The sequence below is a fragment of the Triticum urartu genome, chromosome 3A (assembly GCF_056163025.1).
Source record: "Triticum urartu cultivar PI428250 chromosome 3A, HENAU_Tu73, whole genome shotgun sequence".
Classification (NCBI taxonomy): domain Eukaryota; kingdom Viridiplantae; phylum Streptophyta; class Magnoliopsida; order Poales; family Poaceae; genus Triticum; species Triticum urartu.
The window spans coordinates 185,414,707-185,486,795 of NC_141875.1; the positions used below are offsets into that span (position 1 = coordinate 185,414,707).

Genomic DNA, 72,089 nt, shown 5'->3' on the forward strand with positions numbered 1-72,089 from the left:
TGCTTGAGGTCATCGAACTCTCTCTTCTTGATTTTCATAATACTCTTGGGAATGTGTGCACCACGGAAACCTTCCTTGAAATCATTCCAGGTTATATCATTTTCATTGGGGTGCATGTGCAGAAAATTCTCCCACCATGATGCAGCTGCTCCTGTGAGATAGTGCGGAGCATATAATACTTTCTCGAGATCTGAACATTTTGCAATAATTAATTTTCTCTCCATATCTCGAAGCCAATCCTCGGCTTCAAGAGGTTTGTCTGTATGAGAAAATGTTTGGGGACGTGTCTTCTGCAGCTCAGATAACCTGGAGTGCTGCTGATACTGTCCATGGTGATTTCCCATGTTGATGACTTGGTTCATCATTTCCCGATGTTGTTGCTGACTTTGCTCATAAAGGCGGTACATTTGTGAAAGTGCCGATTCATTTCCCTGTTGGCTTGACTGTCCTTGCATGAAATTGTTGCTGGGTTGTGTATCATAATTTTCCTCTGGTGGGGTTGGCATGGAACGAGTCCAAGGACGAGACATTTTTCACTCTGGGGATATATTTTGTAAAATCCATAAGAAAAGCGAAAAAGTGTCGCAAAAACAATTCCAGAAATGCATAAAACTGGTGATTAAAAATCAAATAACCAAGCTTACTCCAGAAAAACAAATTGGTTTTGCGCACGGAGAAGGACTGCTCATTACATATTTTACACGCGAGCGGTAATTATACAATACATCACTCAGGATATGCGTACATAATCCTGACATGTTATTTAGGCTAGTGCACTTCTCCAGATCCTACATGATGCGCAAACAGGCTACTTCTCACAACCTATGTACATATAAACATATCATACAAAGCAGTACATCGCATGGCGGCTAAGCGTACTCAGGCGGAGATGTTGACGACCTCCTTTGCCCTGCCGAGGGTGAGGCATAGCGAGGCTGGAGACTCGACCTCCTCCTCGCTAATAGGCTCCATACATGTAGTGTTGCGCTGAGTGGATGGAGCGGGTGCCAGGGGCGGAGCAACACGAATAGGAGTGGGCGCGCAGGGTGGTGCAGTGCGCGCTGGAGTGGGCGCAATAACTTGGTTGAACTCTTCGGTGGTAGGCAGGCGACGAGTAGGTGCATAAGATGCTGAGGACGAGACCCAAGTCAGTGGCGGTGCGGTGGGTAGGAGCTCCCTCCTGCTAGCAGCACAGCCATGAACTGAGTCCATGCGGGCAGCCACGAAGTCGTCCACCAGGTTGTCGAAGGCTGCCTCCAGGGCCCGGAGATACTCAATAAGCATCTCAAAAGCCTCGTCTCGTTCTCCTCTGGGGCAGGAGAATGCGTAGTGACAGGTGTAAGGCACATGGCATGGAAGATAACGGTAACGACGAGTCTTCATCACGGGGAGGACATCCCTGAGACGAGCTATCGCCTCGCGGGCTGCCATCTGCATAGCATGCTTCTCCGTAGGCATGGCTCTTCCCAAGAACCGGAAGCGGCATAACTCACCACGCCCTCCCTTGAACTGCACCGCGACCTGGTGCATGGTCAGACTGTCGTTGACTCGGTGCTGGCAGAGTGTGAAGACTGGGCGCACAGATGGCCCCATCGCGACCTGAACGATGAAGGAAAGAAGCTTGACAAACCCATCGGGCACGTTGGCGAAGGTCTGAGACTCGCAGCTGTTGTCGGCCATCTACAAAAGTAGGCAAAAATTCTGCATGGTCAGATCATAAATTTATGCTGACTGACAGAAAATGACTACAATTGCAGAAATATAAATTAGCTCTATTATGATAATAACCGATTAGCGATCGCACCTAGTGGCTTCCTACAGTCAGCCTGGCTCTGGTACCAAGATTGTCACGACCGGTTTTCCAATAAAATATTTATTGAGAAACCAATCTTTTGAGTCCGGTATGAGAAAAATTCTCCTTACCGGTAGACAAATTCTTGATACAATAAGCCAGTAGCATAAAATATATTACAGGGTCGAGCCACGGCAGCTCAACCAAATTATTACAAGCACGCCAATAATTATACATAATGGCGGACATGACACAGTGGTGTGGAGGCATACTACTGACTCGAGGATAGGGCAGTGGTGGAAAAACACAGCGGGGAGTGGGATACATGACTCTAAAACTGGCATCTCATCGAGCGTCGAGGTGAGGCTCGATGAATTTATTTGGTAGCGGAAGCGGATATAATACAGTGACCAAATCCAGGGTCGCACGAGACTGACTGGGATTCCTCTAGGCGTCGGACTCGCTATCGAACTCTTCATCCATGAGATCGCCTTCGTCAGCATCTGGCCAAATCAACAAGCCAGTGAGTACTTTGAAAGTACTCGCAAGACAGTTCGGACGTAAGATATAACAAATGCATGCATGAATGCGTCACGATTAATTCACCAATGTATATTCAAAAATTAGCATAACGAAGTAAGTTAAAAGGGAAACAGCGGTAGTCCGCCTGAAATCCCAACAAAACATAAATGAAAAACCGATCGGGTGTCTGAAGCGACGCCTCGAAAGGTGAACAAATAAATAGAAGGAAATGATGCCACAGTCGGACGTCTGAGTGACATCGCAGAAAGGGCTTTTAAAAGAAATGCCACAGTCGGACGTCTGAGCGACATCACAGAAAGGGCTTTAAAAGAAATGCCACAGTCGGACGTCTGAGCGACATCACAGAAAGGGCTTTAAAAGAAATGCCACAGTCGGACGTCTGAGCGACATCACAGAAAGGGCTTTAAAAGAAATGCCACAGTCGGACGTCTGAGCGACATCACAGAAAGGGCTTTTATTCACAAGTAAATAATACTCATAATCAACATTCAATTCATGAAAATAAACGGGTTAGTCCATCCACAGGAATAATCATTTAACCGGAATTAGCCCTCATACGATTCACCGGAGTTTCTGTCATCAAAACTGGCACTTGTCAGGATAAGATAATGTTGAACTTGGACATGGAATAGATGATTCAAGGAATATATGACTCTGCAGAGGTTGTACAAAAACTTCCCACAGCCAACGGATTTCCGTAGTCACGAAGGACTAGTTCCGTTTACGGTATTTCGGAAGAAAACACAGCTAACCAGTACACACCCATCATACCTCTCGATGCTAGGAATCACCCTAGACATCGTCCAAGAAAAAATTTTGAGACGGGGAGATCACAATCTCGAATAGCATGGGATCAAATTTATATACGCGCGCTCTAAGGGGTGCCCCCCTCTCGGTCCCAACCGGAAACACCCATGCCCCCTGACCGGATGACTGGCTTTAATCCAGGGCCATGGAACCATGATCCCGGCCTCTCCTTTTTGGTGTGTACCAGGAAAGCGGTTTGCAACTTACTAAGCCGTATTCCTTGCGGAAAACATGTGGTAGTATAGGGAAGGAAATGGGAGGAACTGGACTGATACGGTTTGATACTGTAGTCATATGGCCTGGCATAAGACTGGCATGCTACAACACTGCCATCTTACCCATCCTCATGCCAACACATGGCCATTCATACACACATCCATCCACGTATGGATCATCGAACTCACTTACCTCATCAATGCATGGAAATAACTTCATCGGTATGCTCTTCAACATGCCATGAGACTAACTAAAATGCAAAACATGCCAAGACACTCATCATATCAAAAGTTCAAACATGCTTGCCTGGTTCGGAGTAGTCGGAGCCTAGCTCGGTGAAGTTTGCGGTCCCGTCACCTCCTTCGGTATCTATGGTATAAAGAAAATATAAGCGCTATCGTAAATACCACGAGGTGCACAAAAAGTATTCCAAAATGTTTTCAAATAAATATGATAAAAAACTAGACAAAAATCTGAAGAGAACAGAAAAAGAATCAATCAAAAATATTATTCTGTTTAAAAGTTATAAAGGTTTTTGTCCAGGGACTCATCTGTAATGAAACAGAAAGTTCCCAGGGGTTAGCTTATAAAAACAGAAGACGTTCCAGTATTGAATACGCCAGCCTAGAGGGGAAAATGCATTTTGCCCGAAGGCGCTACCAGAAAACGTTTCACATAGAGATGACAGAGAGGCTGACGATGGGGTCCCACTCGTCAGGTTTAAACTTTCAAATGGGGGGGACGAAGCTCGTCGGCGTCCGAGAGCCGCGGTGGTCGCCGGCGGCGATCCACGGCGAGGCAGGGGGATCGGAGGGTACCTCCGTGTTCAGTGCACCCTTCCGCGTCGGTTGGTGGTGGTGGTGGTCGCCGGCGAGTACCACGTCGGCGGCGAGCCTTGCTCCGGCGGACGGCGGCTCGGGTGATCGAGGGGCTCGTCGGAGAGAGCTGCAGTAATCAAATTGAGGAGGGGGTTAGGCTCCTGGTAGCTAGAGGGAGTAACTGACGGGGTTAGGGCGCCGGAGACGGCCTCACCGGAGCGAATCGTGGTGGAGGCCGAGGCGGATCGGGGCGGCCGGAGTTGGGGGAGGAGACCTCCTCGAGGTCCTCCTGGTGGCCTGGCGGGGTGTTGGTGAGGTGTAGAGATGATGCGTGCATGAGGGTGAGCTCGGGGGCCCTTTATATAGGCGGTCCGAGGCGGTGGCCGTGAACGGGGGTCTCCGGTGACGATTACGGCGGCGCAGGGCTTGGTCGGGGTAATTAGGACGTTGTGCGTCATCGTGGAGGTCCACGGTTCCGTTTTGGTGCTAATCGAGCTGGAGTTTGGTGCTTTGGGGGTGAGTTCGACAGAACGGGGCGGCGCGGGCCCGTCGGCGGCAGGGAGCGCGTCCCGTGCTTGCCGGCCACGGTGGCGGTGCCACGGGCGTGCGCTGGCACGCATGAGGCCACGCGGAGAGCAGAGGGGCAATGGGCGGCGCGGAACGGCGTTGAGCCGCCGTTCTTGTCCCCTGTCGGCTGTAACGGGGTTTCGGCCGCCGCAAGACACGCCGGCGCGGGCGGCCAGGGGCGCCACCGACACCGGGAAGATGCCAAGCGCGCGTGCGGGGGTGCTGGCCAGGGAGTAGAGGTCGCGCGCAACGCGCCAAGCGCACTGTCGACGCATGAGTGAAGCTGACGGACGAAAAACAACACTGAAATCTGAATTTACTGAATTTGCAAAGGAACAGTGCAGCTCAGGTGTTCGACAGAATGTTTTTGGCCTCTGGGGATTTTTCCTTGAGCTGATTTTTGGTGGAGTGGCTACTCATTGCTCCAGTAGGCTGCCTGAATTTTGGTGGAATTTTTGGAGAAGTGTAGATATGAATTTCACCAAATTTGGCAAATCTGGTCCAAACTTGTAGATACTGAATTTTGAAAATTTTGAAAAGGGGAGGAGTGGATCAAGATGGTTCTGGGTTGTGGGTTCAAAGAACTATCCAGGAGAGTTGGTTTGAGGTAAAAAATCAAAAGCAAAAGGGTACTTGCTTTGAAAATCACTCAGGCTCCAAATAATTTTCAGAAATGATTTGAGGGGAAAAATAATTAGAATAAAATCCAAAACTTGCTTGGATGAGTTGGGACAGAGATCTTAGGTTGATTTCAAGGAGGAGGGGAGGTTTTGGAGGGGTTTTATTACATGGGCAAAAATACCAAGTCATGGGTGGTTAACAAGATATGAAAATCCCAAATTTTCATAGAGTTTCTTTTTAAAAGAAAAAGATTAAAACTCCCAAAATAATTTGAGGGGAAACCAACAGAGAAGAAATTTCAAAAGATCAAACACCATAGTTTTGAAGAAAAATAAAATCCTTGCCAAAGAAAAGGAAGTTTCTAAGATGAAGGATTTCTGGAAAAGAAATTTTTAAATGCCCTCAAAAAGAATTCAACAAAGTTTTTGATGAAAACCAGTTAAAATTTTTGGGAGTGTCACATGCACCGGAAGAATCAAGGCGTTGGTTTTGAACGAAAGTTCAATGCCAATGGAGTTGAGAGGGAAGAAGATCAATACCCCAAGACAAAGTTTGTTCCTCAACAAGAGAAGTATGATACTTCTTTCAAGGGAACGCAAGCTCAAGATGATCTTCCACCACAAGACTACAAGCAAAAAGGCAAGGACAAGCTTCAAGAGGAAATTGACGCATTTGAAGAAGCTCCTAAGACCTTAGTCAAGTGGATTCCCAAGACTACTTCAAGTTCCACTTCATCAAGTACGACTACAACTCCAAGGATTCCCATCAAGATGATGTGGATCCAAAAGAAGAAGAACTAGAGAGTCCTTGAGGGTGACTCCGCCAACATACTTCACTCTTATCATTTTGGCAAGAAAAAGTGCAATCAACTTCCACATCCTGCACTAGTTCAAGGAGTCACAAACCCTCTTGTTGGTAAGACAAGGGACAAGGTAACCTAAAAGTTTTCATGGACATCATCTTGTGTGTGCATCACTCTATGTCTATGGATATCCTTGTTTGTTCCTTGTGGGACTAACCCATGTAGGTATTGAAAGTGCAATTCACTCAAATGGATAGCTCCAAGTGATCTACATCAACATTGAGCATCCACATCTTCAACATCTACATGAAGTCATCATCGACGAAACCCAAGGTTAGTTCATCCCTCCAAGGGGGGATATCACATCTAGGGGAAGCTTTACTCTAAGACTTGAGCTAAAGCAACTCTAAAGATGTGAACACAACAATGCTTTATGTAAAAGTGGTAACCCCACTTGAGCTTAAATGATGAGTATGACCTATGATCAAGTGTTCTCACTTGACTCCTAAGTCAATATACTCATATATAGATGACCTTGTCATCGCAAATTGCTTGATAGATGCTAGAATTGGTTGTGCATGCCTTGCCACATATTTCATTTGCTATCTTATTGTGTGAGCATGCTGGTTGCATATTTTACTCATTCGAGGACATCCACTTGTTGTTTTGATCGTTTGGGTTTATTTCCTTTGCCAAGTGGATGGACAAGAATGCCTAAGAACCTCCTTTAGCTATCTATGCTTTTCTCGTCTCAAACTCTATTCATGCTGCATCACAAAATTTGATCAAGTCAGATTCGAACCACTCTGTGTGAGGAGCGCTCGGAGTCCCCGATTCGTCATAGACTTAAACTTCCAAAACCTCTTTATGATTCTCGGTCTGACCGATACCCCACTTTTGGTCCTATCGAGATCATTAAGTTGATCTAGGTTTTCGATCTCGGTACAACCGATTTGAACATTTCGGTCACACCGAGTTTCAGTAACTGCATGCAGTTATGAATCTCGGTGCCACCGAGTTGTTCCACTCGGTCACACCGACAGGGTCGGGCTATATATAGTCATGGGCAAAATTTGGAAATTTCTCCGAACCCCTTCGCCCGCGCGATAGCCTTCTCTGCCAACGTGGTCTCTGGATCATCTTCTCGCCGCCAGCCGCCTCCAGTCGCTGGTCTCCGTCGCCGTCAACGGGAAATCTGCCCCGCCGTTGCCGCCGTAGCGAGTCTCCGCCGAGCTAGGGTATGGACTCGATCTTTGTGCTATTCTCCAATCCAATTCTCACCACATTGTGATCATCATGATTCTTGCCACGATTGAAACACTCCTATCCAGTCAATACGCCCGTAGATTAGCTTTGATTCAAAAAATTTAGGGTTAGGTTTCCACCGAAACCATCTCGGACCCACCGAGTTGAAAAACTCGGTCCCACCGATTTGGCTTATGCCATTGCACAAGTGAGACTCGGTCTGACCGAGAATTACTTATCGGTGTGACCGATTTTGGAACTCTGTGAAACCCTAGTAGTCTCGGTGCCACCGAACTGTGACTCGGTCCAACCGAGTTCACTAGTTTAGGTTCCAAAACTGCTTCGGTATCACCGAGTTTAAAAATCGGTAGATCCGAGATGATTTCAGTGGGAAACTAAAACTAAGTTTTTGGATCATTCTTGTGCAAAAATCTCTGCATTTTGTGATGCTCATCTATTCAACCTCATCTATAAACTATTCACAGGGTCAGCAGTCAGAGCTTGCAGCATGTCTGATCAGAGTGACAGCCAGAACTTGTCAGAGCAGCAAGTGCAGATGAGTGAGGGCACTAGTCCCTCCAGCTCTTCAGATGATGGCAGCAGAAGTACCCCAAGCAATCTGCCAAAAGCTGCCACTAGACAAAGGAAGAAGGGAACTTCTGATTCTGAAGATGAAGATTATGTGGCAGAGGAAGAGGCCACATCAAAGAGAGTTGAGCCAGCTCAAGGCACAAAGCCAGGACTGAAGATCAAAAGGCCAGCAGGCAGGCAGCCTATGTCAAAGGCTAGAGCCTCAACTGAGAAGCCCACTCCCAAAGAGCCAGTTGCTGCAGAAGGCAAGAAGAGGAAGGAAAGGGTCAAGAAGACCGTAGCCAGAGTGCTAGGAAAGGCTTCCATCATGGAAGAGGAAGAGGAAGAAGAGGTAGCTGCACCAGCACCTAAGGCACCCAAGCTGATGGGTGATGCCATAAGATCAGGGGCTAGTGCATCTAAGCCCAAAGCTGCCTCCAAGCCAAAACCAAAGAGGAATACAAGGAGCATTCCTGCAGCTGAGAAGAACAAGGCCCCAGTGCCTGAGACTGTTGCTGAAGAAGAGGATGAAGAGCAAGTTCTTAGAAAGCTCAAGCCCAAGATCCCAGACCACAACGATGCTCATCCTGTGGCTGAGGACATGAAGCTCAGGAGAGATTCAGGGCTGAGGAAGTGGAGAGAAGCAGACCCGTATGCTTCAAGGAGAAGGACTGCTGTGGATTACAGATTTCACACCAAGGAACAGCAGGACTTCTATGAGACAGTGCTGCTAGATAAGAAGCCCATTGTTTGTGACATGAGATGGGTCGACTGGACCTACATGAAGGAAAATGAGGAACACTACCCTGGAGTGTATGACAGCTTTAGTGCTTGTGGAGTTGCTGACTTTGTTGGACAGAAGCTCACAAAGTGGAACGAGGAGCTTATCATGCAATTCTACTCCACGGCACACTTTTATCCAGATGGGAGGATAACTTGGATGTCTGAGGGTACGAGGTACCAATCTACAGTTGCTGAATGGGCTCAACTGATCAATGCCCCAGAGGAGCAAGCAGATGACTTGGACATTTATGCCAAGAAAAAGATGGATCATAACTCAATGTCCAACATGTACAAGGAAATTCCAAATGAAGCTCTTGACACTTTCAAATTTGGCTCAGTGCACTATCTTCTGTCAGGGCTGCCAATAATCAATTGGATATTGAGGCACACTCTCTTGCCCAAGTCTGGAGATCACAAGATGATCAGAGGCCATGCAATCAACTTGCTTCACGTCTTTGATGTGCCACAGAAGTTCAAGGTCATGAGCCTCATAGTAGAGACTATCAAGAGGACTGCAGCAGATCAGAAGAGGAGCTGTGGATATGCACCTCAAATTCAGGAGCTCATCAACTCTAAGATGGGTACGGGCATATATTTATTGGACAAGGAACACCTGCCCATCCGTCCAGATTTTGAGGACAATCAAGTTGTCATGACTGAGAATGAGCCATCGTCTGCCCAAGCACAAGCAAAGAAGGAGAAGGCAAGGAAGGAGAAAGCTGCCAAGATGCCAACTCAAGAGGAGGCATCTGAGTATTTCTTGAAAACTAAACAAGAGCAGCTTGGTTACCTGATTGCATCCACCCTGTGGATTGAGAAAGGACTAGCCACCCTAACTCAGAACCAGGCAAGCTTAGAGAGGATCATGGAACAAAAGTTCTATGACTTGGATGTCAAGGTGACAGATATTCAGACTGCAGTGGAGCAGCTCCAGGATGACATGCAGGAGAGGAGAGGCAGGACTACCACTCATGCCTTTGCCAGAGTGCCACGAGGTCTGAGGTCGTCTGCCGTGCCAGTTGCTGACACAAGAGCCACCACTTCTGCACCAGCTACAGCTTCAGTTCCACCAGCTCCAGCATCTACTTCAGCTCCAACTCCAGCGTCTACTTCAGCATCTACAGAAGCCTTCGTCCTTGGAGTGATCCGGACTCCACCACCACCAGAAGATCAATCCTGAGCGTCGATCTAGCACTATGCATTTTCTAGGAACTTTTTGGTAACTTGTTTCCAAAGGGGGAGAAGATGTATAGATCATAGGCTTCGAGAGAGATAGAGTGTTGTTTTTTTCTCTCTTGCTTTATTTGGTGGTTTTTCGAACTTGTTTGCTTTTGAGTGCTTGAGATACTATGTCATTGCTTGTGAGACATTGATGATCATGTGTTTGATCATAAGCTACACTTAATGCTTGCTTAATGCTATTATCTTATCTATCTTATGTGATCATTCACTATTCTTGGTGATGAGTGCATGTATTTCATTCTTATCATTTTAAGCGCTCCACCAAGATGTATGTGACATGGAAGAGTAACCCATGACTCTAACTCCTTGTGCATTTGTAGTCCAAAGCAAATTTTAAATATGCACAAACTTAGGGGGAGCTCTTACTTATCACATACTTCTCAAAGCGACGATATATTTCATGCTTATTATCATTTGTCGAAGCTTTGATCTATATGTTGTCATCAATTACCAAAAAGGGGAGATTGAAAGTGCAACTATCCCTAGGTGGTTTTGGTAATTCATAACAACATATAGCTCATTGAGCTAATGCTATTCCAAGATGATTATTTCAGGAAAGCTCAATGATTGGCATGGCATGGATGTGAAAGTGGAACCCTCAAAATGCTAAGGACAAAGGATTGGCTCAAGCTCAAAAGCTCAAGACTCTTCATTTTATATTTTAGTGATCCAAGATCACATTGAGTCTTTAGGAAAAGCCAATACTATCAAGGAGGGATGAGGTGTTGCTTAATGAGCCTCTTGCTTCATGTGCTTAGTGATATGCTCCAAAACCCTCAACTACTTTCCCATATCCACATTTGACCTAAACCCTAAGCCAAACTCGGTCCTACCGATTCTTCCTATCCGGCGCCACCGAGTTTCACTTGTCATAAGCCACTGCCAAACCCTAGCAATTCGGTTCTACCGATAGGGATCTCGGTCTCATCGAGATGGGATTGCAAACTCTCTGTTTCCCTTTCGTAACTTTTCGGTCTCACCGAAAGAGCGAATCGGTCCCACCGAGATTGCAATGTAAATTCAGTGTTTCCCCTTTGTAACTTTTCGGTCTCACCGAAAGAGCAAATCGGTCCCATCGAGTTTGCCTGACCAACTCTCTGGTTAGCTAATTACCAAATTCGGTCTCACCGAGTTTGTGTAATCGGTCTCACCGAGATTACGTTATTCCCAAACCCTAACCATATCGGTCCTACCGAGTTGCATGTCAGTCCCATCGAAAATCTCTAACGGTCACTAGGTTTACATTTTCGGTCCGACCGAGTTTGTTGATTCGGTCCCACCGAGATTGGAAAACTGTGTGTAACGGTTGGATTTTGTGTGGAGGCTATATATACCCCTCCACCTCCTCTTCATTCGAAGAGAGAGCCATCAGAACACATACACCATTCCAACTCATATGTTTTGAGAGAGAACCACCTACTCATGTGTTGAGACCAAGATATTCCATTCCTACCATATGAATCTTGATCTCTAGCCTCTCCAAGTTGCTTTCCACTCAAACCTTCTTTCCACAAAATCCAAATCCTATGATAGAGAGTTGAGTGTTGGGGAGACTATCATTTGAAGCACAAGAGCAAGGAGTTCATTACCTACACACCATTTGTTACTTCTTGGAGAGTGGTGTCTCCTAGATTGGCTAGGTGTCACTTGGGAGCCTCCGACAAGATTGTGGAGTTGAACCAAGGAGTTTGTAAGGGCAAGGAGATCGCCTACTTCGTGAAGATCTACCGCTAGTGAGGCAAGTCCTGTGTGGGCGATGGCCATGGTGGGATAGACAAGGTTGCTTCTTCGTGGACCCTTTGTGGGTGGTTGCTTCTTCGTGGACCCTTCGTGGGTGGAGCCCTGTGTGGACTCGCGCAACCGTTACCCTTTGTGGGTGGAGCCCTCCGTGGACTCTCGCAACCGTTACCCTTTGTGGGTTGAAGTCTCCATCAACGTGGATGTAGGATAGCACCACCTATCCGAACCACGGGAAAAACATCCGTGTCTCCAATTGCGTTTGAATTCTCCAAACCCTTCCCTTTACATTCTTGCAAGTTGCATGCTTTAATTTCCGCTGCCAATATACTCTTTGCATGCTTGCTTGAATTGTGTGATGATTGCTTGACTTGTCCTAAAATAGCTAAAATCTGCCAAGAACTAAAATTGGGAAAAGGTTAAGTTTTTATTTGGTCAAGTAGTCTAATCACCCCTCTCTAGACATACTTTCGATCCTACAGGAACATCTCCATCAGCTGCTTCAGCTGATTGTTCAGAAGAGGCGCATGCTCTGGCGCCTGGAATTGAGCCTAGAATACCTTCTCCAAGGAGTCACCAGGACTGGCAGCATAGTAGAAGCCGGCATCCGAAGCACTCCGCGGCAGGTCCCTAAAGGCCTCTGAAGAGCGCTAGATTTGCGTAAGATGGGCAACTCTGATGTCATAAAAAACAGAGCGAAGAAGGTATGGCTTACCAGCGGCAATTTGTTTCACTTGCTGAAGCTCCTTGCGGTCTGCCCGAGCCTGGGTCATAGCCTCCTTACAGGCCGAACTCGTCGTCTCGAGCTCGGAGGTTAGTTTCTTCTTCTCTTCCTGAAGAGCGTCACACTGACCGTACAACCCTTTCAGGTCTTCCTCGACCTCCACAACCTGGGCCACATGCTTTTCGTTGGTCTCTTTCTCCTTGGTCAGCTCTTCACCGGCTTGCTTTGCCGCGGCCTTTTGCTGCTCGGCCTCCTGCCGAGCTATTTGCAGCTCGGACTGGAGCGTTTCAAGCTTCGAGGTGGAAGTTACATGCATATTCATACATGATTTAGAATCCACATCATCATTTAAGTACAGTTTTATGGTACTTAAGGTCTTGGTATTTACCTTCAGCCTGCTCCATCTGCTTCTTGAGCAGATCCATGTCCTTCTCGGACCGATCAAGCTCAGCTCTTCCAATTCTCTCGAGTTGGATGCCAAAGCCAAGGCAGAAGCATGCAAAAGACATGGTTAGCTACCTCGAATGATATCTATCCCCTGGTCGGCTTTGTCAATCCGATCAGGGTCTCAGGGGCTAGTGTGCATTCACTCGTATAAAATTTTCATTATCACTAAGAGCCCTGAGTAAGATCTTTGAATCTAACTCAAGTCTCGGGGGCTACTGTGGTTATACACTTGCGATATGTGTCTGCGGTGGCTTAAGTCTTTGGACAATTTTTTTTACTTGTCTGCTAAGGGTTGTTGGGCACATCTAGTGCTAAAAGCTCTAAGCGTCGACGCAATTCTAAGAGATGCTCAAAACTTACCTCAAAGCCTTCATAGAGGCCCTTGAAGGCCTCCCTTATTCTAGTCTCCGCGGACAAGAAATTTCTCAGCGCCGCGCCTAGAAAGACGCGGTGCTCAGCGACAATGGAGGAGCCCATCGAGGACACCTCCATCTCTTCGGGCCACCCCATGGATGCCCGCCTGCTTGTAGGTAGGGGTGTTCGGGTCACCTCGGCCCTCTTCGTGGTGACGTCAGCTCGATGGGGGCCGAGGTCGCCAACTGCTCCAGTGTTTCCCCTTCCTTGGTGAAGGGGTCCTTCTCTAGCGGGTCTTTGGAGGTCGAAGTTTCAACCTCGACCATAGGGACGCTAGCGCCATCCCCCACAGTAAGCACAGGCGGGGCCTGTTGAGAAGTCGCCTTCCTCAACCCGTCGTGGGCAGGAGAAGGGAGCAGACGCTCCCCTGACCCGCTAGGCGGAGGAAGCCCGCCCGATGAATCCTCGTCGCCGATACGGGAGCGCTACGGGCTGTGAAAAACAAATGACCAAAATATTTTTTGGGGGAAAAGGAAGTGATACGTCTTCATCGTATCTACTTCCAAACTCTTTTGCCCTTATTTTGGACTCTAATTTGCATGATTTGAATAAAAGTAACCCGGACTGACGTTGTTTTCAGCAGAATTGACTTGGTGTTATTTTTGTGTAGAAATAAAAGTTCTCGGAATGACCTGAAAATTCACGGAGAATATTTTTGGAATAAATAAAAAATATTGGCGAAAGAGTCAATCAGAGAAAACCCACCAGCTATCCAAAAGGGTAGGGGCGAGTGGGGGAGGGGGAGGGGTTTCCCAGTCCTGGAAGCGACAAACAAAAAGGATGAGGGCCAAAGGGAGGGAAGGCCCGGGTGACAAACAAGCAAACGAGAGAAAAAACAGAGCGATCAGGAGGGCTGCAAACATGGTGAAGTCATCTAGATGTGTTTTAGATGGATCCTTGATTAAATTCCAGTGAAACCATCTGTATTCTCTAGTACCTTAGCTACATGAACACTGAGTGAAACACTAATGTCTGCTTCTAGTTATCAAAATCTCCATGTCCTTGGAACTTACATTGATCTACGTACTAAAGAGAATCTCAAAATTTAGCACCGACAACACAACACATAGCGCACTCTCTTCACTCTTCACGCTTCACGGCCCCGTGGAAACAGGGAGCCGCTCGGCTCGTGTCACCGCCCGGTGGGTTGCACGAGCTGCGAGAAGGCCGCGCGGTTGGTTATGTCGTCGTCGTCCTCCTCTATTACGACGCAAGCGTCGTGCGCCCTGGACGTGGACGACGTCCCGATCGTCGTTACGCTAGCGGTGCTCCCATAGCTGTTGCTGGGCTCGAGCACCGGGCGCCCACTGCCGCTCCCGTCGTCTTGGGCCTGCCGTCGCCCGCTAGCGCCGTCGAACGCGTCCTGCAGCTGCATCGCGAACTCGAGGTTCCACAGCACGTCGCCCATGGACGGCCGCTCCAAGCCTTGGTCGGCTAGGCACTTCTCCGCCGTCTCAGCGAACTTGATGAGGCACTCTGGCGCGATCTGGTCCTTGATGGTCGGGTCGACGACGTCCGGCAGGGTGCCCTTCCGCTGGCAGCTGAGCGCATAGTCGGCGAGGCTGACCTGGTCCCGCGGCAGCTGCGGGCTCAGCGCCGGCCGCGCCATGAGCACCTCGAACAGCACGACGCCGAAGGAGTAGACGTCCGACTTGTCGGTGAGCTGCTGCCGCCGGAAGTACTCCGGGTCGAGGTATCCGAAGCTCCCCTTGACCATGGTGCTGACGTGCGCCTGGTTCACCGTGGAGGAGCCGGACTTGGAGAGGCCGAAGTCGGAGACCTTGGCGACCCAGTTCTCGTCCACGAGGATGTTGGTGGTCTTGACGTCGCGGTGGATGATGGTGTACTTGGCGCCGGTGTGGAGGTAGTGCAAACCCCGCGCGGCGCCGATACAGATGTCGAGGCGGTGCCGCCACGACAGCGGCGGGTTGCTGCCCTTGTTGTAGAGGTGCTCCCGCAGCGTGCCGTGCTCCATGTAGTCGTAGACGAGGACCATCTCGTTGCTCTCCTCGCAGAAGCCGATGAGGGAGACGAGGTGCCGGTGCCGCAGCTTGGACAGCATCTCGATCTCCGTCTGGAACTCCAGCGCGCCCTGCTCCGACGACGGGTTGGACCGCTTGATGGCCACCTTGGTGTCGCCGTCCACCACGCCGCGGTACACCTTCCCGAACCCGCCCACGCCGATCACCAGCGACTCGCTGAAGTTCTTGGTCGCCGTCTTTATCTCCGCGATGGAGAAGTGCCGGCACATGCCCGCCAGGTTCGCCGCGAGGTGGCCGGACGACTTGCCGCTGGTTGTAGAGTGGTACATGGGCAGCCAGCCGGAGTTGTGCGAGTCGCTGCCGGTGAGCTCCCTGTTCTTCTTGTTGTGGTAGACCACCAGGCAGATGGCCGCGACGATCCCCACCGCAGCGGCGCCGCCCGCCGTGCCACCTATGACCGTCGCCATGTTTGCCTGGTCCTTGGACTTCTTGGACCTTTCCTTCTCACTCTCGCTCAGCTCCGCCTCCGCGAGCATCTTGGACGGTACGGGGTCCGGCGCGGCCAGGTTGGCGGCGCTGTCGTTGAGCTTGAAGACCTCGAGGCCGTTGAGGATGGCGTCGTAGAACTGGGGCCTGAGCGCCACGGAGGGGTGCATGGCCACCCACATGACCTCATCCCCGGGGTCGTCGGCCATGTGCACGGCGAAGTCCTTGTACACGGGCACGCCACGCTCGGACGTCATCTCGATGACGTCGGCGTCGGACTGCGCCGTCTTGTTGTTGATGTAGATGTCGAAGGCGCGCTGATTGGGCCTGTTGAGCAGGAGCTCGCAGAAGTGGAGGCGGACGACGTAGGTGAAGTTGCCGTCCACCTCCATGGTCCAGGTGAGGTTGTAGTTCTGGTTGACGCGCGGGTCGGAGCCCATGGAGCGGGTGCCGAGGTAGACCTCGACGGGGGCGGCGTACTCGGACGCCTCGGTGGGGTACTTGACGTGGAAGCGGGGGCCGGCCGTGTAGCTGACCCCCTGCATGACGCCGAAGACGTAGGGCGTGTCGTCGAACCAGGAGCGGGCGAGGCCGGAGTCGTTGGAGGGCGGGATGTAACCCCCGCCGATGTTGAAGCGGTACATGGTCTGGAAGGAGGAGGCGGCGATGTCGACGGTCTGGTCGGCGAAGCCCACCATGGTGGCGGGGTCCTCGAAGATGTCGGGCATGGAGATGAGCTCCAGGCCGTTGATGTAGGCGTAGGTGACGTTGGTCATGGGCGTGGGCGTGGGGGTGAAGGTGACGGCGATGAACCCCGCGGGCGTCCGCGGGAGCGAGAACTCCCGGACGATGTAGGCCTGGGTGAGCGCCTTGGTGGTGACCCACACGCTGAAGTTGCGGAGGAGGGTGAGGCCCGTGGAGGTGGAGACGGAGAAGCGGAAGTCCTCGGGCGCGATCCCGTTGTAGGACGACGGGTAGAAGTGGAGGCGGAGCCAGTGCCGGTCCTTGGGGTTCACCGTGAAGTTGTACACCGTGTCCACCGTGAAGACGCGCGCCGTCATGTAGGGGATCGTCGACGGCAGCGACGAGTCCAGCTCGTCCGCCGCCGCCATCAGGGACGACTTGCCGGAGTCGCCCAGCCACATGTTGTTGTTGGTGTCCGCCAGCCACTTGCGCCCGTCCGCGTCAAGGCCGTCCGCCGTGGAACCGCAGTTGAGCAGGATGGAGTCCGTCGGGCTGTACGGCTTGGCGTCCGCCGCAACCGCGGCCCCGGCCGCGACGAGAAGCGCGAGCAGCCCAGTCATGGCCATCTCGATCTAGAGAGGGAGGGAGGGAGCAGTGAGGTGGGGCGATACAGAGGCGATCGAGAGGTTAGTGGTGAAAGGGAAGAAAGGGAGTGTTTGACCGCGGGAGAAGGGGCGCTGAAGACGAGAGTGTGGGGAGTGGGAGCATTTGCCGGGAGCCATGCCATGCATCCATGGCTGGAGCCTGGAGGACACCCGCTTGTTCAGGAAATCATTTTGCTTTCACAAAACTCCCTCACGTCGCCGCTCCGGTACTACATCACCGTGTGCAGGCAGGCCGGTACACCGGACGCGCGCAGAGGTTCCGGAGATCTCCACTCCACAGTTCCCCACACACGCAACAGAAATCTGCTGCAGATAGCTTCCACTTCCTGTTGCAACTCAAGTTGACAACAAGCACCACAAAAAAGGTCCAACACACGCCTAAACTGTGTCAACATGAGCCAGGACCTAGGGACAGAAACCTCGAGCAAAATCATTTCATTGGTACAAAGCCATCAAATGTTGTGACGATCTACTAGTCTTTTGCAGGTGGTGACGAAAAATGGAATTTACAGGTACTGCTTCCCGATGACCGGCCAGGTCATTAACACCACCAGCCTTTGAATGGGCGGTTAGAGGCTCTACCTTAAACATCTACTCACCAACCACCCCCAAGATCATCTACCTTCGTGAAGATCTTCCGAGAAAACCGCCGTTCTTGACATGTTTTCAGTCTCAAAGGGGCTGAGGCCTGAGAAGGGCCCGGATGAGAACATGGATGAAGTGCCATCAGATTCATAGGTCGTTGCAGTATGCCGGGCATTAGGACAAGCGGGCGGTGTCGGTACAGATTCCTGGAACTCCTTGGAGCGTTGCACCATCTTAAGTGACTGCACCACCTCGCCCATCGTTGGCCTTTGGTTCGCCTCCGGGGAAACACAGGCTGCTGCGATTGTGCACACCCTCACAAAATCATCTTTCGGATATTGTCCACCAAGCTTGGGGTCAGCTAGTTCCTGTAGCCTATCTTTATCCCGAAGAACTGGCCGTGTCTGTGGTTAGTCGAGCAAAAATAACATCATTATTACACAAGTGTAACATCATATGCTCTTTATACTTATTGATAATCAGTTATACAGATACACAAAATGTTGAGGTTTAATGAACTAGCCTCCTGCGAAACTAAGCCACAGAAGGCAACTAAGAAACATACGAATAATTGTCAGTGTTGTGGACAAGGATTACATTGAAATTTCATTAATAACCATACCCAAAGTCTAGTCACTTCATTAATAAGCATACCCAAAGCCTAGTCACTCAAGCTAGATACAGAACATAACAACAGTCTGTTTTACAAAGCCTAACCATACACAAAGTCTAGTCACTTCATTAATAAGTATACCCAAAGCCTAGTCACTCAAGCTAGATACAGAACATAACAACAGTCTGTGTTGGTGAGTAGAACACTCAACTAGTTATGCGTAATGTTTTGCTTTCCATCCACCAGTGATTTACTGCCTACCCGTCTTGTTTTGTCCCAGCTGCCTTTGGCATTAATAAACCACTACTGTTCATGCCTAGGACACTCACAACTAGTTGGCTGCTCAATAGTTACTAAAATAGTAATAGACAGATTCGTACTCCGATGTAAGTAAAAGAGACTAATGCAAAAATAACCGAAGATGGTATGGAATAGAAGGAAATCTAACCCATGTGACTAGATTCTCCTGCCCCGAAGATTGTGACATGTCCACAGGTCTCCTCCCAGTAAGTAGTTCAAGTAGAACAACTCCATAGCTATATACATCACTTTTTACAATTAAGTGTCCTGTCATTGCATACTCGGGTGCTACGTACCTGAAAAACACGTCAGACATATAAAAGCAAAAGCAGAACAGAAATAGCTGGATGTAGCTCAGGGTAGAACACATTCAGCTTACCCAAAAGTTCCCATAACACGAGTTGAAAGATAATTTAAGCGCCCTTCTGGCGCCTGTTTGGCCAAACCAAAATCAGACACTTTAGCATGAAAGTCATTTTCAAGCAATATATTAGAAGCTTTGAAATCCCTGTGGATTACACAAGGCTGTGAATCCTCGTGAAGGTATGCTAATCCCCTTGCAGCATCAAGTGCTATCTTCATTCTGGTGTCCCAATCCAAGGGGCAGTCAGCGCCTAATGAGCCTGTAAAATGAAAGATGCTGTCAGAGTCATGTTTTGGACATCAGGAAATTACAATAAGATTTAAAAAATAATCTAATGAAAGATTAGTTACAGTTGCAACTAAATTGGGGACTATGCAGCAATGGTTCAGAAAGAAAAAGTTGGCAAGCCATACCATGAAGCCAAGCTTCTAGGCTTCCATTAGGAACAAGCTCATAACAAAGAAGGCTTTGTGACAATTCACGGTTGCTATAGTATCCAATGAGTTTCACAAGATTGCGGTGGTGCAATCTGCTCAGCATCTCCACTTCAACTAGAAACTCCTTATCTCCTTGGTGCCCCCCAGTAGTAAGCTTCTTAATAGCAACAGCAGTGCCATCACTTAGTATCCCCTTAAAGACACGGCCAAAACCACCTTCCCCAAGCACACATGAAGCCTCAAAGTTGTTTGTTGCTTCTTTAAGTTCTTCATATGCAAGGAACCTAGTACTTGTGGGGCGAGGAAGTGATTCAACTGCAGATACTGCATCTGGTGTCCTTTGCTTGGCTGTTACAGAACAACAGATAACGTTAATACACATAACATGATTATGAAAACAAACGTAACAAACACTGGGAAAGAAACCAAAAACTGGATCATTTGAAATTAACTAAGAATCTGAATGAATCATAGGGGGTTAGGGGTAAAGTATCTGCTTCCATCTTATCTAATAATTTTCACACGACTACAACCAGAAATACATTATCACCTTTCACAGTCCACAAATATGTAAGAAAGTCACCCTAAAAAAAGTAAGAAAGATGCATTTCTCTTAACATGACAAGCCATGAAGACGTTAGTTCAATGTATTGCGCTTGCGTAAGTGAAACCGAATCTCAAAGTATCCTCCCAATGCTAATACGGTTAGGAGAATTCTCTGCAATGCTTTCACTGCCGTGATCCAATATGCTGTGATTTGATCCAGTAATAGTTACAATTTACAAATGTTAGGCCCCAAACGTACCATGCAGAACTAGAGTGCTGATACGGTAGATTGATTATTATTCACCGGCACACCAAACTCCTCTCAGATCTTATGACAAGGGCGATCAGGAGGAGTGATAGTGACAGCAGCCCTTGTCTGTGGCTGAATGAAATTAGCAGTGAGGGTGGCTTAGATCTTGAGATCCACGATAATGTTGGTCACCCCTTCCATGGAGAGGGAAGTCCCGCCACATTGGTATATCTGGGACCTAATTGCTCTACATCTACTTAAACATGTTCAGGGACTTAGATATAATAGGAGCTTATTTGACCGCTCGAAACAAGTATAGGGACCTAGAGTAGCATCTGCTCACTTCCTGTTAATGCAAAATAGGATGGACAGGGGTGAGTTTTGGGCCAAGAGTGAATTCCATGTATCATACAACCATTATTTGAAGGCTGCACCTACTAGTCAGTGACAGCCAATCAACTACAATAGCTGGTTTTCTTTCTGCCAGCCTACATATAGCTTGGGTTCCAATATCATGGTTGTTGTCCACCAGCAAAGCAGGGACAAAATATCTCTACCATCAACAATACTGATGCTTCAACTGAAGATCAGTGTAGCATTCAAGCAATAGCCTAGTATCAGACATAATAACTTCATATACTGATCTCAATAAGGGGAAAACTACGCACGAAGTCAAAACGATGAGCATGGACAATAATGCAAAAATTGGGAAGTTGTTGCATATAGCATAGTTTAAATAATCTAATCACATCACATAAAATAAAACAGATAAAACTATTTTTTTAAATGCAAAGAATAAAGGAAGGACTAGATAACTCGACACATACGTGTTTCAACAGGAGGCGCCTTCTTCTTTCCATTCCTAAATGTGCAGAAGCAAATAAATAGAACAATCACCAGGACACCAATTAGAGCACCAATACATATGCAAATGACAGTGATCAGGCTCAAGTGCCTGCTACTGCTGGTGTTGTCACTCCTTTTTGGTAAGGCAGATGATGTAGATGGAGATGCCTTAGGTGATATCATGAATGCTGGAGCTAAAAAATGAAACAGAAGACAGAACACTGTTAGGAGAGAAATTTAATTTTAAAGAGGGACTAATAGTAAATAAGACACACACGAAAAGAAAGGGCACATTCTGCAGATGGAATACCCGTAATCTGAAGATTTTAAACAAACACAGAAAAGTATGTAAAGATTTTAAACCAGTTCTTTAGAAGGCAAAGCAATATGTAATCTACATGTGCCCTCTGTGGCTAATTGTGTAATGCGGCTCCCCAGGTTATATACAGGCTGCATGCTTGCTTTCCCTTTCCCTCCTTTTTGGACCGAATGAGTTGGGCATTAAAATTCCATGGCATGGTAGAAGTTGAATATCTAGCACCTATCTACACTATCTTTTTATATTTAAATAATCCATCCTTTTCTACATACTTGGCACTTTTTACCAAATAATGCACACCTAGAATTATATTATAGATTCAAGTGACCAAAACCCTTTATTAATATTGCAAACAGAAATAACAAGGTGGGAGGGTGGGAGAAATGGCTAGAGTTAACCAGGGTAATTTGGAAGACAGTAGATTGGGTATTGCAGATTTGTAAAGCAAATGCTACAACAATTTTGGTCAACTTGGCTTGTTTCTGGAAACATAGGTAGTACTTCTTTGACGCATCAGTCAAAAAGGTTCCTACTTTAACAAGTTGGTACTCCCTCCATTCCAAAATAATTGAAGTTGTAGAATTGTCGTAAGTCAAACTTCATTGAGTTTGACCGAGTCTATATAAAAATATATCAACATCTACAAAACCAAATCAACTTCATTAGTTTCATTATGAAATAAATTTTCATATTTGGTATCATGGATCTTTATGATTTCTATATATATTTGGTCAAATTTTAAAAAGTTTAACTTAGGAAAATCCTAGAACTTCAATTATTTTGGAACGGAGGGAGTACTTCACAGTTCACACCATAGGTAATTGGACATAACTAGTATCATCAAAATCATGAGCTGCAAATATTCTTCAATCTCCCAACCAAACTACACAATACAGACAAAAATAATTAAAAATGAAGTGCATTCTAGTTTTCTCTACCGTAGACACTAAAGATGTACCATCATTGTAACATGTAAAAGAAGGTCAAGATGACAAAGGATTACCAGGAGCTGGACCCAATGGCCTGAACCACGTTAAATTAATAAGATTGTAATCCCCGACCAGCACCGGATTGATCCGAACTGTATGCGAGCTAAGAGAATAATTCATCGCAGTAACTTGATTAGATGAGAAGCTATTTCCAGTGTGGGGAGCTATGTCCATTGTCATATTTAGCCCAGAAGTTCCAACAACATAGAAATTTACAATCTCAAACTGTGTAACCCGCAAGCTGAGCTGCGACGCGAGCTCCTCGAGAAATTCGTTGCTCCAATTTGAATTCAAGGAAACATTGTGAAGGAAGAGCTCAACTCTAACTGGGTAAACACAATGGCAGTCCTGGCTCCCTCGTCTTTGTACCATGTTTGGAGCACAACAGCCTAGTAAAACAGAGAGTGAATTAAAACGGAATCAACTGTTTGACAGTGTATCTAGAGCAAATATCAAGATGTACTACAAACCATAAGTATCTATGATTGACGTCAATGTTATCCATCACTGTTCATTATTTATGAAACTGCTATCAATCCTAAAGTTCATTTCATCAGTACCATTCCAAATTGATGCACCAAACTATAATGCTTGAATTAGCAAAAGCCAACAAACTTATATAATTTTACAACAACTGGTACTATGATCAGTCATGAGGTGCTATTTCCTCAAATGAGGAGGATGCCAAATTAGATTAAAATACACATGCATTTCTTTTATATAATTTGGAGCCATGTTTGACATAATGAAATCATTTGGAATTAAATTATTTCAGGCTCTAGGAAAACTTACCATCGTGTGGAGATATTGGGGGCTGTACTAATCCAGAAGGAGCTGCACTAGTATTCGAAGCTGCATCAGGGGGTGCAGCATTTTCATGAGCAGGAACATCTTCTGCTAAGCGCCTGTTATGCTGCAGCGAAGGATCGAACAGGTCCAAGGAATACAAGGAGAGGTCAGAAGCACCAGAGATGGAGCTATAACTCGGTGCGGAGATAGGAGGATGCACAGATGACAGAGCAGATGGCGATGAATATAGCTTCTTTTGCCTATGCTGATGCATTGCAACACTTGTGCCAACTTTGGTTTGGGACAACATGGTCCGAACTGGACCCCATCCTTGTGAAGGAGGCATAGCAGGAGTGTCAGCCTTTAGGGCCAATGTTTTGGCAATCAAATTGATCTCACTGATAAATTCCAGAGCCAATATAACAACCAACAAATTAAATGATAGTTTCCTTGGGGCATCTTCAAACAGTCCTGCCAAGAAACAGTACAGTTAACCAGTCAGCATCATCTCAAGACAAAGGCATGTTGTAAATTGCACAGAAACAGATGCAACTAATTGATATCCACTCATATCTACAGAATTTAGTGCGAACAGCCCAGTAGAAACAATACACAGTAGGCACAGAGATCAAACTGGCCAGGTCCAAATGTTATTCAAGAATCAAGATCATAAACCCATCTATGGGTAACACAAATTAACTAGATCGATGAGAAATGAGGCTGCAACAAGTTCATATTCAAAAAAAAAAAAAAACCAGAACAGGCACACTTGTGTATATTCCAAATCGATGGTTTCCAACAAAGCATTCTTTAAAATAGTAAATAGTTCTTCTCTGTACCAATGAATATATCTACAGAAGCAGAGCCTTTGACACAGAAGGGACAGAAAAAGCAATGTAGCGGGTCTCCGAGTAAAGAGAACTAGCAAATGTTACATCCAAGGCACGGTTCATGGCATCAGCCAATCTAAGCTCTTGAAGCATTCCTGAATTCGACTCACTCCAGTGACCTACCCACGATGCCGAACCGAGCCGTGAGTCCGACATTCCCACGACTCCCCAATCGAGCTCCAGATTGAGCTACCAAACAAGCGCGGAAACTAAGATCCCAGAACAGCCGCCGCCACGAGCACTGAATTGGGCGTCCCACGCACCCGCCCCGTCCGCCCAAAAACCTCGCCGTCACCTCAACAAAGCACAGAGGGCGTCCCTCCGGCGCTAAACCTCAAGGCGCTCCCCCTAAATAATCGCGCCACGGCCCGAATTTCCTACCCAAGCAAAGCAAACAGGTTCCGGTGCTCCAACGCAACCTTGGAGTGGACTCAGATCGAGGGGGGCTGGCAGACTGACCTCGGCCGGAGCGGCGCATGGCGTGCCCGGGGCGCGCCATCCCCGGCGCGGCGATCTACTGCTGGCGCCGGGGCGCCGGCGACACGGGGCACATGGGACGCCGGGGAGAGGGGAGGGGCTAGGTTTTGGGGGAGCCGGCACTGCGAATTTGTGTCCCCTTTGTTTTCCCTCTCCTCCCTCCACCTTTCGCCGTGGTGGCCTGGACCTGGAGGCTAGCCGAGCTGCTGCGGTGAGGGTGGTTTTCGCTTTTTGCGCCTCCGCTGCTGCTGGCTGCTTTTTCCGCCTGCGCGAGTGACTACTTTTCTTTCCGTTGGCAGCGTGCGCTCGAAGGTGGGGGGGAGGGGGACTAGACTAGAGCAGTGAACGCGGTCAAACGCTCCCTCCAAGTCCGAGCACTCACTGCCAGATGCCAGAATTAAGAACGTTCCGTGCGTGAGTTTGACAGCGCTTAGCAGGAGTTCCAGGATAGACAAGTTGCTGCTTAGTTTATTTATTAACAGCCCCCCTAAGTATCAACTTCTCGCTCCCTCAAAAAAAAGTATCAACTTCTCGCTCGCCTGTTCGGAGTCTCTCCGCTCCACAACTCTGCTTCCGGAGCTGGTGGAGCAGCAGTTGAAAATCACAGAGTGAGGAAAGAGGTGCTCCATAGATCCTGAGATTTCAGGGAGCGGGAGGACTGCCGAACAACTCCTTACTATCATATTGGATAATTCAGAAAAACTTACTCCCAAAGAAGACGACGAGTATTTGGAGAGAAAAAGGTGTTCCGGTTAGGCTTCCTAGCGTAGGTGGAGGAAAACCAAGCTAGGACACGCTAAACTAATCACTAGGTTAGGGTACCCATACACTACCAGCTGTCTACTTTAACCCCATTACCCCACAAGGCAAGACGATGCCCGGTAGGCTACACTTGTGAGCCTTGGATGCGCATCAAATCCGGGTAGGCGTAGACATGCATGCCATGTAGAGTATCTTCTTTTCTTTTCCCCTTGTGTATGTATGCATGTACGTATCCATGTAGCCTCCTTCCGTACCAAATTGACGGCGACGTTCCACCCCATATTTCTATGATCGACGGCGACAGCCATGAGATACAGCAGTTGAAAGGATAGACAAGTTCCTGGCTAATCCTGGAACGTAGCGCCATTGTTTGACCATGGTATTCTAATGTTTCTTCGCTGCTGGAACAAGAAATTTCAGATCGTGCTTGATGGTGACGAGAATGAGATTGGCATGGCACTGGCATCTCTCCTTTTGAAGCATGCACCACCCGCGTCTTCTTTCATGGCGGTCGCCCGGTCCTTGTCCTTGGCTCAATGTTTGACCCTGCGCACGTTCAATAGTCAAAAAATTTTATATGTGAATCCTAAATGGTGGGGATCTTTGAAACTAACCCACGCAAAGTTGGCAAGATAGCTAGTAAATTATGGGAGTTCCTAACTTATGATGGGCCTGCCTCTGTGATGTGAGCAGATTTGCACTAGTATGTATCTTTAGTTAGAGTATAAATTGTAACAAACCATCACTTTGAAGGATAGGTTTGCAAGAAACACTACGCTATATTTTTTTGCAAAAAACACCACGTCTTGCGTAATCTTTTGGCAAATAACATTGATCGACAGATTAGGCTTGTTTGAACGCGTTTATGACATGTGGGTCCTTTTTTGCTTACGTGGCATAACTGTTTGGGTTTAAAGCAAAAAAGCCCCCAACTTTTTTTTCCCATGCCAACCAGACCCTTCCCTTCCCTCAAAAAGAAAAAACAGACCCTCCCCTCGCACAAGCATGTCCACTAGTTCGGCGCCGCCGTCGTCGCCCGGCACCGGATCTGCAGGCCACCACCGCTCCCTCCGCAGGCTCCCACTAGCTCGGCGTCGTCGCTCCCACTATCTCCGCGCTGCCGCTCCCTCCACGGGTCATCGTCGCCGCTTCCTCCGCAGGCCACCGCCATCGTCGCGCGGCACCCGATCTGTAGGCCTCCGCCGCTCCCTCTTCCCCCTCCGCAGGCCGCCACCACTCCTTCCGCTCCCTCCGCAGGCCATCCCCGACAAGATGTAGTTGACCGGCCAAGGAGCTTGATGTGGTTGCGCTCCAGCCGATGCCCTAAGCCTCCACAGCTTGCTGCATCGCGGGTGCCTTCCTCGCATACCCCGATGCGCGCCCTCCCACCGGCGACAAGACCCATGGGGTCCTGCTCTGCTCGCGCAGGCCTGGGCGGCCTAATTGCGTTTTTGATTTTTTATTAAAGGGTGTCTATATAAAATTGTTGGGACTAGTTTGTAAATATAGATAAAAATCCATTTGGTATGAAAAGTTATGCCACATTAAGCAAAAATAAGGACCCACCTATCATAAACGCGCTCAAATGAGACTAATCCGCCGATCAGTGCTTTTTGCAAATCGATTACACAAGATGTGGTGTTTTCTGCAACACAAATGTAACGTAGTATTTTGTGCTAACCTAGCGAATTTACTCCTCTAGTTTTGTATCTACGTATAGAAACAGTACGTGAACCCTGCATCCGGGAAACAATTAAATATTATTATTTTTCTACAAAATCAAACTATATCTCCATTTAATTTTGTTTCTGATCCTAACCCCTTTCGGTCTCCTCCAGGACGAAGAGCCTGTCTTTCTTCATCTCCAGAACCAAGAGCTCATCTTGGGTCTCCTACTAGACGAAGAGCACCCCTTTGGTCACATGGTGCGTTTGGTAGTGTGCATTAGGCCCAGTCAGGCTAGCACAGAATTTTTTTGGCCTGTTTGGTTGTTCGGGTCGTATTAAAAAAATTTGGCCCGCGCGGACTTAAAGCAGCTCTAAGTCTGCGTCAGTAGGAATCATCAATTCAGTTGTTTCCAACGAGTCATGCTGCAGCGATGCAACCGAGTGCATGTGCGTGGCTCTCGTGGTGTAGTCATGGTTGACCTCGTGCTGGCTGGGTGCACCCTGTACCTGAGTTTGTCCGTGTTTTAGTATAACCCTATTTCACTTTCTAATCTACACAATGGTGCTTCGATTCGAGATAAGCTCTATACGAAAAAGATGTGCATCGATGTTATTGTTTCATTTAGGTGATCGGTTTGTAGTTTCGTCTACTGTAAACACTCAATTTTGTGTTCATGCTTGGAGCTATTTCGGACGAATTGTGCACGGTCGACAGTTTGAAATTTTCTTGGACCAGTAGTTTCATCTCACGGTTTCACACGACTTTCCTGTTGCACATTTTCTGTTTCGGCAATCGTATATCTATATCTTCTTCATGGACTATACATATGCATATGTGTGGTCTGTTTTAATGACACTGCTCAATCTCCTTTGCCTAGTCCTTCGCTCTCGGCCTCTTAGCCGGTGTCCTACTACACTGGCACTATCGCTGGTGTCGTTCCTTTCGGCCTCCTCTTCCTTGTCCTACTACACTAGCGCCATCACCGGTGTCATTCCTTTGGGCTCCTCCCCCTCGTCCTTCTACACTCATGTTCATGGCGTGCACACTACATTTCCCTCCCTGACCTCTACCTCAGCGTCCTGTTATTCATCTCTCCCCATGGACTTTCTTCACAGCGGCGACAATAGCAACTGGTTCAACGCACCGCCAACAGGATCGCTCGCCCGCGATTCCATGCTCGTCGCGTCGGCCGCGTCAACCGTCCACCGCATTCGCCAAGGCACTATGTTCTCACTAATCATAGTCAACCTTGCTGGATGGACGCCATGTTGTGCCTCGCGCCGCTGCCGGCGTCGCCCGATCGGCCTCCTCGCCCACGGCCGATACAGATGCCGCCATCGCGAACACACTGTCAAGGAACTCTACTATAAATGTGTGTCATGCGTAGCTGTTAGCTCTTAATCATGAACACCGGGCACTTGCATTAGCTCAGCCAAATGCACGCAACCAAACGCCGGATGAAAATTTCTCCCCTGATGCAGGCGGCTGATGTCTACTACGCAACTTTATTCTTGTAGACACGTGTTGGGCCTCCAAGCGCAGAGTTTTATAGGACAGTAGCAATTTTCCCTCAAGTGGATGACCTAAGATTTATCGATCCATGGTAGGCATAGGATGAAGATGGTCTCTCTCAAACAACCCTGCGACCAAATAATAAAAAGTCTCTTGTGTCCCCAACACACCAAATACAATGGTAATTTGTATAGGTGCACTAGTTCGGCAAAGAGATGGTGATACAAGTGTAATATGGATAGTAGATATTGATTTTTGTAATAAGAACAATGAAAAAATAGCAAGGCAGCAATTGATAAAACGGAGCACAAACGATATTGCAATGCTTGAAAATGAGGCCTAGGGTCCGTACTTTTGCTAGTGCAATCTCTCAACAGCGCTAATATAATCGGATCATATAACCATCCCTCGACGTGCGATGAAGAATCACTCCAAAGTTCCTATCTAGCGGAGAACATAAGAAGAAATCGTTTGTAGGGTACGAAAGCACCTCGAAGCTATTCTTTCCGATCGATCTATCCAAGAGTTCATACTGAAATAACACCAAATAATTTCAGATTCATAATACTCAATCCAACACAAAGAACCTCAAAGAGTGCCCCAAGATTTCTACCACGGAAACAAAGACAAGAACGTGCATCAACTCCTATGCATAGATTACCCCAATGTCACCTGGGAATCCGCGAGTTGAGTGCCAAAACATATATCAAGTGAATCAAAATAATACCCCATTGTCACCACGAGTATTCATATGCAAGACATATATCAAGTTCTCTCAAATCCATAAAAGTATTCAATCCGATAAAACAAAATCTCAAAGGGAAAACTCAATTCACAACAAGATAGAGAGGGGAAAACACCATATGATCCGACTATATTAACAAAGCCCAAGATACATCAAGATCGTGACATCTCAAGAACACGAGACAAAGAGATTAAACACATAGCTACTGGTACAAACCCTCAGCCCCGGGGGTGGACTACTCCCTCCTCATCGTGGTGGCCGCCGGGATGATGAAGATGGCCATCGGAGATGATTCCCCCCTCCGGCAGGGTGCCAGAATGGGGTCTAGATTGGTTTTCGATGGCTATAGAGGCCTGCGGCAGCGGAACTTCTGATCTAGGTTTACCTCGAGGATTTTTGGAATATTTGGGAATTTATAGGCCAAAGAGGGGGTGCGGGAGGCCACCGAGGTGGGCACAACCCACCTGGCGCCTGGGTCCCCAGGCGCGCCCTGGTGGGTTGTGCCCCCCTTGGGGCACCCCCCAGGTGCTGCTCTGGCCCATTAGAAGTGTTCTGGTCCATAAAAAATCCTCAAAAAGTTTAGCGGTGTTTGGACTCCATTTGATATTGATTTCTTGCGATGTAAAAAACAAGCAAAAACAGCAACTGGCACTAGGCACTGGGTCAATAGGTTAGTCCCAAAAAATGATATAAAGTTGCTATAAAATGTTTGTAAAACATTCAAGAATGATAATATATCAGCATGAATACTTCATAAATTATAGATACGTAGGAGACGTATCAGCGGCCTACATGCAGGCAACCAAACTATGTGTAGATGTTTGTTTTTTGCCTGCATTTGCTCAAACAGACCCAACTGGGACAAGTATGCAAAGTGCCCAAAAACGGTGCATTGTAGCTCCTCTGGTCGAACCCTTTCGCCATCAAGACCACATCGACATAGAGAATCCATTCAGATAAACAAGAGCTCGAACCGTGTATTGTGAAGGACGAATTTTGTTGTTCAATCTACACCAACGAGCGCAAGCCTACGTCATAGTCGATGATTCTTTTTCCAATTAATCACACATGTCTACTCACGTGGATGTCACAATCCTCCTAGACAATGTCCATCTTCCTATTATTGTCGTTGACCACACACATCACTATCTATGACATCCGCTAATGTGAACCGAATGTTGCTAGCACTAGCATCACTTTGACGGGGTCATCGGAATGTTGTTCTGATGTAAACATTCCATGTCACTCTGTGCGCCTCGTCCATAGGAGTTCAGATCAGTGAGCCTCCAATCAATCCGATCTTCGAAGCTCTCTCACTGCCACCATGAACCGAATGTTTGTCATCGAGAATAGATTGTTCGATCTGGGTTCTACGTAAACACAAGGTCTAGGAGGATGGCGACATCCAGGTGAGTAGACGTGTGCGATTAATTTGAAAAAAAAAATCACAGAGCGTGATGTAGGCTTGCGTTGGTCGGTGTAGATTGTGTTGGTCCTTGAAAGTACACAGTTCGAGCTCTTGTTCATCTGAGTGGATTCTCTATATCGATGCGATATTGATGGCAGAAGAGTTCGACCAGAGGAGCTACGGTGCAGCGGCGACAATCATATGTGAGTTTGCATGCGCACATACTTGGGGAGCACCTTATGGTTCTAGCCAGGAATGAAGACTGATCTTCCTCCACCAGGTTACCGAAGAGATCCTCTTTGTCCACCTCGGACCAGAGACATCCTTTTTGTCTTAGAGGAGAAGAATACAAGCTCTTCGTCATGGAGTAGACCGACATGTATGAAGAAATTTTGGATCGTGCTTGATGGCGACAAGAATGGCAATGGCATTGGCATCTCTCCTCTTGAAGCACGCACGACCCGTGTCTCCTTTCATGGCGGTCGCCCGGTCCTTGTCCTTGGCTCAATGTTTGACCATGTGCACATTCAATAGTCAAAAATCTTTATATGTGAATCTTCAAATGTGGAGCATGGATTCTCGCAATGTGCTACTTGTGAGCTGTGTTTGGATTTCCCCAAAGAGGAGAGGATGATGCAGTACAGTAGAGATAAGTATTTCCGTCAGTTAAGAACCAAGGTTATCATTCCCGTAGGAGAATCACACGACGCCTCGTGAACGGCACCTACACACAAAATAAACAAATACTTGCACCCAACACAAACAAGGGGTTGTCAATTCCTTGGCGGTTAATTGCAAGGATCAAATCTCGTAGTGATAGATAGATAAACAAAAACACAAAAATAACAGTAAATAAATTCCAGCAAAATATTTTTGGATTTTAATATATGATAAAGATAGACCCAGGGGCCATAGTTTTCACTAGAGGTTTCTCTTTTGAAAATAGCACACGGTGGGTAAACAAATTATTGTTGGGTAATTGATAAAAAAGCGCATAGTTATGATGATATCCAAGGCAATGATCATGCACTACTGCAGGATGCTGCTAACGCGACACTACAATCAGAGACCCTTCGGCGAAACTGTGTGCAATGCCATAATCGCAAACAGTGGTGTAAAAACCGTCAAAAAAGGTGCAAAACATTTGCGATGGAGGATGCATAAAACACGGTTTAGATTTTAGTTGCGTGTGTGATGCAGGGCATACGGTTCAGCTCAATTAACCGTTTGCGATGAGGAGGAACAAAAGAAACGGGCAGTCAGATGAAGGTGTGTGCGATGTACAACATATGATTCACTCGGATGAACTGTTTGTGATTAGGCAACACAAAAGAAATGGTCAGCCAGATCAAAGGTGTGTGCGATATACGGCATGCGGTTCACTCGGATGAATTGTTTGTGTTGAGACATGAGAACAGAAACGGTTCAAATGAACAAGATGTGTGTGATATGAGGCAAACAGGTCTGTAATCGGAAACGTGTGCGAAGACCGATAACAACACAGACGATTACTGCTAACAAGCCATGTGTGTTGTGAGCAAACGATTGTTGGTATACAATTGTGAGTGATTGGTGAAAACATCACCGACGGGTTCCATTGTTTAGTCCGCGTGCGATGTGGTTTTCTTTGTCCGCACAACATCTACGCTCTGTCTACAGAGCATCAACATATATACTTAAAAAGACAACATTGCATAACCAAATTAAGCATAAAATTACACAAGTGACTACACACATAACATTTCCACACACCAAAGAAAGCAATTACATGCATACTAAAGTAGGAGAAACGAGGATCTAATCATCTACTTATTGTTGCAACGACGCTTGCCATTGCTATGCTTCCGGCTGGATCCCTGGCCGTTTTGGGGAAGGAGGCACTTCCTCATGTCAACGATCCGCCTGTACACGTCGTAGCTCGTGTACGCCTCCTTGGCTGCGTACACGACGTGAGCTTTGTCGATTTTCTCCATCTAGGCCGAGTGCCAGACACGCTTGTCCTTGTTGCACGAATCCTTCATGTCTCAGTAGTAGGGGTCGATGATGGCCTGGGCGAGGTGAACCAGTGAGTCCTTCTCATGGTCCTTGCTGCCCCAGATCTTGTATTGGCCCTGGATGTCGACAAGATTCTGGCAGGCGATGCCCGAATTCTCGAGCGCCTTTACATCGTTGGTGATGTCCACTGTAGCGAACATGTAGTGGGGGCTATTGACAAACCTGGCGAAATGCTCGCAAGGCCTTATGGCCAGACAGTAGTGGTAGACGAGGACGTGGTGCCACATGCACATCTGGGCGAAGGAGACCTTGGGACGAGACCCGGCACGAGCGCGGGCGTACTCGACGTGAACCCGACCACCTTGTACTTCTCCTCGGCAAGCAACAACTCCATGATGTGGATGGAGTGCTCCACCCAGACTGGGTCGTTGGTGTAAACCACCGAGAGGTCCATGAACCTTTTGTGGGTGTCCACCACGGCACGCCTGGTGAACTGCTGCTCGTCTTCGGTAGCCGCTCGGAGCGCCATTGGAGCCGCGCAGGATACCCTCTAAGAATTTCTCATGGTGGGTGTGCTTCTTGCAATGGTGGGGCGTGATCGAAAGGTTGAAGAGACACACGGGTAGGTTAAATGGCTGCTGTAATAAATGGGGGCCGGCCGGCTTGTAATCGTCACGTCTTGTCACGGCGTTCATAGCGGAGGATTCCAGTGCATGCTTGACAATACCGCACCGCACGCGTGTGCTCGAAGAGGCGCCAAATGTATCGTTGGTGAGCCTGTTCCCGCGCTACCGTGCTGTTTACCGCGCAAGCTTCCCGCCCGGCTAATTTGGTCACGCGTCGGCTAGAAGAGGGACAAATCATGGGCATTTATTGGAAAAAAGCTTTGTAAAAATGAAGTGTGTGGAATGACTTCGATCATAAGTTTACCCTTGGGTGATGTGGCACCCCGGCTCAGAGCGACTGGTTTACCCTGCATTGCCAGCCCAGAGACCATGTCTTCTGGCAACACACAACATATTGGTATAGAAAACAACCGCTTTATTGATGCTAGCGGAACAGAGTTATATTACAACAGCTGTCGAGGCCAAGCGGCACACTCGGTGCGGCTGAACAATATGTACATAAAGGGTCCTCGATCCGAACAACTACGTGGCGGTGGAATAACGTTGTAGCGGAAGCTCCATATCACAGGGACACCGATGTGGACACGATCTAGACTCGAACAGCGCTCCTTTCCAATGATACTTTCCTGAAATCTAGCATGACACGCCAGGTCAGTACATTGAATGTACTGGCAAGCTCACAACAGGCATAATCATAATGACAAACAATATCATGATATTTAACCAGTTATTAAAGATGCAACACTGTATGTCAACATGCTGTGATCATACTCGAACATCCCTTAGGACAACTTACCAACCGTGATCATCCTCAGATCACAACACACCACCAACGTGGTACCATAAACACACCACCAACGTGGTCTTTAGCAAAAAGACTCGTGATCCTTACGGCGATCACAACCATGACCAAAATCTGGTCCTAACTTCCTCGATGGCCTTTCTGCCATCCTCAACAATGCAAAGTTTACAGCTTAGTGTGCAATTTTTATTAATCGTTGACTCATGGTGGGACCTACTACGAGGTGTCCGTGACCGTGGACTCGGCTATCGATAGACTATACACTCTACCGAGGTAGCACACTGTACCCACACCACGGAACCCATGGCCTCATACTCCCATCCGGGTGGACCAACGGCATTCTGACGAAACCCCTCCATTGCCACAGCACTCTCCCGGCCACTCCGACTCAAATCCCCAACGGGCTGGTCCTGGGTGGCCCCGTGTCTACCAAAGATACCCCGACCACCGTCGTGGTCAAAATACTCCCACTCAGGGACACTCCCACTCGAGGACTCAGTACCACAATCTTATCAACGAGCACACAAGATTATGTCTTCTTACCGGGCCAGGGCAAGCACGACATAATCTTCCCTAGATGGAGGCACCGACCAGAGGCCGTGTTAATGGACCAAATCAAGGCCTTCTCATAAAGGCAAATGTGGTTGCACTGGAAAGAAACTCGATTCAGTGGCACCATGACCCAGTCAACGGTATATTCAAGTTGAATTATATTCAGGTTCAACTTTAAACTAAAATGACTGGTGTCATAGCATGCCATGAAATGTAAAACAACACATGCATCCTATAATGATAAAATGACCGATGTCATCCATATACACACCAAGCATAAGCGTCAACCACTCATATTACTTTACTTGCTCAAAATGGCTCACAACTTAACCAAAACATTTTGCAACAAGTTTTATTAATTTCTTACGCAAGCAAGTAACTCCGATAAATTTTTCATATGCATGACAAAAAGATTTTTACTACCAACAACTTTTAATTTCTTTATCCATAAGTTGGGTTCAAACTTTTTGTAAGATAAATAATATGTTTAAACAAGTATTTAACAGAATATTTTCTAACAATTTTTTTTTCAAGTAAAGAAGGCAAACACAAAGCTTTAAATAATTACTAGCATGCATAACAAAATTATTTGTAACATCACCTCAAATAAATCTTAACTTGCCTTACCCACTTAAGCTAGTTTCAACTATTCTGTAAATCATGCATAACAACTAACCAATATTTAACAGAATACAAATAACTCAATAATTATTTAAATGCATGGATTAATCATTTCATTCAAGTAAGAAAATCACAAATATTGCAATGGCATCATGAAAATGTTGCTGTGGCTTGCCTTAGTGTAGATGAGGTTCACAAGCCTCCTGGTGATCCTCAAGACAAGCCTCACCTACTGAAAATAATTTTAAACACAAAAAAAATATCAAGAACACTTTTGGAAATCACCAGAAATTCTAAACAGCTCAGAAAAATCTCATCTTTGGTGAGCTACTGGATTTTTTTTCAAAGAACACAATGCAAAAAGAATCAATTCATTTGGACTTATGGTTAAAAAGTCATAACCGTTTGAAGTGTTCTGTAAATTCAAATGAATTTGAATAAAAGAAAAAGACTGGGGGGGTGACGTCGAAGGCGTAAAGCCCAGGGGTGCCACCAGTCATACCGCTTCGCGCGCGTACTGAGTGAATGACTAGCGGGCCCCGCTAGTCAGGTGGGGGAAGAGGGAGAGAGAAACAGAGACGGCCGCGACTTCACCGGAGCTCTCGCCGGCGACGAGGGCTCCTTGGCCAAAACGAGAGGGATGGATTTAGAGAGGGGGTCGAGGCACACCTGCCCGTACCCGTAGCGTGGCTAGGGGTGGTCGGACGGCATCGGAATCTAGCTCGCAAGTGGAGGCAGAACGAGGAGGTCGTCGGAGTTGAGGAAGACGGCGGGCAAAGGCCACTCCAGGGGCTCCAAGCGGGCGAGACGGCCTCACCGGAGAGAGGCGGAGGCCCTGGAGGGGTCGCCCAGGCCTGGGAGGGGCTGGAGCTACTACGACGACCAAAGGGGATCGCCGGCGAGCTCGAGCTCGGGGACGGCGGCCCGAGGCCTGCCCGGCCGGGCTACGGCTTCCTACTCGATCATGGAGTGTGTGTGAGTGCTGGGTGATGCTCGAGGAGGCTGGGGAGGGCTCTATTTATAGGCGAGCGGCGAGGGTGCTTTGGGCTCTGCCGGTGGACACCTGTCCACAGCGCCTGGCAACGAGCGGCGTCAGTGAGAGGGGGAGAAGGCGATGGAGGTCAGGCGGCCACTGTGGGCGAGTGGAGACGAGCACGGGATCAAGAGGGTGGCGATGAGCACAGTGCACTCCGCACTGTTGGGCTGGCCGGACCTTGCCCGTGCTTGCTACGGTGAACTCCGGCATCGGCAAGTGCCAGGGAGGAGTTAAGGGCATCGAGACGATGATGGTGGCGAAGTTTGGCAAGGTTGGGCAGGCGGGGGAAGCAAGCACGCGCAAACAGAGCGTTCGGTGGCACCCAGAGCGCGTCGACACACATGCCTGGCATCGTGGACACGTGTGGTCACTGCGTGAACTCTCTGGTCAGGCCAACCTTCGTCCAAAAATCATGTCTGGCATGTTGTTCGTGGTGGTTTTGAAGTTTACCATGGTTTGGTTTGGATCTAGGTGCAGTAGAGAAGATTTTACAAGCCAGGTAAGTTTCTGGTCAGTAACTTTGTGATGTTACTGTGGTCAAATGGCTGGGAGTTTGGAGCTGTGCTTTGGAGGCTAGCTTAGAGTTACTAAGGTAAATAAGCACAAGAAAGTTCAGGTCAAAAGGAGTAAGTAAAATGGTAGTTGCTGTAGAAACCACCATTTCTATCCAGAACAGAAAAGATTTTCTATAGCAAAAATATTCCAAAAAGTGATGAAATATTTTTGCTCAGGGAGGTGCCCTAGGGTTCCTAGAATATTTTTGAATTATCTCAGAATTTTTTGAGCCATAAAAATTGGGGTTGCTTTGAAGCAAACAGATCTGGCTTAGGGTTTTTGAGAGAAAATGAATATTTTTCATTTAAGAAAAATATTCCAAAGATTATTTTGGGGTGGGTCAGAAGTGAAATGATGATTTAGGAGGGAAGTGAAGCACTTGGGTGAAAGCCAAGGATGCCCAAGTGTTTAAGTCCATATGAAAAGATTCAAAAACTCCAAGTTTCAAAAAATTTCAAATGAAAACTCAAACAAATAAGAAAGGGCAAAAACCAGGCTGTCACAAACCTCCCCCACTTAGAATGAATCTCGTCCTCGAGATTCGGTTGCTTGGGAAAACCACTCTGGATACTGATCCCTAAGGAATTCTTCCCGCTCCCAAGTTGCTTCTGACTCTGTGTGATGCTCCCACTGAACCTTGTAAATTTTTATGACTTTGTTGCGAGTGACCCTTTCCATCTGGTCCAAAATTTTGAATGGTCTTTCTTCATAAGTTAAATCTCTTGCCAATTCTAGCTCAGCTATTGCAGTCCTTTTCTCAGGCCGGGATATGCATCATCTCAATTGCGAAACATGGAACACGTTGTGTATGTTTGCCAATTCCGGAGGTAGTTCTAGTTGATATGCAACCATACCCACTTGAGACATAATCGGGAATGGACCAATGAATCTGGGTGCCAGCTTTCCACGAGTCTGAAATCTCTTAACTCCTTTCATAGGAGTGACTCGGAGGTATACGTGTTCTCTGGGTTCAAAGCTGACTTGCCGATGCTTTGCATCATAATAACTCTTTTGACGGGACTTGGCCAATTGTAGTCTGTCTCTGATTTCCCTAACTTGTCTCTCAGCTTCCATCATGAGATCTGTTTCGAAGATATGACTTTCTCCAGCTTGAGACCAATTTAGAGGAGTGCGGCACTTACGGCCGTACATAGCTTCATATGGTGACATCTTTAGACTGGTCTGAAAACTATTGTTATAAGAGAACTTGGCATAGGGCAAGCAATCTTCCCATTTAGCTCCGTTGGCTAGCACACAGGCTCGCAACATATCTTCGAGTATTTGATTTACCCGCTCTGTTTGTCCATCTGTCTGAGGGTGATAGGCAGTACTGTATTTCAGTGCCGTCCCCAAGGCTTGATGGAGACGGGACCAGAAAGCGGAGGTAAACAAAGAACCTCGATCGGAAGTGATAGTTCGGGGTACTCCATGTAGACTGACGATTCTGGATACATACAGTTGTGCAAGTTCATCTGCTCTGTATCTGGTGCTGATCGGAATGAAGTGAGCAACCTTGGTGAGGGTATCTACTATAACCCAGATTGCATCTTTGCCTCACTGAGTCTTAGGCAATCCTGTAATGAAATCCATGCAAACGTCATCCCATTTCCACTGTGAAACCGGTAGCGGTTGGAGGAGTCCGGCTGGCTTCTCATGTTTTGCTTTCACCTTGTTGCATATGTCGCAACATGCTACAAAATAGGCAATGTCTTTCTTCATTCCATCCCACCAGAATATTTGTTTAAGGTCTTCATACATTTTTGTACCTCCCGGGTGAATGGAATACGAGGATTCGTGTGCTTCTGACAAGATTTTCTTCTTCAAGTCCGGTTGATTGGGTACACAAATTCGTCCACGGAATCGGAGGGTACCGAATTTGTCCTTGAAGAAATCTGGGGGATGACTTGCCATCTGGCCCTTGGCATGTTTTTGTAGCTTGGCGTCACCTGGCTGGGCCTTGCGGATTTACATCTCAAGTGTGGGGGTAACTTCCAAAATATTAGCGGGGCCCACATCCATGAGGACCAAGTTGAGCTGAGCGATCTCCTCTCGAAGTTTGGTAGGCAATGATTTTAACATGACATTTAAGCTGATGGGCTTTTGAGTGAGCGCATCGGCAACGATGTTGGCCTTGCCTGGATGGTAATTTATTCCAAGGTCATAATCCTTGACCAACTCTAGCCACCGTCGCTGACGTAGATTTAAATCTTGCTGAGTGAAAATGTATTTGAGACTTATGTGGTCGGTAAAAATTTCACACCTTTTTCCAATGAGGTAGTGTCTCCAAATTTTTAATGCATGAACCACTGCAGCCAATTCCAAATCATGAGTAGGATAATTTCCCTCATGGGATCGTAGCTGTCGTGATGCATATGCTACTACCGTGCTGTCTTGCATCAATACGCAACCAATACCTTGTCTGGAGGCATCGCAATACACATCAAAGCTGCGATAAATGTCTGGAAGAGTCAATACAGGTGCGGTTGTCAGACGTGTCTTTAGCTCATTAAAACTCTTCTCACTGTCCTCTCTCCACTCAAACTTTGTATCCTTTTTGAGCAGCTCCATCATGGGTTTAGCAATTTTGGAAAACCCTTCAATGAAACGATGATAGTATCCAGCTAATCCGAGGAAACTCCGGATCTGTGTTACAGTCGTGGGCGGTACCCAATCGAGCACATCCTTTACTTTGCTTGGGTCCATGGCTGTACCTTCGGCGGATAGTACATGTCCGAGAAACCCAACTTGCTTGAGCCAAAATTCGCACTTACTGAACTTGGCGTATAACTGATGGTTGCGGAGCCGTTGTAGCACTGTTCGGAGGTGATCCTTATGCTCTTCTTCACTCTTGGAGTAAATGAGAATGTCGTCGATGAAGACTACCACGAATTTGTCGAGGAAGTCCATGAACACTTTGTTCATCATATGCATGAAGAAGGTAGGGGCATTGGTGAGACCGAAAGACATCACGGTATATTCGTAAAGACCGTACCGTGTAGTGAATGCGGTCTTAGGAATATCCTCCTTTTTAATCTTGAGCTGATGATATCTGGTCCGTATATCGATCTTTGAGAATACTTTAGCCCCACTAAGCTGATCAAACAGATCGTCAATCCTTGGCAGCGGATATTTATTTTTGATGGTGACCTCATTCAGCTGGCGGTAGTCTATGCACATACGGAGACTACCATCCTTTTTGCCCACGAAAATTGCAGGTGACCCCCACGGTGAAGAGCTGGGACGAATATAACCTTTCTGGAGTAATTCGTCAAGCTGTTTCTTTAGCTCTACTAATTCTGATGAGGGCATCCAGTAATACTTCTTGTATAGCGGTGCAGTTCCGGGCACAAGATCTATTGCAAACTCTAGTTCCTGATCTGGTGGCATGCCTGGCAGTTCTTCTGGAAATACATCAGGGTACTCACTAACCACAGGAATAAATTCCAATTCAACCACAGTGGTGCAAACTAGTTCTGGCTTGGGTATATGCTTGCTAGCATAGAATTTGGTGAGCTGCCCATTCAGACTGGTCAAATTGACTTCTCGGGTTGCGCAGTTTATGCAAACTTGATATTTGGTCAACCAATTCATACCCAATATGATATCCAATTGCTCAGACTCAAGGATTATCAGGGATGTTGGAAAGTAGATTCCATTGATATTGATCTCCAGGTCACGGCAGACTAGATTGCTCTTGATTATAGATCCCGGCGTTTGTACCAGCATATTTTTGCCCAAAATCGTGCAAGGAAAATTGTTTTGGGCAGCAAAACTCCGAGAAATAAAAGAATGGGAAGCCCCAGAGTCAAATAAATTTTTGGCAGGTATGTCATTAACAGAAAACATACCAATGACGACTTCTGGCTTCTCTTGGGCTTCATCAGCAGAGATATGATGCACGTGCCCAGTGAAGTTTTGCTGGGTTGGCCCTGACTCCATAAAGTTGACTTGTGGTCTGCTTAGGGCATTCATTGGTTCTTGGGGCACTGCTTGGCATAATGTCCGGGCTGCCCGCAAATGAAACAAGAATTATTGCGCTGACGCTCCTCATGTGTTGGATTGGTCATGATATCCTTGACTTGAGTGGTGGTCCTGTTAACATTTTGCTGCCAATTTGGCCGATATTCCACCTGAGTCTGCTGCTAGGTACGAGCCTTTTGCATAGGTTGCCCATCCTTCTTTGGCTCGAACTTGCGCTTGTTGTCGTTGTTAGCAGGCCTATTATCTGACATAAGCTTGTGCTCCCGTTCAACAATGAATGCCTTATCCACCAGAGTTTGGAAATCTGTGAAATCAAACATACTGAGAGCACACCGAAGTTGCGGATTTAAACCTCCAAGAAATGTGTCAATCTCCCTTTCTTCAGTGGCTACATCATATAGAGAGTAACGGGCCAAATGATTGAATTTTTGCAGATACTCAGCCACAGACTGATTTCCTTGGACGAGCGCGAGAAATTCATGCTGCTTGTCCTTCATAACTCCAGTAGGGATATGATATTTTCGGAACTTATCCTTAAATTTTTCCCAGGTGACTTCCTCCTCAATCGGCCATATGGCCTTTGTATTTTCCCACCATATGGTAGCTGCGCCTTCGAGGTAATGAGTTGCAAATGGAACTTTATCATTTCCTTCAGTATGGGAAATCTCAAGCTTTTTCTCCATGGTGCGCAACCAATCGTCTGCATCCAATGGATCAACAATCCGACTGAAACTAGGTGGATTGGTCCTCTGAAAATCTGAGAGCTTTGAGTGATGACCATTCCGATTTCCATTCTGTCCAACCATAGCTTGCACACTTCTCAATATTTCAATCAGATCATTGTTCCTTTTCTCTTCAAACATCCGCAGAACTTTTTCGATGGAGGGAGGATCAGGCGGTGGAGGTGGTGGCTGAACGTACGGCTCGGGAGAATGTCCTGCCTGTCGTGCGGAACGACGAACAGGAGTTCCCTCACGAACGTTGCTACTGCTGCCTCCCCGCGTCATCCTATTGTGAATTTTTCCCAAGACAACACAATCGAGATGAGAAACACCCAAAAAATTAAAGTTGGGGAAAAGCCAATGACAAATCTCGAAAAAGGCAAACGAGCGAAGAAAATACGGCCATTAAAGTCCCAACATAATTATACATAGACTCATACATGAAAGATAAACAACATGACTGGTTCCACTACTCTCATACATGAAGCATCATAACTCGTACAACTACACCTGTACATCGTCCAGACGACTGCGAATACTCAAAGACACTACTGCTCTGCTGGTGCTGCTGTGTCCTCCCCAAAAGTGGTCTCGGATCCTGAATTGACGTGGTTAACGGAAACCTCCGGGTTAAAGGTAACATGATGGCGCTGCCTCGAGGGCTCTCCCTCTGGGGCAGGGGTAGGATGAAGCATCGGGGCTGCAGGAGTAGTGAGGAGTGAGACCCACTCGGCAGGAGCACTAAGAGGGTTCACGGCCGAGGCGCCCGTGCTACTCGGGGGAGTTACCGGCGAAATAGGGGAGCTAGAGCTAACTGGGACATAAGGGGTAAATCCCAGTGAGGACGGAGTTGTGGCGGATCTAGCAGTGACCAAAGTAGTGGCTAGAGAAGTACAGGCACGAGTCAGCTCTCGAGCCAGCTCGTGGATCATCAGATAGCTAGCAGTGATATATCGAGCAAGATGGCTAGCAACACTATCAGACTCCGGATCAACGAGAGGAAAACGGACACGACCATTATCGTGCAGAGATGGGTAGTAATAGAAACCTAGGTGGTGCTGCATTTGGACCTCGGCATAACGAAGCTCGACAAGAACCTCAAATGCAGCAAACTGGACAGCCTGAGAGGCGGTGGAGGCGTAACCGCTCTGAGAAGTACGAGTTTAAGAGCCGGAATCGGAACTGGTGCGTAGAGTAACCACTGCGTGATACTCATACACTGAGTCTGCTAGACGTTCTCGGTAGACATGGCAGACTGGTTCGTCTCCGTGAGGGTACAGCCGACGCCACACGTTGCGAAGAAGGTGCGGTGACGTGTACGGCATCAGCTGCAACTCACATGGATACGGCACCGGAGCCATCTACACTCACAACCATTAGCAGGTTAGCATAACAATAATAATCAAATGACTACAATGCAACAACAAGCTATAACTGCTACCGGCACTCAAATTTACTTGCGCCTAGCGTCCAGTCAACACATCGTAGTCTAGCGCGGCCTACAGTCACCGCGGCTCTGATACCAATCGTTGTGGCACCCCGGCTCAGAGCGACCGGTTTACCCTACATTGCCAGCCCAGAGACCATGTGTTCTGGCAACACACAACATATTGGTACAGAAAACAACCGCTTTATTGATGCTAGCGGAACAGAGTTATATTACAACAGCTGTCGAGGCCAAGCGGCACACTCGGTGCGGCTGAACAATATGTACATTATTTAGTGAACATAAAGGGGCCTCGATCTGAACAACTACGTGGCAGCGGAATAACGTCGTAACGGAAGCTCCATATCACAGGGACACCGATGTGGACACGATCTAGACTCGAACAGCGCTCCTCTCCAACGATACTTTCCTGAAATCTGGCATGACACGCCAGGTCAGTACATTGAATGTACTTGCAAGCTCACAACAGGCATAATCATAATGACAAACAATATCATGATATTTAACCAATTATTAAAGATGCAACACTATACATCAACATGCTGTGATCATACTCGAACGTCCCTTAGGACAACATACCAACCGTGATCATCCTCAGATCACAACACACTACCAAAGTGGTACCATAAATACACCACCAACATGGTCTTTAGCAAAAAGACTCGTGATCCTTACGGCGATCACAACCATGACCAAAATCTGGTCCTGACTTCCTCGATGGCCTTTCTGCCATCCTCAACAATGCAAAGTTTACAGCTTAGTGTGCAAATTTTACTAATCTTTGACTCATGGTGGGACCTACTACGAGGTTTCCGTGACCGTGGACTCGGCTATCGATAGTTTATACACTCTGCAGAGGTAGCACACTGTACCCACACCACAGAACCCATGGCCTCATACTCCCATTCGGGTGGACCAACGACATTCCGATGAAACCGCTCCATTGCCACAACACTCTCCCGGCCACTCCGTCTCAAATCCCCAACAGGCTGGTCCTGGGTGGCCCCGTGTCTACCAAAGACACCCCGACCACCGTCGTGGTCAAAATACTCCCACTCGGGGACTCGGTACCATAATCTTATCAATGAGCACACAAGATTATGTCTGCTTACCGGGCCAGGGCAAGCACGACATAATCTTCCCTAGATGGAGGCACCGACCAGAGGCCGTGTCAATGGATCGCATCAAGGCCTTCCCATAAAGGAAAATGTGGTTGCACTGGAAAGAAACTCGATTCAGTGGCACCATGACCCAGTCAACGGTATATTCAAGTTGAATTATATTCAGGTCCAACTTTAAACTAAAATGACTGGTGTCATAGCATGCCATGAAATGTAAAACAACACATGCATCCTATAATGATAAAATGACCGATGTCATCCATATACACACCAAGCATAAGCATCAACCACTCATATTACTTTACTTGCTCAAAATGGCTCACAACTTAACCAAAACATTTTCTACCAAGTATTATTAATTTCTTACGCAAGTAAGTAACTCCGATATATTTTTCATATGCATGACAAAAAGATTTTTTACTATCAACAACTTTTAATTTCTTTATCCATAAGTTGGGTTCAAACTTTCTGTAAGATAAATAATATGTTTAAACAAGTATTTAACAGAATATTTTCTAACAATTTTTTTTCAAATAAAGAAGGCAAACACAAAGCTTTATATAATTACTAACATGCATAACAAAATTATTTCTAACATCACCTCAAATAAATCTTAACTTGCTTTACCCACTTAAGCTAGTTTCAACTATTCTGTAAATCATGCATAACAACTAACCAATATTTAACAGAATACAAATAACTCAATAATTATTTAAAATGCATGGATTAATCATTTCATTCAAGTAAGAAAATCACAAATATTGCAATGGCATCATGAAAATGTTGCTGTGGCTTGCCTTAGTGCAGATGAGGTTCACAAGCCTCCTGGTGATCCTCAAGATAAGCCTCACCTTATGAAAATAATTTTGAACACAAAAAGAAAATATCAAGAACACTTCTGAAAATCACGAGAAATTCTAAACAGCTAAGAAAAATCTCATCTTTGGTGAGCTGCTAGATTTCTTTTCAAAGAACACAATGCAAAAAGAATCAATTCATTGGGACTTACGGTTAAAAAGTTATAGCCATTTGAAGTGTTCTGTAAATTCAAATGAATTTGAATAAAAGAAAAAGACTGGGGGGTGACGTCGAAGGCGTAAAGCCCAGGGCGCCACCACTCGTACCGCTTCACGCGCGTACTGAGTGGCTAACTAGCGGGCCCCGCTAGTCAGGTGGGGGAAGAGGGAGAGAGAAACAGAGACGGCCGCGGCTTCGCCGGAGCTCTCGCCGGCGACGAGGGCTCCTTGTCCAAAATGAGAGGGAGGGGTTTAGAGAGGGGGTCAAGGCGCACCTGTCCGTACCCGTAGCGTGGCTAGGGGTGGTCGGACGGCGTCGGAATCTAGCTCGCAAGCGGAGGCAGAACGAGGAGGTCGTCGGAGTTGAGGAAGACGGCAGGCAGAGGCCACTCCAGGGGCTCCAAGCGGGCGAGACGGCCTCACCGGAGAGAGGCGGAGGCCCTAGAGGGGTCGCCCAGGCCCGGGAGGGGCTGGAGCTACTGCGGCGACCAGAGGGGATCGCCGGCGAGCTCGAGCTCGAGGACGGCGGTTCGAGGCCTGCCCGGCCGGCCTACGGCTTCCTACTCGATCGTGGAGTGTGTGTGTGTGTGTGTTGGGTGATGCTCGAGGAGGCTGGGGAGGGCTCTATTTATAGGCGAGCGACGAGGGTGCTTCGGGCTCCGCCGGTGGACACCTGTCCATGGCGCCCGGTGACGAGCGGCGTCAGTGAGAGGGAGAGAAGGCAACGGAGGTCACGCGGCCACCGTTGGCGAGCGGAGACGAGCACATGATCAAGAGGGTGGCGACGAGCACAGTGCGCTCCGCACTGTTGGGCTGGCCGAACCTTGCCCGTGCTCGCTGCAGCGAACTCCGGCGTCGGCGAGTGCCAGGGAGGAGTTAAGGGCGTCGAGACGATGATGGTGGCGAAGTTTGGCAAGGTTGGGTAGGCGGGGGAAGCGAGCACGCGCGAACAGAGTGTTCGGCGGCACCCAGAGCGCGTCGACACGCATGCCTGGCATCGTGGTCACGCGTGGTCACCACACGAACTCTCCCCTCAGGCCATCCTTCGTCCAAAAATCATGTCTGGCATGTTGTGCATGGTGGTTTTGAAGTTTACCATGGTTTGGTTTGGATCCAGGTGCAGTAGAGAAGATTTTACAGGCCAGGTAAGTTTCTGGTCAGTAACTTTGTGATGTTACTGTGGTCAAATGGCTGGGAGTTTGGAGCTGTGCTTTGGAGGCTAGCTTCGAGTTACTAAGGTAAATAAGCACAAGAAAGTTCAGGTCAAAAGGAGTAAGTAAAATGGTAGTTGCTGTAGAAACCACCATTTCTGTCCAGAACAGAAAAGATTTTCTGTAGGAAAAATATTCCAAAAAGTGATGAAATAGCTTAGGGAGGTGCCCTAGGGTTCCTAGAATATTTGTGAATTATCTCAGAATTTTCCGAGCCATAAAAATTGGGGTTGCTTTGAAGCAAACAGATCTGGCTTAGGGTTTTTGAGAGAAAATGAATATCTTTCATTTAAGAAAAATATTCCAAAGATTATTTTGGTGTGGGTCAGAAGTGAAATGATGATTTAGGAGGGAAGTGAAGCACTTGGGTGAAAGCCAAGGATGCCCAAGTGTTTAAGTCCATATGAAAAGATTCAAAAACTCCAAGTTTCAAAAAATTTCAAATGAAAACTCAAACAAATAAGAAAGGGCAAAAACCAAGCTGTCACAGGTGATGAGGTCATAGTTACACAGAAGGGTGATGAGACACTCGAGTGCGATAATTAATTATGCGCTCTACAATGCACATGGTGGAAGAAACCAACTGTGTGCAATAATGTCAAAGATCACAGTCGAGTTAGCTATACAGATCATGTGCTGTGAGATCGACAAGGTAAACTGATTCGAGAATGGTTAATAAAACCTAAGACCATTGCATATTAAGGTCAAAATACTGCTGGAAATATACGAGTCTCATACGATGCCATTTCAATGATTGTACCTCAAAAGCTTGAAATGTTACAAGGTTCAAATTCCAGAGTTATATGGCTCAAATTCGAAGATTACAAGGTTCAAACTGATATTAGAAATGAAATTCAGCTCATCAGCTGCAAACGCTCGCGCTGATCCGCTGAAAATGGATATCAGAGAGGTTCAAACTAATATCACTGCTTCTAAGTATGGCTTCGAAACCTCACAATTTTTGCAAAGGGGTCAGCCACTGAGAAGTCATGTATGGGGTTGACACGATGAATTTTGATTACTCTGTCATCTGAAGTTCCAAAATTAAATTCAGCATTTTTGGAGCCTACTCCATTCTGCCGCAGGCGCCGACACTGATCAACAAACCATTCATTTTTGCGAAATAAATATAGGGCAAACCTCATTTCCTTCAACACCCTTGCTCTGAGAACAAAGAACCTGGCGAATATAATCTCCGGTAAGGTCCCTCGGTAGGAGTTCAAAGCAATTTCTGAGAGATGCAGATCTAGGCATTCGACATGATTGTTATATTGTATCACATTATCCACCACTGGGCCTAATCTTATTTGCAAAAGAAGAAAACGTGTTAGTGCCTACATGCAGTTTTGAACATTACTACAGGTCTAGATATTTGGTTTGCAGGATTTGTGAAATGCACTAACATGCCATCTTTGATCTGACATGATTAACATGGGTATTTGATTACATTCAGAAAAATGTAGCCTTCTTTACAAGAGGTTGGAGTGGATGAAAAGTTCCCTAAGAAAACTAGTACAGATGAATCCAAAGGAGAAATGCTTATTGATTGTAACCATATGGATCAAGCAACCAATATGGGGGGGGCATGTATGTACTGAAATCCTCCAAAAGAACCTTCAGAAATCATAGTACATTGTCATTGTAAACTTGGAAAAAGGTGTCACAAATTGAACTCCCTTATGGTTAACATTTAATAGGAAAGGAACATCACCTCGATATATAGCTTCTCCAGGCACGGAAAGCATCTTAGGAAACTGACAACTTGCTCCAGGTCGGGCCCGATAGATTCTAGTTCCAAGACCTTCATTGTGCGCAGTTTCAGGGTCAAGCTTGCCGGAATCATTTTCTGAATGACAAACGAACAAACATCTTCAAAATTAGAAATAATATTAATTTGTAGAAGGAGAGGTAGAAGGCGGTTGTTGTACCTGAACGGGTGTGGATCCATTAACACGTTCGGAGTATTTGTCAGACAAGTGCCCACCACTGTCAATTTTGGCGCATAAATGACATTGATTCTTGTTGGACCTTCTTGATCAACTACAAGTAATCTCTCAAGTGCAGGTGTGTCCTAGATGACCATACCGTGGTACACATCTTGTGATGTCTTCCTGCCGCACCACCAACACACATAAATAGTACGGAGAGTCATGGAGGTGATGTGGAAGGTACTCAACCCATTGATCTCCTGAAGACGAAGGTACTCGAGTGCAGTACAGCCACAGAGCAGGCGCTCCATGTCACCCTTTGAGAGGCAGACGATGACGAGCTCGAGGTGCTTCAGTCGTGGTAGAATAAGAGCGGGCACGTCATTAAGGGGCGGGAAATGGCAGTTCCTCAACTTGGCGATGCGCAGCCTAGGCGCGAGGCGGAGTGCGGACGTTGGCAGCGACTGCATATGCCCATCATCAAAAGTGAGCTCCTCAAGCTGATCTAGGGCGTGGGATCGGAACCAGTTGTCAAGCTTGGCTCGGTCCTTGCCGTTGGAACGGAACTTGCCCATTCTAAGGCCTTTGGTTGGGCCAAGGTGACTACTGAGGATCTTGGAGAACACATCCAAGATTTTGCGATAGCCATGGCAGAGCTCGTGGGTGTCGATGAGGTCGAGAGGGTTGGAGTTCCATAGAGGGCGCCACCATCGGGAAAGGAGGGTTGTCCGCGCCCCATATTTGATTGGGAGGAGGGAGATGATGACTCTCAACATATCATTGGGGAGGCTGCCGATTAAGTCTAGGCCTGCTGGAGTCGCTTGCGGTTCTAGCTCGCTCCGCCTCCGCTTGTTGGCAGCCCCATTCTCCACCTCTGGAGTCTCCTTGTCAGCGTCTCTTTCTGATAGAAATGGGAGTACAGGGAATATTTAGTTAAAATAGGGCAATAGAAAAGTGTATTGGTAACTAGAAGTTATTAGGTAGGAATATAGTAAGAAAAGGGAATAACAATTGTTTGCTTAAATACTACACAATTCGGACATTGTTGGGTAAGTCAACATATGCAAATAGTTGAAAAGAAAACTTACTTCAAACAAAGTCTGGATGGATGATTTTGTCGGGGAAGTTAGCATATATCTCATGACCAGGCCTTTTATGTGCAGTGCAATTTTAGTGCCAGCTTTCAGTACATAAAACTTTGCAATTTCATTCCAAAAGCCAGTGCCAAAATAGGAGTCACCACATTCACCAAGTCTTATAGTAGCAACGATTGTAAATCCATGGTTTGCTTGCAGTATGACATCCGTAGAGCCTTGATCTATGTAAAGGGAAAAATCGTGCACTACATAATTTGTTGCATAGCGAGGGATATTATGTAGAAAATGGTAGGATTGTTAAAGAAAATATGGTAACATGCAAATATGGGCCCAAATTGAAAGAACTGTACAACAGTTGAAATCGGAGGACAAAAATCTATAATTAAACAGATAGGGTAAACATGATTGTCAGTGTCAAAACCGGCCGATCTCGGGTAGGGGGTCCATAACTGTGCGTCTAGGATCGATGGTAACAGGAGACGGGGGACACGGTGTTTACCCAGGTTCAGGCCCTCTCTATGGAGGTAATACCCTACTTCCTGCTTGATTGATCTTGATGAATCTGAGTATTATAAGAGTTGATCTACCTTGAGATCATAATGGCTAAACCCTAGAAGTCTAGCCTATATGACTATGGTAATGAGTATGTCCTTTCTGGACTAACCACTCCGGTTTATATAGACACCAGAGGGGGGGGATCTAGGGTTACATGGAGTCGGTTACATTAGAATGAATCTTCATAGTTGGTCGCCGAGCTTGCCTTCCACGCCAAGGAGAGTCCAATCCGGACACGAGTATGGTCTTCGGTCTTCATGTCTTCACAGACCATCAGTCCGGCCCATGGATAACAGGCCGGATGCCCGAGGACCCCTTAGTCCAGGACTCCCTTAGTAGCCCCTGAACCTGGCTTCAATGACGAGGAGTCCGGCGCACAGATTGTCTTCGACATTGCAAGGCGGGTTCCCCATTTTCCAAACTCCAAGTTAGTCTTCGGACACGATGATTGTATCCGGACCTGTAACACATACTACACACAACTGCAGAGAGAATATAATACTTGCACGAATCTAATCTGCTGACAGTTTTTTTTACAACATGACATCACATCTGACCGGTCATATTTTCGGACCATTTTGTGTTCGCCGTTCCACGTTTCGAGACGCGGTTGTCATTGGCACATCTTGTCAAAGCAGAGATCGTGTCCCCTTATTGTGGGATTCTCATCAATACGAGCATGGGTAACCCAACCGTGCCTGTTTATACATTTCTTGGGAATAGGCGAGTTCCGAGGCGAGTGGGGGGCGTTTAATATTTACTGCATTTATAAGGGGATAAGGTTTCCTTCTTCTTCCCCCAAGCCTTCTCTCTACCTCCGCCTTTCCAATCGAGCTCTAGCACCCAAGTTCTTTGTCTCCTTTCCACTTAAGCTAGCGCCCAACCATGTCCGGATCCGGAGGTCAGGGTAAGTGGATGGTCTCCTCCGTCAAGGAGGAGGACATTACTGAGCTTCGTGCAGCCGGATACTTGGCGAAGGAGATCGCCCACCATCTGCCGGCCGAGGGACAAGTCGACCCCACCCCGGAGCCCAGCGAGAGGGTAGTATTCATCCCCCATTTCTTCTGCGGGCTAGGGTTTCCACTCCACCCCTTCGTTCGCGGGCTAATGTATTATTATGGGATAGATTTCCATGATCTGTCCCCAAATTCCTTCCTCAACATCTCTTCATTTATCATCGTGTGCGAGGCCTTCCTCCGCATTCATCCCCACTTCAGGTTGTGGCTCAAATTTTTCAACGTGAAGCCGAAGGTGGTGGATGGCCAGCACGCGGAGTGCGGAGGAGCCATGGTGAGTAAGCTTCCCAACGTCTCCTGGCCAAAGGGTGACGGAAATATGCCCTAGAGGCAATAATAAAGTTATTATTTATTTCCTTATTTCATGATAAATGTTTATTATTCATGCTAGAATTGTATTAACCGGAAACATAATACTTGTGCGAATACATAGACAAACAGAGTGTCACTAGTATGCCTCTACTTGACTAGCTCGTTGATCAAACATGGTTATGTTTCCTAGCCATAGACATGAGTTGTCATTTGATAACGGGACCACATCATTAGGAGAATGATGTGATTGACTTGACCCATTCCGTTATCTTAGCACTCGATCATTTAGTATATTGCTATTGCTATTTTCATAACTTATACATGTTCCTATGACTATGAGATTATGCAACTCCCGGTTACTGGAGGAACACATTGTGTGCTACCAAACGTCACAAGTAACTGGGTGATTGTAAAGGTGCTCTACAGGTGTCTCCGAAGGTACTTGTTGGGTTGGCGTATTTCGAGATTAGGATTTGTCACTCCGATTGTCGGAGAGGTATCTTTGGGCCCTCTCGATAATGCACATCACTTAAGCCTTGCAAGCATTGCAACTAATGAGTTAGTTGCGGGATGATGTATTACGGAACGAGTAAAGAGACTTGCCGGTAACGAGATTGAACTAGGTATTGAGATACCGATGATCGAATCTCGGGCAAGTAACATACCAATGACAAAGGGAACAACGTATGTTGTTATGCGGTCTGACCGATAAAGATCTTCGTAGAATATGTGGGAGCCAATATGAGCATCCAGGTTCCGCTATTGTTTATTGACCAGAGACATGTCTTGGTCATGTCTACATAGTTCTCGAACCCGTAGGGTGCGCACGCTTAACGTTTCGATGACAGTTATATTATGAGTTTATGTGTTTTGATATACCGAAGGTAGTTCGGAGTCCCGGATGAAATCGGGGACATGACGAGGAGTCTCGAAATGGCCGAGACGTAAAGATCGATATATTGGACGACTATATTCGGACATCGGAAAGGTTCCGAATGATTCGGGTATTTTTCGGAGTACCGGAGAGTTACGGGAATTCGCCGGGGAGTATATGGGCCTTATTGGGCTTTAGGGGAAAGAGAGAGGAGAGGTTGGGCGCCCCCCAAGGCCTAGTCCGAATTGGACTAGGGGGAGGGGCTGCGCCCGCTCCTTCCTTCTCTTCTCTCTTCCCTTTCCTTGACTCCTACTCCTACTACTTGGAAGGGGGGAATCCTACTCTCGGTGGGAGTAGGAACTCCCCCTTGGCGCACCTCTCCCTGGCCGGCCACCTCCTCCCCTTGCTCCTTTATATACAGGGGCAGGGGGCACCCCATAGACAACAATTGATCGTTTGATCTTTTAGCCATGTGCGGCGCCCCCCTCCACCATAGTCCACCTCGATAATACTGTAGCAGTGCTTAGGCGAAGCCCTACGTCGATAGAACATCATCATCGTCACCACGTCGTCGTGCTGACGAAACTCTCCCTCAACACTCGGCTGGATTGGAGTTCGAGGAACGTCATCGGGCTGAACGTGTGCTGAACTCGGAGGTGCCGTGCCTTTGGTACTTGATCGGTCAGATCGTGAAGACGCACGACTACATCAACCGCGTTGTGCTAACGCTTCCGCTTTCGATCTACGAGAGTACGTAGACAACACTCTCCCCTCTCGTTGCTATGCATCACCATGATATTGCGTGTGCGTAGGAATTTTTTTGAAATTACTTCGTTCCCCAACAGTGGCATCCGAGCCTGGTTTTATGCGTAGATGTCATATGCACGAGTAGAACACAAGTGAGTTGTGGGCGATATAAGTCATACTGCTTACCAGCATGTCATACTTTGGTTCGGCGGTATTGTTGGATGAAGCGGCCCGGACCGACATTACGCGTACGCTTACGCGAGACTGGTTCTACTGACGTGCTTTGCACACAGGTGGCTGGCGGGTGTCAGTTTCTCCAACTTTAGTTGAACCGAGTGTGGCTACACCCGGTCCTTGCGAAGGTTAAAATAGCATCAACTTGACAAACTATCGTTGTGGTTTTGATGCGTAGGTAAGAACGGTTCTTGCTAAGCCCGTAGCAGCCACGTAAAACTTGCAACAACAAACTAGAGGACGTCTAACTTGCTTTTGCAAGGCATGTTGTAACGTGATATGGTCAAGGCATGATGCTATATTTTATTGTATGAGATGACCATGTTTTGTAACCGAGTTATCGGCAACTGACAGGAGCCATATGGTTGTCTCTTTATTGTATGTAATGCAATCGCCCTGTAATGCTTTACTTTATCACTAAGCGGTAGCGATAGTCGTAGAAGCATAAAGATTGGCGAGACGACAACGATGCTATGATGGAGATCAAGGTGTTGCGCCGATGACGATGGTGATCATGACGGTGCTTCAGGGATGCACTAGTGCAGAACCGGGCAATAGCACCAGTTCGTAAGGCCCTTTAGTACCGGTTTCGTAACCGGCGCTAAAGTGTAGGCACTAAAGGCCCCCCCTTTAGTACCGGTTCAGCATGAACCGTTGCTAAAGGGCAACCACGTGGCACGAGCCAGCTTCGGGGGCAGGGAGCCCTTTAGTACCGGTTTGTGTCACCAACCAGTATTAAAAGATTGGGGAAGTTTTGGGTTTATGATTTCTTTTTATTTAATTTTGTGTTTTCCATTTAATTATTTTTCGTTTGCTGGTATTTTATGATATACATATTGTACACATTATGCATATATATAAATAGAATTTCTAGTAGAACCGATCATAATATATATATATATATATATCATCGAATGTCTCACAACCACCATTAATTAATTCACACATATATACACACATGTGTATATATATACAATTTCTCCTAATTGGTGCCTTCGGAGCCAGTGGCATTAGCCTAGCTAATTGGTGCGTTCGGAGCACGATAACAATTGGAAGTGGTTCATGGGGGCGGTAGCGGGTAATAGTATTCTCCTTTGGGATCTATGACCTGGTCGAGCAAAAATCCCGCTATTTCCTCTTGAATTGCTTCTATGAGGTCCTGTGCTAGGAGCTTGTCCCGCACCTCTTTGAACTGTTAAGAAGGAGATCAATATGCATGTGTATTAGTTGTGTGACTAGATATCGATAATGGTGTAAAAATTGTGAATAGTGTTCTGACAATCGATATCGTACCCACTCCTGTCTCTGAGATTTGCTCCTTTCGGACGCCATCATGCGAATGTTTTCGCAAACGTAGTATGCACATAGATCATTCCCCGGCGCCTGCTTCAGGGCCTTTACGAGAATGGAATTTGATCAGATAATAATTAATCAACCATGATAATTAAAGAGATGGCAGCTAGCTAGTACTACTTAATTACTTACCTTGGGTCGATACCATTTCAGATTTCGTTTCCATGGGCCTGGAGTGGCCCTGATGAACTTTGCCCAAGCCCTGCCCGCCGACAAAGAAAATCAATAAATGGGTTATTAAATAGTTGTTATCAGGAAATGACGAACTAATTAAATAGGCCGAGATATAGTTAATAATGATTGAAATTACCTGTTGACTATCCCCTTCACGATGGTGTAGTCACTTGCTTTCTTAAGTAGTGAGTCTAGTACTTCAACTGTTCCTTCATCAACTTTAGTGATTAACAAGATCCAGTGAAATCTGCATGCACACACGTTTGCATTTCTTAATTAAGCGGACATATGTAAGCAAAAACATGTAGCTAGCTAGTAGGGAAAAACAGAATTTGTAGTACAAGACAGTGTGACTCACTGGAAGTTGTAAGGAAGTAGTATATCTTCATTGTATTTGAGTTCCTTGAAGAACTGTAGCATGCTTTCCTCTACACTTTTTGCGTGATATGGATCTATTTTCCATGTGTATTCATTAATGGTATTTGGGTCAACAAACCCAATGCCATAGCGTCCACCTTTTTTCATTTCATAAATCTTCATCCTGCATAATACCACAGAAAAGAATATAGTGAGGATAATTACAGGTAATGATTGATCAAAATGATCACTATAGCTAGCTTGAGACTTAAATTACAGAAAGAAATCACTTACAGACAATAGCAACTGATGATAGATTTGTCGAGTGCGTCTTTATTGTATAGCTGAAATAGTTCTGAATACTCAACGGTCACAACTTTCTCATGGTAGTAATGCTCCTTGTTGACATTCACCATGAGGGACTCTCAATTGGAAATCTTGGTAATGTCCATGTACCATTGATGCAATTCATACATTCTCGTTGGGAGCTTATTGACCTCCTCTGGCTCGACCAAAGGTTGGCCCCAGGCATATTTCCGTTTTATTTCCTCCTCTCTAGTCGGAGACATGGGCTCCATATCGAGGAGTTGTCCAACAGTGATCTCAATCGATTCAGCCTGCGCAATATGCTCCTCGGTTATTACCACATCGCCCACCCCGGGAACGTTAATGGTTTGCCCACAATAATATTGGGCGCGCCTACTCTCATGTGTTGTTGGCACAACAAGCAGGGGGATTGATTGCGCCGCCTGTTCTCCCAGCTGGGGAACGGTTTTACCGCTCCTTTTGCGAGCTGATTTGCTCGAGCTCGAGCTCGCCTCTTTCTGTAGACGTGCTCAATTTAACTTCTTGATGTGGCGCTCATAGTCTGTGTCAACAGGCTTGGGAGCTGGTGCTCTAGCCATACGAATGAAGTGGTCAATCTTTTCCACAGGCACTTTCTCCCTTGGCGGCAGTGGCGGTTTTGGTGCAAAATCGGCTTCCACCTCGGCCTTCGATATGGCTACGTTTTCCTCCTCGGACTTGTCGTAAGGCCTCTGCGGAAGAGGCGCGAGGCTTGGACCATATTGAAATCGCTTGCCTCCGCCTGTACCTCCAATACTACCTCGACTTGTACCACTACGCACCATAGCTGAGGCGGCTCTCTTCCGTGATTGCTGAGGCGGCGAAGACGGCTGACGTGGCTGAGTTGGAGGAGGAGGAGTGGCCTGAAGCTGTGCCGGACTTGGAGGAGGAGTGGCCTGAAGCTGTGCCAGACTTGGAGGAGGAGTGGCCTGACGCTTTGCCGGACTTGGAGGAGGATTAGTGGCCTGAAGCTGTGTCGGACTTGGAGGAGGAGTGGCCTGACGCGTTGGTGGACTTGGAGGAGCGGGAGTCTGCTGACTCGGTGGCGGACTGCGACGAGGAGTCGGATGACGCGGTGTCGGTGGCCTTCGAAAGATGATGCAATCCTTTGTCCATAGGATGATATGATGGTTGGCCTCTCCTTGTGTGTGCTCATCGTCACCTCCAGGAATGTCAAGCTCTAGCCCGGAATATTGGTCCACCACCTCATCAATCAAGACACGAGCATAGCCCGCTGGAATCAAGTTGCAATGGAAGGTTGCCTCGGGGGGATTTGTAAAAGCAAGGGCGTCCGCCATCTTCATGGATATGTTCTTCATTTTGAAGTGTAGCTCGCAGTTAGTGTTCTCCATGATGTCATCCACTAGGTAGCTATCCAGCAATGCGTCGCCCGGGGCGGAACCCACGCTTCTTCTCGGCATGGATGGGATGGTGCTATCCAATGGTGGATCATCCGCTAGCTGCTGAGACCCCCTTTGCTGGCTAAGTGAGTCGATCTGCTCCTGTTGCCGCTGGAATTTGACTGCCAAGTCCGTGTGCGCTGATTCTAGGCCTTGAAGGCGTTCATAGTCTAGCTTCCTCTGCTCCTCCTCCATCTTCCTCTTCTTATCCTCCGCAATCTTCTTTCTCGCACGGGTTCTGTAGTCGGCGTTCCAGTCCGAAAACCCCTCATACCACAGAATAGCGTCCATGCCTCGTGTTCTTCCCGGGTGTTCAGGATTTCCCAGGGCACGCGTAAGCTCGTCGTTCTCTCTGTTGGGCTCGAACAACCCGGATCGAGCCTCTTCTATTGCAACAAGTAGCTTATCTTCGGCTCCGTCTAGACATGCCTTCTTTGAAACTTTGCCTGTCTTCGAGTCCAACTCCCCCCCATGCGCATAGAACCAAGTCCTGCACCTGGGGGGCCAGCTCAATGTTTCTGGAGTGACACCTGCATCTAGCATCTCTTTTTCAGACTTATCCCACTTAGGCATTCCCACCGCATAGCCACCTGGCCCCAGCTTATGGAACTTATCTTTTTTTGCGGCATTGGCCTTGTTTATTCTCGACCGTTCCTTAGATAATTCTGAATCCTTGAATTTCACGAAATCGTCCCAATGAGCACTTTGGTTCTCTAGTGTTCCCTCGAATACTGGAGTCTTCCTTCCTCCGTTGACATACTTGGCCCATTCACGAATCTTGTGGTTCTTGAATGCAACCGCCATCTTCCTAAGAGCAGCGTCCTTGACTTTCTCCACATCTGCATCTGTGAAATGATCTGGTAAGGTGAAATGTTCCACGAGCGTTTCCCAAAGCAAATGTTTTTGTCTGTCGTCGACAAAAGTAACACCTGGACGTGGCTTTGCTGGCTCTCTCCATTCTTGAAGGGAGATCAGGAGTTGGTCCTTCACAAGAACTCCGCACTGACAAATGAACTTGTCCGCAATCTTCTTAGGCGTGAATGGTTCGCCATTAGGTCTGATTGCCTCGATATTGTACTTTATGCACTCCTTCAACTTTTTGTTCGGGCCTCGTTTCGTCTTGTTACCTGAAGATTTGCTCGATCCGGATGGCTGAAAGAAGAAAGATCGATTCATTAATATATCTTCAAGTCATTTAAAACATGTGATGATCACCAGATGCCTGCTTATATAAATATATATACCTCGCCGGTCTTTGTTGTTTCAAGATCAACATTTTCTTCGTCATGTTCATAGTTCATGACTTCATCAATTCGGTCGTCGCGATCGAATATCATATCACCCTCCCCGGTGTTGTTTAGATATTCGGAGCCGTCATAATCTTCTTAATTCTGATCATCATCTGGCCCGCGAGGATTGCGTATGATATTGAACAGGGCCTCTTCTCCCTCTCTGCCGGTATTGTCCGCCATAGGTTTTGTTTAACTAATCAAAAAGAAATATATTCAAATTACAATGCATGGATGCAATCAATTAATAAGGAAAAACTGAATCAATCATAGTACATAATAAGCATCATCGAATATAATCTCGAATACGTCGTCTCGAATAATAGATATAATCTCGAATACATCATCTCGAATAATAGATATAATCTCGAATACATCGTCTCGAATAATAGATATAATCTCGAATATATCGTCTCGAATAATAGATATAATCTCGAATACATCGTCTCGAATAATATATAATCTCGAATACATCATCTCGAATATTATATATCAAATACATCACTGGCTAGGTAGCTAATAAAGATCGAATACTACAGAAGAATCTAGGACACTCGCGGTTAATGCGGCGCGGGCGGTGGACACCCAAAGAGAAGGAACCCTCACAGGATCATAGCTGAAGTGAGATCCCTGAAGAAACTGCCAGGTATTGGAGAACTTGCCGCCCTCTAACGCAACCATGTAGCGATGGACGTGCTCGTCCTCCTCCCTGACACGGCAATGTACCACCTCCGGCGGGGCCGGCTCCCTCCGCACCGAAACTGGCCCACGCGAACGCCACCGAACGAGATCAGGGTCGACGACGGGACCCGGGGCCGGGTTCCTCATCAAGCGGCGCGCCCCTCCAGGCAACACCTCCCAGTGCCAGCCCGGCGGAGCCCAGTCCCGGACATGGGTCAGCCGGACGTCGTCGCGGACGGGTCGACGGCGAGGATGTGGGCCGGGCATCGTCGAGAACAAATACTAGCTATATGCCCGCAAAAAGTAACATTTTTTAATGATTGGATTTTGATAACTAAAATCTCTAACATTTCTATAAAACTAACATTCATATAACATTTCTAACAATGCTATATAACTAACATTTCTATAACATTTCTAATATTTCTATAACTAAAAGACAGAAAAAAAATTTATAACATTTCTATATATATAACTAACATTTGTATAACATTTCTAATATTTCTATAACTAAAAAAAGAAAAATTTCTAACTTTTTTATAACTATTTCTATAACTAAAAAACAGAAAAATTTCTAACAATTCTAACTTTTTTATAACTATTTCTATAACTAAAAAACAGAAAAATTTCTAACAATTCTAACATTTCTATAACATTTCTGACAATGCTATATAACTAACTATTTCTATAACTAAAAAAAGAAAAATTTCTAAATTTTTTATAACTATTTCTATAACTAAAAAACAGAAAAAATGTAGTGTGTGTGTGTGTGTGCTCACCGGCGAGGCGAGAGGCGACGGGGGGCGGTGACGGGCGCGACGACGACGGGGATGGCGACGATGGGGACAGGGATGGGGCGGCGACGACGGGGACGGGGACGTACGGGCCGGGGCGGCGACGACGGGGACGGGGACGACGCGGGACGGGCTGGGACGGGACGACAGTGACGGGGACGACGGGGCGGCGACGACGGGGACGGGGCGGTGACGGGGGCGGCGACGAGGGATATGGAGACGGGGGCGTCGGGTGACGGGGCAGAGGAGAAGAAGCAGATGAGAAACTGAAATTTTTGAAGTGTTTAGTTATATAGGTGGACCTTTAGTACCGGTTGGAGCCACCAACCGGTACTAAAGGCCTGTTTTGGCCAGGCCAAGCGGCGGGAAGCGCACCCCCTTTAGTACCGGGTGGTGGCTCCAACTGGTACTAAAGACCCCCCCTTTAGTACCGGTTGGTGCCACCACCCGGTACTAAAGGGGGTGCGCTGGCGCAGGTGCGGGGCGTCCGCACTGGTTTATAACCCCCCGTGCGGTAGCTCTCTCGAGCTCCTCTCCAAAGCAGGCCTACTGGGCCTACATGTTCTGTGCTGCCCTGTGGGCCAACTGGGCCTTTGCGGGCCTGCATCCTGGCCCAACAACAGGTTGGGTTTCTAGTCGTATGCAGGCCGCTCTGGCCCAGTAGGCGGGCTTTTTATTTTTATTTTTTTGCTTTATTTATTTTTGAGTTGTTTTTTTGTGTATTTAGAGTTTCTTTGTGAATATTTTTGCTTTAGGTACAAAAAATTACAAACTTTCTTTTAGTGCCCGTTGTTTTCAAATTTGAATAGTTTAAATTTTGAATTATTTGAAATTAGTGTGAATCACTAGTTTGTGAATAACTTAACTTTAAAAATCAGTAAAGACATGAAAGAATTTGTTTGCACATAAAATTTCTTCGCGTTTCAAATGCCAAAACACATAACTACCCTAACTATTACAGAGATTCCCTCCTGGGTGTGAAACACAGAAGAAAGTGATGATAGTGAAGCCGATCACATCCTAGATCTTTGGGTGTGAAACTTTTTATTTGCCTGTGTCCCTTTGCGCCGTAACTATGGAAAATCTTCATCATTTAACGGGATGCTCGGGTCAATATTCACTGTGAATGGAGCAATTTCATCAAACTTTTCATAATCTTCTGACATATCTGTCTTGTCATCCACTCCCACGATGTTTCTCTTCCCAGAAAGAACTATGTGCCACTTTGGCTCATCGTATGCTGCATTCGCTTCCTTATCGTTTCTTTTTTTGGCTTGGTAGACATGTCCTTCACTGATATGACCATGGTGACACACGGAAATTCAATGAAAGAGATGAGTGGTAATTTAATTACTCGCTCAAACTATGGTACACAGAACTATAATATACCTTGTCAGAGCAGACCCAGTGTGATGCAACATAATATTCACCATGGAACGGACGGAAAGTTGCGAGTATTATGTGGTCCAAAAATAAGAGATGAAAATAAATATGTACAAGCGCTAAGGGTTCACAACAACATTATTCAACCGATGACGAGCAAGGAACCAGAACCAGAAGAGGTGCAACCCACATTTAAAACTCCACCAGGATGGATCAAGATCGGTGCAATTTTGATTGCCGTGGAACAAGGCGTTTGCATGCAATCTCAAAAGTGCATGCATACGTACAAGATTGTCAACTAGAATATTTTATTAGGAAGGTTTCTTAGATAGAGTAGTAATCACGGTATGCCTAGTTTGTTAACATTTTGTTTCCTTCAAAGTAGTTCAAGTCTTGCACGACTTGTTTAGGAAGATATTTGTGTTAGTTCTTTTTTTCTAGTTGGCACGGACGTGAGACGGCTATTTAAATGCCAGGCTACGGCCGTGTATGGCAGATTAGTTTGGAGTTTTATTTTCGAGTATGAGATATACAGAAAAACGTCCGAGTTACGGGCGGTCATATCTTGTATATTATATGTGATTTTTCCATCGTGAAAAATTTACTAGCGACGGAGGGTTGATCATCACATCGACGCCTACGTGGTGATCCGAGGGGGTCATTATTTTCGTTTGTGTATTTTTGTACACAGGTGAAAATTATCTTGAAGGTTGCGAGGAGGAACAAGGGGACGAACTATTGATCAAGCATCGCCGTGAAAGATCAAGCCATCTACACGCGTGAATTAGCAACTTGCTAGTTCGTGCCTCATCAAGTGGTATTCAGAGCAAAGGTTAGTCACGGCGACTCAGATTATAAAATCGTCTGCGGAGTCAAGCATCAACATGTTGAGCAGGAACATATTGATGGAGGAGGAAGGCATTGGCGAGGTCACTCTTTTTCACACTCGTTGCGTCGTGAACGAACGACGTGTCAATCTGACAATCGATGAGAGTACCGCAGTCAATATGGTGAGCATCGAGGTGGTGGAAAAATTGGGGCTGAAGATGACGCCTCTTGAAAGACCGTACACGCTGAAGTGGTTCAAAGGTGAAATCAAAATTACGCATCAGATTTTGCTAATTTTTGATCTGGGAAAATATTGTTGTGCGGAATTTTTTCATGTTTGTCCTGTGTCCATGGTATCATGCCATCTGCTGCTTGGGAACCCATGATGCAAACGTGTTGGGCCTGTTCGGAATTCCAAGAAAAATACTTACTCTGTATCATGGAAGGGCCAAAAAATCTGTTTTATTCCTATGCCAGTGGATGTGTTCGAGGCAGATTGGATGGGCCGTTTGCAGAAAAGGAGAGAAGAGCAAAAAGAAATAGAGGAAGAAGTTGATGCACCGATGAAGGGTGTAAATCTTTTGGCGGAAAAGGTTCAGGGGGATGGTGATGCAAAGGGGCAGCGATGGAGTGTTTTTAAAACACAGTGTAAGATCAAAAATCATGCTTGCAAGATGATAATTGATGGTGGCAGCTTTACCAACGCCATTAGCAAAGATCTAGTGGAAGCTTTGGGTCTGTCCATGTGGCGGAATCCACGACCACACCATGTGGAGTGGTTGTACAATTTCGGTAAATTAAAAATCACACACAAGGTACGCGTAACATTTGAGGTTGGATATTACATTGATAAGGTGGACTGTGATGTTGTGCCGATGAACGCGTGTCATTTACTATTAGGAAGACCATGGCAGTATGATCATGATGTTGTACCCGCAGGGAAATCCAACACTTACACATTTATGCATGATGGAAGGCGACACATGCTAAAACCAATGGCAGAGAAGGAAATTAAGATAGAGCTACAAATTACGGAGAAGGGGGTGCACAAAATTGACATGAAACCAGGGACGGTTTCGCTTCAAGGGCGAGAGGATGATATGACCATGGTGACACATGGAAATTCAATGAAAGAGATGAGTGGTAATTTAATTACTCGCTCAAACTATGGTACAAAGAACTATAATATACCTTGTCAGAGCAGATCCAGTGTGATGCAACATAATATTCACCATGGAACGGACGGAAAGTTGCGAGTATTATGTGGTCCAAAAATAAGAGATGAAAATAAATATGTACAAGCGCTAGGGGTTCACAACAACATTATTCAACCGATGACGAGCAAGGAACCAGAACCAGAAGAGGTGCAACCCATGTTTAGAACTCCACCAGGATGGATCAGGATCGGTGCAATTTTGATTGCCGTGGCACAAGGCATTTGCATGCAATCTCAAAAGTGCATGCATACGTACAAGATTGTCAACTAGAATATTTTATTAGGAAGGTTTCTTAGATAGAGTAGTAATCACGGTTTGCCTAGTTTGTTAAGATTTTGTTTCCTTCAAAGTAGTTCAAGTCTTGCACGACTTGTTTAGAAAGATATTTGTGTTAGTTCTTTTTTTCTAGTTGGCATGGACGTGAGACGGCTATTTAAATGCCAGGCTACGGCCGTGTATGGCAGATTAGTTTGGAGTTTTATTTTCGAGAATGAGATATACAGAAAAACGTCCGAGTTACGGGCGGTCATATCTTGTGTATTATATGTGATTTTTCCATCGTGAAAAATTTACTAGCGACGGAGGGTTGATCATCACATCGACGCCTACGTGGTGATCCGAGGGGGTCATTATTTTCGTTTGTGTATTTTTGTACACAGGTGAAAATTATCTTGAAGGTTGCGAGGAGGAACAAGGGGACGAACTATTGATCAAGCATCGCCGTGAAAGATCAGGCCATCTACACGCGTGAATTAGCAACTTGCTAGTTCGTGCCTCATCATTCACATAGAAAACCTGTGCCACATCATTGGCTAGGACGAATGGTTCGTCTGCATACGCAAGATTGTTGAGATCCACTGTTGTAATTCCGTACTGCGGGTCTTCCGTTACCCCGCCTCGTGTCATATTGACCCATTTGCACCGAAACAAAGGGACCTTCAAACCACGTCGATAGTCAAGTTCCCATATGTCCTGTATATAACCATAATATGTTTCCTTTCCCATCTTGATTTCTGCATCAAAGCGGACACCACTGTTTTGGTTGGTGCTCTTCTTACCTTGGGCGATCGTGTAAAATGTATTACCATTTATCTCGTACCCTTTGGAAGTCATTATATTCGAAGATGGTAACTGGGACAGCAAGTACATGTCATCTTCAATAGAGGTGTCATGCATGGTACTTGTCTGCAACCAGCTGGCGAATCTCCTGGTTTGTTCGCGTGTAATCCAGTCATCAGACCGCTCCGGGTGTTTGGAGCGTAGCAAATTCTTGTGTTCATCCATATACGGAGCCACCAAGGCGGAATTCTGTAGAACTATGTAGTGTGCTTCAGTGAGAGAATTCCGTCCATACATATTATTTGTTCCCCTCCTAGCGTGCCTTTTCCATCCAGTCTGCCCTTATACTGCGATTCAGGAACACCAATCGGCTTAAGGTCAGGAATAAAGTCAATACAAAACTCAATGACCTCCTCATTTTCATGGCACTTGGAGATACTTCCTTCTGGCCTAGCACGGTTATGAACATATTTCTTTAAGACTCTCATGAACCTCTCAAAGGGGAACATATTGTGTAGAAATACAGGACCCAAAACGTTAATCTCTTTGCATAGGTGAACTAGGATGTGCGTCATGATGTTGAAGAAGGATAGTGGGAACACCAACTCGAAACTGACAAGACATTGCACCAAATCATTCTCTAACCTTGGTATGATTTCTAGATCGATTACCTTATGAGAGATTGCATTGAGAAATGCACATAGCTTCACAATGGCTAATCGAACGTTTTCCGGTAGAAGCCCCCTCAATGCAACCGGAAGTAGTTGCGTCATAATCACATGGCAGTCATGAGACTTTAGGTTCTGGAACTTTTTCTCTGCCATGTTTATTATTCCCTTTATATTCGACGAGAAGTCAGACGGTACCTTAATACTGAGCATGCATTCAAATAAGATTTCCTTCTCTTCTTTGGTAAGAGCGTAGCTTGCATGACCCTGATGTATGCCGTCTTTTCCGTGCATACGTTGCTGGTCCTCCCGTGGCTCAGGTGTATCTTTTGTCTTCCCATACATGCCCAAGAAGCCAAGCAGGGTCACACAAAGATTCTTCGTCACGTGCATCACGTCGATTGCGGAGCGGACCTCTAGGTCTTTCCAGTAGGGCAGGTCCCAAAATATAGATTTCTTCTTCCACATGGGTGCGCGTCTGTCAGCGTCATTCGGAACAGGTTGTCCACCAGGACCCTTTCCAAAGACCACCTTCAAATCCTTGACCATATCATGTACATCAGCACCAGTACGGTGGCGAGGCTTCATCCGGTGATCCGCCTCACCTTTGAAATGCTTGCCTTTCTTTCTTACGAGATGCCTGCTCGGAAGAAATCGACGATGTCCCAGGTACACATTCTTCTTACAATTAGCCAAATATATACTGTCGGTATCGTCCAAACAGTGCGTGCATGCGCGGTATCCCTTGTTTTTCTGTCCTGAAAGGTTACTAAGAGCAGGCCAGTCATTGATGGTCACGAACAGCAACACCTTTAGGTCAAATTCTTCCCCATGGGCTCATCCCACGCACGTACACCTGTTCCATTCCGTAGTTGTAAGAGTTCTTTAACTAATGGCCTTAGGTACACATCAATGTCGTTGCCGGGTTGCTTAGGGCCTTGGATGAGCACTGGCATCATAATGAACTTCCGCTTCATGCACAACCAAGGAGGAAGGTTATACAAACATAGAGTCACAAGCCAGGTGCTATGGTTGCTGCTCTGCTCCCCAAAAGGATTAATGCCATCTACGCTTAGACCAAACCATACATTCCTTGCGTCATGTGCAAACTCCTTCCCGTACTTTCTTTTGATTTTTCTCCACTACGACCCGTCAGCGGGTACTCTCAACTTTCCGTATTTCTTACGGTCTTCTCTGTGCCATCACATCGCCTTGGCATGCTCTTTGTTTTGGAACAAACGTTTCAACTGTGGTATTATAGGAGCATACCACATCACCTTGGCAGGAATCTTCTTTCTGGGGCGCTCGCCCTCGACATCACCAGGGTCATCACGGCTGATCTTATAGCGCAATGTACCGCATACCGGGCAAGCATTCAAATCCTCGTACTCACCGCGGTAGAGGATGCAATCATTAGGGTATGCATGTATCTTCTGCACCTCTAACCCTAGAGGGCAGACAACCTTCTTTGCTTCGTACGTACTCGGGCAATTCGTTGTCCTTTGGAAGCATATCCTTTATCATTACCAGTAACTTTCCAAATCCCTTGTCAGATACACCATTCTCTGCCTTCCATTGCAGCAATTCCAGTGTGGTGCCCAGCTTTTTCTTGTCACCTATGCAATTAGGGTACAACACTTTTTTGTGATCCTCTAACATGCGCTGCAACTTCTTCTTCTCCAAATCACTTGCGCAGTTTCTCCTTGCATCGGCAATGGCCCGACCTAGATCATCAACGGGCTCATCTGATGCCTCTTCTTCAGCTTCTTCCTGCATTGCCGGCTCAGCTTCTTCCCGCATTACCGTCTCAGATTATTCCCTCATTGTTGTATCATCGTATTCAGGGAACCCATGGCCAGGATAGCTGTCGTCGTCCTCTTTTCTTCATTGTCTTCCATCATAACCCCTCTTTCTCCATGCTTGGTCCAAACATTATAGTGGGGCATGAAACCAGACTCAAACAGGTGGACGTGAATGGTTCTTGATGTAGAGTAATTGTGACCATTCTTACAGCCAGCACATGGACAAGGCATAAAACCATCCACTCGCTTGTTTGCCTCAGCCGCAAGCAGAAAAGTACGCACGCCATTAATGGACTCGGGAGAGCATCGGTCATCGTACATCCATTGTCGGCTCATCTTCAATACACAACACCGAAAACATCAAATTAATACAATACATAAAGTTCATACATAAAGATCATACAACACTTAAATGCAACAAACAAATAACTCTCTAGCTAAAGAATTTAAATGCAACAACAAATGCGATCAAGATCGCAACTAAGGTAACAATTGATCCAACAGCATAATGATACCAAGCCTCACTATGAATGGCATATTTTCTAATCTTTCTAATCTTCAAGCGCATTTTCTCCATCTTAATCTTGTGATCATCGATGACATCGGCAACATGCAACTCCAATTCCATCTTCTCCCCCTCAATTCTTTTCAATTTTTCCTTCAAATCCTCGTTTTCTCTTTCAACTAAATTTAACCTCTCGACAATAGGGTCGGTTGGAATTTCCGGTTCAACTACCTCCTACATACAAATATCTATGTCAACTTGATGGGCATAATTTGTCATAAACACGAAATGCAATGAATAGTTTTAAAAGAGAATATACCACATCCGAATCATAACCCGGACGAGGGCCGACAGGGACGGATATGAAAACCATGGCACTATGTATAGCAAACAACGTATGGGTAAGATAATTATACGGGTAACTATATATCCAAATCACACAAACATCAATTTTTTATATAAAACATTCATGAACAAGAGGCTCACCACAGGGTGGTGCCGGCGACGGGACGTTGCGGGCGATCGACGGTGGTTACGACGGAGATTTAGAAGGCACTAAGTAAACCACACCTACATATGCAGACTAAGTGTTATTTTTGACCTCAAATTGCATATAAATCAAATACTAGAACATATATATAATTCCTCCCAAATTACTAAACTCAAAAATCAATCACTATATAAAGCATTGCACGAGCTAATCTAGCAATGAGAGATGAAAGGACAAAGTTGCTAACCTTTGTGATCATTTGAATGGATGGGGGCCTTCAAATCTTGACAAATTTTGGGCAAAATGTGTGATGAGCTTGAGAGGAAGAGGGAAAAGAACAGAGAGGAGAGGGGAAAGGGGAAGAACAGAGCGAGCTCGGGTGGATGAAGGGTCTATGTAGGACGACCTTTAGTACCGGTTCGTGATACGACCCGGTACCAAAGGTGCTGGAGGGGCCCCGGACTGACAACATCCTGCCACCACTCACTTTAGTACCGGTTCGTGGCACGAACCGGTGCTAAAGGTTCGCCACGAACCGGTACTAATGAGAGCGGCCCGGCTAGCCGTTGAAACCGGCACGAATGTACACATTAGTGTCGGCTCAAATTCAAACCGGCACTAATGTGCTTCACGTTTGACCCTTTTTCTACTAGTGATGGAGATCACAAGCACAAGATGATGATGACCATATCATATCACTGATATTGATTGCATGTGATGTTTATATTTTATGAATTTTATCTTGCTTTGATTGACGGTAGCATTATAAGATGATATCTCACTAAATTTCAAGATAAAAGTGTTCTCCTTGAGTATGCAACGTTGCCAAAGTTCGTCGTGCCCAGACACCACGTGATGATCGGGTGTGATAAGCTCTACGTCCATCTACAACGGGTGCAAGCCAGTTTTGCACACGCAGAATACTCGGGTTAAACTTGATGAGCCTAGCATATGCAGATATGGCCTCGGAACACTGAGACCAGAAGGTCGAGCGTGAATCATATAGTAGATATGATCAACATAATGATGTTCACCATTGAAAGCTACTCCATTTCACGTGATGATCAGTTATGGTTTAGTTGATATGGATCACGTGATCACTTAGAGGATTAGAGGGATGTCTATCTAAGTGGGAGTTATTAAGTAATATGATTAATTGAACTTAAATTTATCATGAACTTAGTCCTGGTAGTATTAGCATATCTATGTTGTAGATTAATAGCTCGCGTTTTGCTCCCCTGTTTTATTTTGATATGTTCCTAGAGAAAACTAAGTTGAAAGATGTTAGTAGCAATGATGCAGATTGGATCGGTGATCTGAGGTTTATCCTCATTGCTGCACAGAAGAATTATGTCCTTGATGCACCGCTAGGTGACAGACCTATTGCAGGAGCAGATGCAGACGTTATGAACGTTTGGCTAGCTCAATATGATGACTACTTGATAGTTTAGTGCACCATGCTTAACGGCTTAGAATCGGGACTTCAAAGATGTTTTGAATGTCATGGACCATATGAGATGTTCCAGGAGTTGAAGTTAATATTTCAACCAAATACCCGAGTTGAGAGATATGAAGTCTCCAACAAGTTCTATAGCTAAAAGATGGAGGAGAATAGCTCAAGCAGTGAGCATGTGCTCAGATTATCTGGGTACTACTATCGCTTGAATCAAGTGGGAGTTAATCTTCCAGATAAAATAGTGATTGATAGAATTCTGTAGTCACCATCACCAAGTTAGTAGAACTTCGTGATGAACTATAATATGCAAGGGATGACGAAAATAATTCCCAAGCTCTTCGTGATGCTAAAATCGACGAAGGTAGAAATCAAGAAAAACATCAAGTGTTGATGGTTAACAAGACCACTAGTTTCAAGAAAAGGGCAAAGGGAAGAAGGGGAACTTCAAGAAGAATGGCAAGCAATTTTCTGCTCAAGTGAAGAAGCCCAAGTCTGGACCTAAGCCTGAGACTGAGTGCTTCTACTGCAAAGGGACTGGTCACTGGAAGCGGAACTGCCCCAAGTATTTGGTGGATAAGAAGGATGACAAAGTGAACAAAGCTATATTTGATATACATGTTATTGATGTGTACTTTACTAGTGTTTATAGCAACCCCTCGGTATTTGATACTGGTTCAATTGCTAAGAGTGATAACTCGAAACGGGAGTTGCAGAATGAACACAAACTAGTTAAGGGCAAGGTGACGATGTGTGTTGGAAGTAGTTCCAAGATTGATATGATCATCATCGCACACTCCCTATACTTTCGGGATTAGTGTTGAACCTAAATAAGTGTTATTTGGTGTTTGCGTTGAGCATGAATATGATTTGATCATGTTTATTGCAATACGATTATTCATTTAAGTTAGAGAATAATTGTTGTTCTATTTACATGAATAAAACCTTCTATGGTCATACACCCAATGAAAATGGTTTGTTGGATCTCGATCATAGTGATACACATATTCATAATATTGAAGCCAAAAGATGCAAAGTTAATAATGATAGTGCAACTTATTTGTGGCACTGCCGTTTAGGTCATATTGGTGTAAAGTGCATGAAGAAACTCCATGCTGATGGAATTTTGGAATCACTTGATGCTTGCGAACCATGCCTTATGGGCAAGATGACTAAAACTCTGTTCTCCGAAACAATGGAGCAAGCAACTGACGTATTGGAAATAATACATACTGATGTATGCAATCTGATGAGTGTTGAGGCTCGCGGCAGGTATCATTATTTTCTGACCTTTACAGATGATTTGAGCAGACATGGGTATATCTAATTGATGAAAAACAAGTCTGAAACATTTGAAAAGTTCAAAGAATTTCAGAGTGAAGTGGAGAATCATCGTAACAAAAAAAGTTTCTATGATATGATCGCAGAGGTAAAATATTTGAGTTATGAGTTTGGCCTTCAATTAAAACAATGTGGAATAGTTTCACAGACTCATGCCACCTGGAACACCACAGCATAATGGTGTGTCCGAACATCATAACCGTACTTTATTGGATATAATGCAATCTATGATGTCTCTTACCAATTTATCACTATCGTTCTGGGGTTATGCATTAGAGACAGCTGCATTCACATTAAATAGGGCACCATCTAATCCGTTGAGACGACACCGTATGAACTATGGTTTGGCAAGAAACCTAAGCTGTCATTTCTTAAAGTTTGGGGTTGCGATGCTTATGTAATAAAGTTTCATCCTGATAATCTCAAACACAAATCGAAAAAGTGCGTCTTCATAGGATACCCAAAAGTTACTGTTGGGTACACCTTCTATCACAGATCCGAAGGCAAGATATTCATTGCTAAGAATGGATCCTTTCTAGAGAAGGAGTTTCTCTCGAAAGAAGTGAGTGGGAGGAAAGTAGAACTTGATGAGGTAACTGTACCTGCTCCCTTATTGGAAAGTAGTTCATCACAGAAATCTGTTCTTATGACTCCTACACCAATTAGTGAGGAAGCTAATGATGATGATCATGTAATTTCAGATCAAGTTACTACCGAACCTCGTAGGTCAACCAGAGTGAGATCCACACCAGAGTGGTACGGTAATCCTATTCTGGAGGTCATGTTACTTGACCATGACGAACCTACGAACTATGAGGAAGCAATGATGAGCCCAGATTCCATGAAATGGTCTGAGGCCATGAAATATGAGATGGGATCCATGTATGAGAACAGAGTATGGACTTTGATTGACTTGCCCAAATGATCGGCGAGCCATTGAGATTAAATGGATCTTCAAGAGGAAGACGGACGCTGATAGTAGTGTTACTATCTACAAAGCTAGAATTGCCGCAAAAGGTTTTCGACAAGTTCAAGGTGTTGACTACGATGAGAGTTTCTCACTCGTATCTATGCTTAAGTCTGTCAGAATCATGTTAGCAATTGCCGCATTTTATGAAATCTGGCAAATGGATAAACAAAACTGCATTCCTTAATGGATTTATTAAAGAAGAGTTGTATATGATGCAACCAGAAGGTTTTGTCGATCCTAAAGGTGTTAACAAAATATGCAAGCTCCAGCGATCCATCTATGGACTGGTGCAAGCATCTCGGAGTTGGAATATATGCTTTGATGAGTTGATCAAAGCATATAGTTTTATACAGACTTGCGATGAAGCCTGTATTTAGAAGAAAGTGAGTGGGAGCACTACAACATTTCTGATAAGTATATGTGAATGACATATTGTTGATCGGAAATAATGTAGAATTATTCTGCAAATCATAAAGGAGTGTTTGAAAGGAGTTTTTTCAAAGAAAGACCTCGGTGAAGCTGCTTACATATTAAGCATCAAGATCTATAGAGATAGATCAAAACGCTTGATAAGTTTTTCCAATGAGTACATACCTTTACAAGATTTTGAAGTAGTTCAAAATGGAACAATCAAAGAAAGAGTTCTTGCCTGTATTACAAGGTGTGAAATTGAGTAAGACTCAAAGTCCGACCACGGCAGAAGATAGAAAGAGAATGAAAGTCATTCCCTATGCCTCAGCCATAGTTTCTATAAAGTATGCCATGCTGTGTACCAGATCTATTGTATACCCTACACTGTGTTTTGCAAGGGAGTACAATAGTGATCTAGGAGTAGATCACTGGACAACGGTCAAAATTATCCTTAGTGGAATAAGGATATGTTTCTC

General features: G+C 46.1%; 1 protein-coding gene and 1 pseudogene across 1 annotated transcript; both read right to left on the bottom strand.

The window, feature by feature from the left end:
• Positions 1–14,207: 14,207 nt before the first annotated feature.
• Positions 14,208–17,355, bottom strand: LOC125543559 (receptor-like protein kinase ANXUR1 pseudogene; annotated as a pseudogene).
• Positions 17,356–17,565: 210 nt separating this feature from the next.
• LOC125543560 (Protein kinase superfamily protein) lies at positions 17,566–24,882 on the bottom strand. Its single transcript, XM_048706935.2, has 8 exons — positions 24,533–24,882; positions 23,187–23,654; positions 22,409–22,783; positions 21,068–21,280; positions 19,421–19,792; positions 19,023–19,266; positions 18,792–18,939; positions 17,566–18,134 (listed from the first exon to the last, which is right to left on the bottom strand). The coding sequence occupies exons 1-8, from the start codon at positions 24,570–24,572 to the stop codon at positions 17,760–17,762; spliced, it is 2,235 nt and encodes a 744-aa protein (XP_048562892.1). The 5' UTR covers positions 24,573–24,882; the 3' UTR covers positions 17,566–17,759.
• Positions 24,883–72,089: the final 47,207 nt, after the last annotated feature.

Bases quoted from the DNA above. Each gene is read 5' to 3' on its own strand.
- LOC125543560 (XM_048706935.2), bottom strand. From the start codon at position 24,572: ATGGCGCGCCCCGGGCACGCCATGCGCCGCTCCGGCCGAG. The intron at 23,655-24,532 runs GTCAGTCTGCCA...GTTTCTTGGCAG, and splicing joins CATGCGCCGCTCCGGCCGAG to GACTGTTTGAAGATGCCCCA. The intron at 22,784-23,186 runs GTAAGTTTTCCT...CTGTTTTACTAG, and splicing joins CCCAATATCTCCACACGATG to GCTGTTGTGCTCCAAACATG.